Below are 72,089 nucleotides of genomic sequence, written 5' to 3' on the forward strand. Positions count from 1 at the left end.
ACACTGCCACCTCCTGAAGAAGTTTAAAGTTTATTAATCAGTGTCACAATTAGGTTTCCATTAACACTGCAATGAAGTTACCACACTCTGGTACCTGTTCGGGTATGCTGAGGGGGAATTTAGCATGGCCAATGCATCTAACTGGCACGTCTTTCAGACTGTGAGAGGAAACTGGAGTACCTGGAGAAAACCCAGACAGACAGGGGGAGAATGTGCAGATTCCACAGAGACAGTGACTCCAGGCAGCGAATGGAGCCCTGGTCTCTGGCACTGCGAGGCAGCGTTGCTAACCACTGTGGCACCGTGTCACCCCAAGAAGACTGACTCCACGTTATCAGGCTGGGTCCGAAAACAGAACATGGCAAGGGATGAGTAACAAGCAGAAGGTGACTGTGCTGGAGAAGTTGGTTCCACAAAGGGTGGCACAGTGGTTAGCACTGCCGCCTCAGTGCGCCAGAGTCCTGGGTTCAATTCCGGCCTTGGGTGTCTGTCTGGGTGGAGTTTGCACATTCTCCATGTGTGTGTGTGGATTTATTCCGGGTGCTCCAGTTTCCTCCCACACTCCAAAGATGTGCGGGTCAGGTGGATTGGCCATGCTAAATTGCTCCTTAGTGTCAACAGGATTAGCAGGGTGTATAAGTAGGGATATGGGGATAGGGCCTAGTTGGGAATGTTGTCGGTGCAGACTCAATGGGTCAAATTGCCTGCTGTAGGCACTGTAGGGTTCTATGATTCTCTGGACAGTAAATGGAAATGCTGCTTAAACCAAACAATCGGGACCCTGAACATACTGCATATCAAGTAGGAGTGATTCACCAATACAAATGGGCCATTAAAGCATAAGAACAGGAGTTCACTTCATGCTTCACTAACAGATTCTGTTAGACACTAAAGCATCGGTCTCTGAAATTAAACACAATTAAGTAGAGTCTCGTCAAAACAACTTGGAGGAAATCAGATCTTAGGAAGACAGATAACCTGTGTGGAGACACAATTAACAAAATGTCACTTAATTTGTTGCTGCCACCTAAAATTCTGGCCATTATCTTTAATTCTGTAATGTGAGGATGAATTGAGTGCTCCCAGTGGGAGGTCATATTTAAAGGTTAAGGATTGTTTATTCCAGATATGAGATGGAATTGTCCGCACCCGCTCGTGGTGGGGTTCTTGGCGGATGGTGACAGAGAGTGCATCGCGGGTACAAGATCTTGGTTCTCTGATGGTGCGGTCTCCACCATCAGGGCAAGTCACCGTTCTCAACAAAGGCCATCAGGAAGCCATTTACCATCTCATTATCAAGATTTAAACTGTGCCCACCCCCCCACCCTATTTCCCCCCAGTCGGATCACCACCCGGCCAGCCAGAGTTCACGCCAATCCAACATGGAGACTGGAGCGAGTGGGAGGTGCGACGTGACCGGGCTGAGTTTTGGAGTGGGTGGGTGGAGGGGGTTGATGGATCCCAGGCTGGGGGGGGAGGAGGAGAAGGTAGACATAAGGATGCGAGGGTGGGAGGGGGCAGAGGGTGCAACCATGGGATCTTGCAAGCGTAGGGTGGGTGGGTTGATTGTAGGATCCAGGACCAGGGATTGGTATGAAGGCCATGGGAGGGCAGGTGGCAGTGAGCGGTGGGGACCGTGAGGGGGATGGTTCAGAGAGGGATCAGCGGTGTCAACCATGGAAACAACAGGGACAAGTACTGATCGTAGAAGGGGAAATGTGACCATTAAAGGGATCAGTGGTGAAAAGGAAGTAAAAAGGCACCAAGATGATTTAAACAAGTTAAGTAAGTGGACAAATACAAAGTAGATACAGTATAATGTGGATAAGTGTGAAGTTATCCACTTTGGAAGAAAAGAAATGCAGAGTATCTTTTAATTGGTGATCGATTGGGAAATGCTGATGTATAAAAGGGACCTGGGTGTTCATGCACACCAGTCTCCGAAATGAAGATATAGCAAGCAGTTAGGGAGGCAAATGGTATGTTGGCCTTCATTGCAAGAAGACTTGGGTACAGGAGCAAGGATGTCTTACTGCAGCTGTACAAGGCGTTGGTGAGACACATCTGGAACACTGTGTGCAGTTTTGGTCTCCTTACCTTACTTGCCATAGAGGGACTGCAATGAATATTCACCAGATTGATTCCTGGGAAGGAAGGGTTGTCGTTCCAGGCAAGATTGGATCAACCGGGCCAGTACTCACCGGGATTTAGAAGAATGAGAGGGGGTCTGATTGAAATGGATACAATTCTGACAGGGCTGGACAGTCTGGGTGCAGGGATGTTGTTTCCCTTGGCTGGGGGGGGGGATCTAGAACAAATTGTCGCAGTCTGAGAATATGGAGTGGATCATTCAGGACTGAGATGAGGAGAAACTTTTGCACTATAGGGAGCTGAGGCTGTGTAATTCTTTACCATAGAAAGCCATGGAGTCCAAGCCACTGAATAAATTTAAGAAGGAAGTAGATAGATTTCTCGATACTAAAGTCATTAAGGGGAATGGCATTCAGATAGAGGATCGGTCATGATCATGTTGAATGGCGGAGCAGGCTTGAAGGGCTGAATGGCCTATTCCTGCTCCTATTTTCCATGCTGCAATGAATTGTCACTCACTACACCCTGGCAACCTCCTCCCATGTAGATGTGGCGAGATGGGTGGGTCTCATCCTCCCATCCTCGGGTAAAAGAACATGCTTCCTGTCCCCCGCTGCTTGAAAAGGTATGTCCGACGAGGCGTTGCTGAACCCTCGGCGCTGCTGCTTGTTGACTCCTGCCTGCCAAGTCCAGCTCTGAGCTCAGCGACTAATGCTTCAGATGTCTTTTAAACATGGCACCTGATGGTGACTGGACATGATGGTGATTTCCCCAGGAAAATCTCAGCAGTAAAATTCATCAGCCCAGCATCAGGAGGTTGGGTGGGTTTTACCACTCGGCTTTGCGGTGGGGTCCCCCTGGCTTCACACTGTGGAACTTAGACCCATAAACGGTAGTGTCAGTGTCCACACTGTCAGTGTCCAGATGGTGACACCCTGCCCTGGCTCACTCTCACCTCACCCGGCCTCTCCACCATCACTAACTTGTCAGACATTCCTCCAACTAAATACTGGGAAGATAAAAGCAATATACTACGCATGCTGGAATCTGAATCGATAACAGAAAATGCCGGAGAAACTCAGCAGCTCCGAGAGCATCTGTGAAGAGAGAATAAAACTAATGTTTCGAGTCTGGATGACTCTTCACCAGACCCTCCAGCAGAGAAAAACCTCAGAAAAGGTAAAAATGTTCTGCAAAGTACAAAGTTATTGATCCACCTCATTCGCTAATCTGTGGAAGGACGCTATAATCACCAGGTCTTCAGGGATGAGGCCTTGCATCCATGGAAGTCCGACAGTCCCCTCCTGCTGCTTGTGGTTCTGTACCTGGACAATAATAAAGCCATTCAGCCTGGCTTCCTGATCCTGGGCAATAGTGAGAGGTAACTGGTTCACTAATGTTATTTAGTGGTCTGGCTTACATGTGATTCCAGGGCCACAGCAATGTGGTTGACTCTCAACTGCCCTCCAAGGGCAACTAGGAATGGGCAATAGGTGCTGGTCCAGCCAGTGACACCCATGTCCCATGAATCAGTAACAGTTGGCTGATGCATCAAACTTCTCTAGAGTAGCTGGAAAGCAACCAGTGAAGGGCGGCACAGTGGTTAGCACTGCCGTCTCACAGCACCAGGGACCCGGGTTCAATTCCGGCCTTGGATGACTGTCTGTGTGGAGTTTGCACATTCTCCCCGTGTCTGTCTGGGTTTCCTCCGGGTGCTCTGGTTTCCTCCCGCGCTCCAAAGACGTGCAGGTTATGTGATTGACTTTGCTAAATTGCCCCTTAGTGACCGTAGATGTGCAGGCTAGGTGGTTTGGCCGTGCTGAATTGCCCCTTAGCATCCAAGGATGTGTACTTTAGGTGGATTGGTCATGCTAAATTGTTGCTTAGTGTCCTAAGATGTGTAAGTTGGATGGATAGGTCATGGTAAATGTGTGAGGTTATGGAGATAGAGCGGTGGGTGGGCCTGGTTAAGATACTCTGTCAGACAGTCAGTGCAGACCTTAATGGGCTGAATGGCCTCCTTCTGCACTGTAGGAATTCTATTCTATTCTGTGATCAAAGCTCAGGCAGTTGTCACCATTAGTCCCTCATCGCGGCCCCCAGTCCTAGTTTCTTTGTCTACATCAGTGGGGAGGAACCAGGTCTCCCTGCATTTTGCAGGATAGTAAATACCACTCAGTTAGATCCTGGATGTGTACTGGGATGGGTGACCTAGCTGGCAGGAGGCACAACTTCAGATGGAAAAACCTCGTTGCCCCGCATACCGAGGAGTTCAAATTCTAAATTGTGCATCCAACAGGAGTGAATAAGTTTAATTCTTGATCCTTGGGGCGGGATGGGAGAGACTGGATCATCATCCCAGGGATCAGCATCTCCAGGGGTGGGGAGGGGGTCATTCCCTGACTCCGGTGTGACAGAGATATGTGACTTTCTGGGGAGTGTGGGGCGGTGAGATCTGATCAGCAAACAGAGAGAAAATGAGCCCAAGAAAAATGGCAAACTCGTCAAAGAGTCTAGAATATTTCAGCACAAAAAGAGGCCCTTCATCCCATTGTTTCTGTGCCAGCGAATGAGCTCCTCTCTGTTCTGATCCCATTTTCGGCACTTGGTCTGGGCTTTTTATGAATATAAAAATGAAGATTTCACCTTATTTACACAATCAGTTATGCACGTCAGGCACGTGCAGGAACCTGCAACTGTGGAAGCTTTTCCATTTTTGCTTTGGCTGGTAATTACACCATAGGAATGTGTTCAACAAGACCAAAAATACAGAGCAAGATTCCATGAGGATAAAGGGAATCTGCTTGTATCTGAGAGCATCTCCGGAACAAAATGCAATTCCTGGGAATTCAAGCCTGGTGGACTGAATCCAGGGGCGGGATGCGCTTAAAATGTAAAAAAAAGTTATATGTTTGAATGTTTTGTATTATGCCCTCTGCTCACTTGCGCCCAAATTTCTATCATCCTTTACTCAGCATAGAATCCCTACAGTGCAGAAAGAGGCCATTCGGCCCATCCAGTCTGTGCCATTAACACAACCCATCCCCGGTACTCTGCTAATCCCCCTGACACTAAGGGGTAATTAAGCATGGCTAATCATCCTAACTCGCACATCTTTGGACTGTGGGAGGAACCTGGGGCACCCGGAGGAAACCCACGCCGACAGGGGGAGGACCTGAATTCCACACTGACAATGACCCAAGCCGGCAATCGAACCCGGGTCCCCGGCACTGTGAGGCAGCAGTGCTAACCACTGTGCCACTATATCACATTATAGCGTGTGCACAGGCTACATGTATCGCTCGACTACAAAGGATATTTACAAAGGCCTAAATCTCATGTTGGCAGTTTGCGGTACGGTGGCACAGTGGCTTAGCACTGCTGCCTCATAGCGTGAGAGACCCGGGTTCGATTCCCAGCTTGGGTCACTATCTGTGTGGAGTTTGCATGCTCTCCCTGTGCCTGCGTGGGTTTCCTCCAGGTGCTCTGGCTTCCTCCCACAGTCTGAAAGACGTGCTGGTTAGGTGCATTGGCCGTGCTAAATTCTCCCTCAGTGTTCCCGAACAAGCGGGCGGAATGTGGTGACCAGCGGATTTTCACAGTGCAGTGTTAATATAGGACGACTTGTGACACTGGTAAATAAAAATAAATAAAAAGCTGCAGTCTATCCGCGCTCTGACACTACCAAATACGGAGCTGTAAAATTCCCTCTAATCATGTTTTGCTATCATCTCCCCGGAGTCCACTTGAACTCAGAGTAGAACGTTGATTTGAAAGCAGATCCTTAGCTCTTCTCCTGAATCAATTTCCTCAGCACTATAATCCAGCACCACTTCAAAACCTGATCCTTTTACAGAGGTATAATCCTATCCTGGAGTCTTCGAGCATCTGGCCTTGAAGCTGTGAATGACGACAAGATTGTTTTATATTTAGCATTGGGTGCGATTGTGCTCTAATCAGTGTGAAAATACCATTAATTGAAGTGTCAGCGAGGTGTAATTAAGGTCCTTCTCGCGAATGGAAGGATGGTGCCTGTACTCGACGCATTCTTTGGGCATCAGTGATGGTTCCTGCCTTCAGGAACGATGTAATTATGTGCAGCGAAAATACAAACGATCGTTGGAGCTTGATTATCAGAATTCTTCTGCTTATAGACGTCGGATCTCACTGCCGCATTTGAGAGGCACTTATGTGAATTGTGTGAGCCATAGCACAGGAACAGGCAATTTGACACAACTGGTGTATGTTGGTCTCTATAAGGCACACACACACACACACCTCCTCCCACTCTATTCATTTCTTCTCTCGCAGTAGCTGCTTCCCTCTCTTTGCTTATTTCTCAACTGTGCATCAATGCATCAGTTTCTAGCTCTCCATTCTACATCCAGGAACAATAACTCGTGCTTAAAATGCTTCATTAACTTAGCACTGAGCCAACTAAAGATACATCAGGACAGGCAACCAATATTCATAGGATCACAGAGTCCCTACAGTGCAGAAGGAGGCCATTCAGCCCATTGTTGTCGGTGCAGACTCAATCTCACACAAGCCCCATCCCCACCACACAGTATATTTACCCTGCCAATGAGGGCAGGGTTTTACAGCCTCGCTCGGAAGAGACTGGAAATTTCCGCCCAAGCTCAACAGAAGTTTCTGTTGTCGGACCCTCAGCCACACCAACTCCGTGGCAGACAAGGTTGCAAAGTCCCAGTCTATATTGGTCAACTTAGCATGATCAATCCACCTAACCTGCACATCTTTGGACTGTGGGAAGAAACCGGAACACCCGGAGGAAACCCATGCAGGCCCATCCCTCTGCCCTCTCCCCCCATAACCCCAAACATTTACCGTGGCTAATCCACTAACCTGTACATCATTGGACACTAAGGGGCAAACTTACTATGGCCAATCCACCTAACCTGCATATCTTTGGACAGTGGGAGGGAAGCGGAGCACCTAGAGACAACCCATGCAGGCCCACCCCTCTGCCCTATCCCCGTAATCCCACACATCTACCGTGGCTAATCCATTAACCTGTACTTCTTTGGACATCAAAAGTCAATTTTAGCACAGCCAATCAACCTAACCTGCATATTTTTGGGCTGTGGGGAGAAACCGGAGCACCTGGAGGAAACCCCCACACAGACATGGGGAGAACGTAGAAACTCCATGCAGACAGTGACCCAAGGCCGGAATCGAACCTAGGTCCCTGGCGCTGTGAGGCAGCAATGCTAGCGTGGATAGAGGATTGGTTGTCTAATAGGAGGCAGAGTGTTGGTATCAATGGGTGCCATTCTGATTGGCGGTTGGTGACTAGTGGAGTGCTGCAGGGATCGGTGCTGGGGCCTCAACTATTTACCATTTATATAGATGATCTGGAGGAGGGGGCTGAGTGTAGGGTGTTGAAATTTGCTGATGACACAAAGACTAGTGGAAAAGCAAATTGTGCGGAGGGTGTGGAAAGTCTGCAGAGGGATCTAGATAGGCTGAGCGAGTGGGTGAGGACCTGGCAGATGGAGTACAATGTTAGCAAGTGTGAGGTTATCCACTTTGGCAGGAATAATAGTAGGAGGGATTACTATTTAAAGGGCGAAAAGCTGCAGCATGCTATGGTGCAGAGGGACCTGGGGGTCCTTGTGCATGAGTCGCAAAAACCCAGTCTGCAGGTGCAACAGGTGATCAAGAAGGCGAATGGGATGTGGGCATTTATAGTGAGGGGGATAGAATATAAAAGTAGGGAGGTCTTGCTGCAACTGTACAAGGCACTGGTGAGGCCATAGCTGGAATACTGTGCGCAGTTTTGGTCGCCGCACTTGCGCAAGGATATTTTGGCCTTGGAGGGAGTGCAGAGGAGGTTCACTAGGCTGATACCGGAGATGAGGGGGTTGGACTAAGAAGAGAGGCTAAATAGACTGGGTCTGTACTCGTTGGAGTTTAGAAGGATGAGGGGGAATCTTATACAGATGTATAAGATAATGAAGGGGATGGATAGGGTAGAGGCAGAGAGATTCTTCCCGCTCAGAAAGGACAGCAGGACTAGAGGGCACAGCCTCAAGATAAGGGGGGAGCAGTTTAGATCGGAGTTGAGGAGGAACTTCTTCACTCAAAGGGTGGTGAATCTCCGGAATTCTCTGCCCGTTGAAGTGGTGGAGGCTACCTCACTGAATATATTTAAGACGCGGATAGATAGGTTTCTGATAGACAAGGGGATTAAGGGTTATGGGGAAAAAGCAGGAAAGTGGAACTGATCCATTTCAGATCAGCCATGATCTTATTGAATGGCGGGGCAGGCTCGAAGGGCTAGATGGCCTACTCCTGCTCCTATTTCTTATGTTCTTATGTTCTTAACCATCCTGCTGCCCTTTTGAGTTGCCTGAGCAGACAGAAAGCCAAAGATCAATGTGTGGGGGTTATGCACAAGTTGACATCAGTCCCAATCCTCCTCAGGTGTAACCCATCTAGTAGGTCCCACCTCCCCCAGAAATCAGTCCAAATGTTCAAGGAATCTGAGATGTTCCCCTTTGCACCATCTTTTCAGTAATGTCTTCATCCCATGTATCCTGCTGTTTCTACTCTGATTAGCACATGGTACAAGTAGTAATCCTGAGATCACTACCTTTAAGGTCCTTTTTTTAACCTGTACCATTTGCACCAATGTGTGCTACGACCACTGGCTGTTCCTCCTCCCCCTTCAGAATGTTCTGCAGCCACTTCAAGACATCCTTGACCCTTGCACCAGGAAGACAACATATCATCCTGGTGTCTTGTTTGTGGCTACAGAAACATCTGTCTATTCCCCCCCTTATAATTGAGTCCCCTATAACTATGCTGTTCAACAAGGAGTAACTGGAATATGTTATAAATTAGAATCCAGGTGTCAGAGTTACATGTCAGCTCAAGCTGGGATTCTACCAAGGAGAGAGTGCTGGAAGAACAATACCCAGAGGCAACAAAAGCAAAAATGGAGACTGTGATGAAGTGGCCCCTTTAAGGGGCAATGGTTTGTGGGTCACATGAATCTCCCAGGACCTATAGGAACAGAGCGAGTGAACCTCAGCCTATCAACTGCTAGGGTGTGGGTCTGGGTAGGTGGAACCTGCAGTGTGAGCCTGGGAGTTGGTGGGACTGGACCAGTATCTGTACTGTGCTTGTCTGTTTTTAGTTATATCTTCCTTAATAAATCACCGTGTTACGACACAGAGGTTAATCCTCTTTAGCTCGTGTTGTAATCTGCTACAATTATTTGGGAAGATGTTAACTGTTCTTATTAACATTAGAGGTTCATTAACATAAAGGCCTGACACTCACTTTAAGCAAATAATTGACATGGTATTTTCTTTAGATAACCAGGAACTAACAAAGTAACATTTGAATTAGAGGAAGGTTGACTGAAGTGTTGTTTGGATAAAGCAAGGACCATTCAGTACTAAAAAGTAATAACCAAATCTTAGTCACTCAAAAACTATATACAACCAGGCCTGATAGCGTTTGGAAATTTGGAGTTCTTCATTAGTTGTCCGCTGTCCGATTTTGTACTTTCTGCTGGTTAGAGGGTGATTTATATTAAGGCCTGTCTGAAATTGGCTGAAATAAGAACTAACTGCTCCAGTTGATCTAACTTCCCTTAACTGCCTTTAACTTCAACAGGAGATCAGGCCTACTTCTGGTTGAACTCCTGGCTCAACCCCTGCTGGAAGTGAACTGAAGTCCAGCAGTTGGAGTTCCTTTTAAATCCTTGATGGCTTTAAAATGGCCAATTCAGCAAAATTCAAATTTGATAGGGTCCTGATCGCTGGGTGTTTTTTTTAAACTGATAGGCTAACACAAATGCAGAGCCGGTTACCAAGGAAACCCTGATGCTTTTGATCTGGAACAAATGTTGCCATTTGTGTACTCTGTATGTCTGCATTTTGAACATTTCAGCATTGAACACAAAAACAGCTTTTGAAAGGGACCTTGCACTGTTTTTTTTCCCTCAAACAGTTTTTATAATTCTTTTACACATTTATAGACATTCTTTACATCTTTACAAACTCAACTTCACAATAGTTGTATTACTGTGCGCTACAACAGAGACATAGGCCAGGATTCTCCCAAAAAAGTTCTACATGTCGAACTTGCGGGAAATTGGAGTAATTCACACTGTTTCTTTAAGTGGAAGTTCACACTAGAATCTCCCATATTCTGTGCAATGCAGAGGCCACCAGTGTGAGAAATATTACATTTCAGGGGGCGGGGCCCGTTCCCCATGGAAAGGCTGAGATTAGCTGAACTCTGCACATGCGTAATGGCCCAGAACTGTCAGCCTGCAGTTTGCTGGCCAGTTCAATCAACCAACACGGGATCCTCGCAGTGCTGCCCCCCAACAACCCACAACAGGATCGCGGCCCCCCCCATCCATCGGCATGCCAATCCTCAACAGACCCCCGTCCCAGACCGCCCAACCTCCAGCTTCTCCCCGGCAGATCCGCGCCCCCCCCCCGCAAGCAGACTGCCCCAGCTGACCACCCTCCCCAAGCCCATCCCGATCACTGTTCTCCCTCCTGCACCAACTGGACCCCAATGCAGAATGGCAGCAGGACCTCCCATCCCCACTGAGCGCCTTCTGTCTTGTGCCCCAGCAGGCCCTGCCCCCAGGACGCACGCCAAGAAGCCTTGCCACCTTGGCATTGCCCCATGCCTGATGAGCAGTGCCAAGGTGCCCCCTGAGCATGGGTACTTTGCACCTTGGGCAGGGCCAAGGAGCACAGGCTGACTTTGCCAAGGTGCCCATGCCTCGGGGCACAACCCCTCAGTTGCCTGACCCCCTGGGGGGTCCCCAGTTGCCTCTCTTTCACTCCAGCGGGGGTCAGACCACCACTTCTCCGAAAGTGGGAAGCTAGTCTGAACCCTGCTGGCGCAAAATAATCTGGCAGGGTGGGAGATGCCAGCAGATCTGGAGAGATCAGTCCCGGACCCTCTAATAGTATTTAAATAGTTTGTAAACTACTATTGAAATGCTAGCCATGCCTCCCGGCCTACTTCTGGCACTGCTCAAACGCTGCTGGAAATCCAGGCCTGGGAGTCACAAGTGCAGTGCGAACGCTCATGGGAATCCTGCACATTGGCCAATGCTCAATTCTCCCAGCACTAAAAAATTATAATTGTACCAGAAGGAAAACAGTCAAGCCTTTTATCATACTTTAGCAGAAAAGAAAAGGGAGAATTATATAGTTAGCAAGAGGGTGGAGGAGATGGGATAGAATAGAAGGCCAGGGATCATAGATCATAGAACCCTACAGTGCAGAAAGAGGCCCTTCGGCCCATCGAGTCTGCACCAACCACAATCCTACCCAGGCCCTACCTCCATATCCCTACATATTACACCCACTAATCCCTCTAACCTACGCATCCCTGGACACTAAGGGGCATTTCTTACCATGGACAATCAACCTAACATGCACATCGTTGGATTGTGGGAGGAAACCGGAGCACCCGGAGGAAACCCTTGCAGACATGAGGAGAATGTGCAAACTCCACACAGACCCGAGCCGAGATGCAAACCCAGGACCCTGGAGCTGTGAAGGCGCAGTGCTAACCAGTGTGCTACCGTACCACCGGATAGGTAAGGGCAACAGAGATATTGTCTTGGACCAAGAAGAGTGCTAATGGTACCATTAGGGATTTAGAATAGTGGCGAAAGGTGGGATAGCAGAATGTGTTAATGGGAGTAAGGGAGAGTGGCCAAGTGGGGGATAGGGATCCAGGTTTGATTTCCGCCTCGGCTGAGTGTCTGTGTGGAGTTTGCACATCCTTCCCGGGTCTGTGTGGGATTTCCTCCGGGTGCTCTGGTTTTCTCTCACAGCCCAAGGATATGTCGATTGGCCATGCTAAATTGCCCCTAAATGTCAGGGGGACTAGCTAGGGTAAATACATGGGATCACAGGGATAGGGTGGGGTTGTTGTTGGTGCAGGTCTGAATGGTCTCTGCCTGCAGCGTAGGAACTCGACGATTGTATGATTTACTTTGCGGCCAGTGGAAATTGCAGGGAAGATTGAAGTCTCACGTCACAAGCAGCATTGCAAGTAACAGATCAGGTGTGTAGTTTATAAGACTTTACACAATAACTCAGTACATTCAAGGAAGGGGAGGTGAGAACCTTGAATGCCGGGGGCCCCAAACAAAGGAAGGGGAAATGAATTGGCTCTGATGGAGAGAGAGGTTCCTTTCAGCACCCCAAGCTCCAGATTGGTGTGTGATTATCAGTTTGAATTGAGTTGTTGATCTCCAAGGTCGCTCTGTATAGTGGAGGTGTTGATGTGCCAGTCTGACAGGTCCTGAATCCTCCTGTGACCCTTGTTCCCACCACCGTGACAATTGTTCTGAGTGCTCAGTGATGATGAATGTGCCGGTTTCTGGCTCTATTCTCCTTTTTGGATATTAATGATCATTCTGTTTTTATGGATCGTGAGCTGCAAGCGACAAAAGGCTCCAAAATCAAACCCCAAAGCCACCTCCGTGCATGACTTTCTGAGCAGACCTGCAGGGGACCCAGTCTGACCTCCAGCTGGGCTGGTACACTGCCTATATAAGAACTAGGAGTAGGCCATCTGTCCCCTCGAGCCTGCTCCGCCATCCAATAAGATCATGGCTGATCTTTTTATGGACTCAGCTCCACTTACCCGCCCGCTCCCCATAACCCTTCATTCCTTTACTGTTCAAAAACTTACCTATCCTTGCCTTAAAAGCTTTCAATGAGGTAGCCTCAACTGCTTCACTGGGCAGGGAATTCCACAGATTCACAACCCTTTGGGTGAAGAAGTTCCTCCTCAACTCATTCCTAAATCTGCTCCCCCTTATTTTGAGGCTATGCCCCCAGTTCTGGTTTCACCTGCCAGTGGAAACAACTTTCCTGCTTCTATCTTATCTATTCCCTTCATAATCTATTATGTTTCTATAAGATCTGTCCTTATTCTCCTGAATTCTAATGAGTGTAGCTTCAGCCTACTTAGCTTCTCCTCATAAGCCAACCCTCCCAACTCCGGAATCAACCTAGTGAATCTCCTCTGCACCCCCTCCAGTGCCAGTATATCCCTTCTCAAGTAAGGAGACCAAAACTGTACACAGTACTCCAGGTGTGGCCTCACCAGTACCTTCTACAGCTGTAACATAATCTCGCTGTTTTTAAACTGCATTCCTCCAGCAATGAAGGACAAAATTCCATTTGCCTTAATTACCTGCTGTACCTGCAAATTAACTCCTTGAGATTCTTGCACAAGGACACCCAGGTCCCTCTACAAAGCAGCATGCTGCAATTTTTTATCATTTAAACAATAGTCCATTTTGCTATTAGTCCTACCAAAATGGATGACCTCACATTTACCAACATTGTACTCCATCGTCCAGACCCTCGCCCATTCATTTAGACTGTCTATATCCCTTTGCAGATTTTCAGTGTCCTCTGCACACTTTGCTCTGCCACTCATTTTAATGTCATCTGCCAATTTTGAGACACTACATTTGGTCCCCAACTCCAAATCATCTATGTAAATCGTAAACAATTGCGGTCCCAACACTGATCCCTGAGACACACCACTAGTCATTGATCGCCAACCAGAAAAACACCTATTTACCCCCACTCTTTGCTTTCTGTTAGTTAACCAATCTTCTATCCATGCTAATACATTACCCGTAACACTGTTCAGCTTTTTCTTATGTAACAGTCTTTGGTGTGGCACCTTGTCAAATGCCTTCTAGAAATCCAGGTACACCACATCCACAGGTTCCCCATTGTCCACTGAGCATGTAAAATTCTCAAAGAATTCCACCAAATTAGTCAAACATGACCTGCTCTTTATGAACCCAAGCTGCGTCTTACCAATGGGGCAATTTATATCCAGATGTCTCACTATTTTTTCCTTGATGATAGATTCAAGCATTTTTCTTACTACAGAAGTTAAGCTAACCAGCCTATACTTACCCGCCCTATGTCTACTTTGTTTGTTCAATCCAGGACCTCCATCATGTCAACAGATAACACCCGGGCCAACATCAAGGTCAGTAAATAAAGGACATTTGTTGCTGAACTTTTACAGTCATAGGGTTATAGAGTAATGCAGGCACTTCAGCCCAACTGGTCCATGCTGACCATGGTGCCGTCCCAGCTCGTCCCAATTGCCCGCGTTTGGCCCATATCCCTCTAATCCTTTGACATCGATATACTTATCCAAATGCTTTTTAAATGTTGCTATTGTACCTACCTCAACCACTTTCCGTGGCAGCTCATTCCATATACGCACCACTCGTGTTTCTTTATGCATTTGTGGGACATGGGCATCGCTGGGTGGGCCAGTATTTATTGCCCATCCCAGTTGCCTTTGAACTGAATGGTTTGCTAGGCCATTTCAGAGGGCAGTTGAGAGCCAACCACATTGCTGTGGCTCTGGAGTCAAATGTAGGCCAGGCCAGGTAAGGCTGGCAGATTTCCTTCCCTAAGGGACATTAGTGAACCAGATGGGTTTTTCCCAACAACGTTTTCATGTTCATCAGTTGAATTAAAATTCCACCAGCTGCTGTGGTGGGAATTGAACCCGGGTCCCAGGACATTAGCTGAGTTTCTGGATTAATAGTCTACCACTAGGCTATCGCCTCCTCCTCTGCATGAAGAAGTTGCCCCTCGGGTCCCTTTTAAATCTTTCCCCTCTTACCTTAAGCCTACACCCTCTTCCTCTTCCCTGGGAAAAAAGACCATTTGTGTTCATCCTATGCCCTTTAGGATTTTATACACCTCAGTAAGGTTACCCCTCATTCTCCTCCACCCCAAGGGAAAAAGCCCTAGCCTGGCCAACTGCTCCCTATAACTCAAGCCCACCAGTCCTGGCAACATCCGTGTAAATTGTCTTCGCATTCTTTCCAGTTTATCGATGTCTTTCCCATAACAGGTGATCAAAAAGTGTACACAATAATGCAAGTGCAGCTTATACAAATATAACATAATGTCCCAATTCCTTTCCTCAATGCCCTGACTGATGATAACACAATCTCAGAACATTAGTGGGAACATATGTTGGCTTGGCCTCTTTAAGAGGGCGTTCCCTAAGGGCCATTCAATTGGGCTGGACCCCATGAAATGTGGAGGTATGAAGCCAAGCCAATCAGGTGTGAGGGGGTGTATCCTGGGGCTGGGAAGGATCTGCCCTTGGAGTCAGGGAGGAGTAGTGTACAGTTGCATAGTTACACTGTCAGACCTTAGTTGTATATATTTAATCCTTGTGTTTTCAATAAAGCCTTTCAAATCATCTTCGATTTATTACAGAATATGTCCCCTGTGCTCACACCACCATCTAGTGAGTAATTTACTCTTTTGAAGGAATAATGAAGAAATTCTTTACCTCTATCATAGAATGCCGGCAGTGCAGAAGGAGGCCATTTGGCTCATTGAGCCTGCACAGACAACAATCCCACCCAGATCCTAACTCCGTAACCCACATATTTATCCTGCTAATCCCTTGACGCTAGGATCAATTTAGCATGGCCAATCGACCTAACCCGCATACCTTTGGACTGTTGGGCGAAACTGGAGCACTCAGAGGAAACCCACACAGACATGGGGAAAATGTGCAAGCTCCACACAGACAGTGGCCCGAAGTCGGAATTGAACCCGGGTCCCTGGAGCTGTGAGGCAGCAGTGCTAAATGTGACACTGTGCCAATGCTCTTAGTTCTTCCTATAGCCATTTCATTAAAAAAAAGATACAAGTGTGCATCACCTAAACAGCAAGTTAAAAGAAAATCTGGGATTCTTCCGTGGGGGAGAAAGACTGAAGATTGGGAAGGGGTCTAAAACAGTCAAAGGGAGAGAAAATGTAGGCAGGCTTCCAGAGGCCTAGTAAATCAGTACTTCTTAATTTAACTTAGCTTCCCTTCCATCCTTTCAATCACACTTCATCCTCCACTGCGGCCTTTGGCCTTTCAAGTGGCTTCTCAATTAAATTAATAGCTCTCTCCATCCCTTGTTTTGGGAAGTTTCTCCTATGCACTGCACAAACATTATTGTATGCTTTATCCCTGCTCAAGTTAATTAGAGCTATTAAGTTGCTTACAATAAATAACAGCCATTAGGACAATCACTTCATGGCTTCTTTGAAGATGCGCAAAATTAACATGCTGTCTTACTTAAATAAACCATGATTCTTCACTAATGATCAGACAGAGCAGTTAGACCAAGTTGTTTATCTGCAATGTACCCTCAAAACATCGCTTCACGACAATGAGGCCTGAAGTAGACAATACTGGACTATTAATTCAGAAACTCAACTAATGTTCTGGGGACCTGGATTCGAATCTGGCCATGGTGGGATTTAAATTCATTAAAAAATATCTGGAATTTAAAATCTGCTGATGGCCATTGTCAGAATCCGAGGAGGAAATCTGCCGTCCTTACCTGGCCTGGCCTACCTGTGACTCCACAGCAACATGGTTGATTCTCAGCTGCCCACCAGGGGCAACAAAGGATGGGCAATAAATGCTGGCCAGCCAGTGACGCCCATGTCCCTCGACTGAAAATAACACCCTTCAGAGTTGCCTAGACACTTCCCAGCACCCATTGACTAAACTCACACGTGACTATTTGGAGAAAGAACTGGAGATTTACCTAACATCCAGCAAACAAATCATTGGCTTCAGGGAAGGAAGGAAACTGGGAAATATATTTTACATTTTCCATTAATATTCATTGGCTCAAATGTAGATAAACGCTATTTCTTTCATAACTGATTCATTAGGTTTAGCCCCATCACAAGATGAATTACCTGGAGAACTATTGTGGCAAGCTCTAAAAAATGTAAATTAATGACTTCCTAGTGAAATATTTTTTAAGAGTATTGGTTCAGCATAATTACAATAAGCATTGCTCAGTCAAGCCTGACCTTCATTGAAGCACCTTTATCCCTTTCTATCCGTTTATTTCTTATCAGATTAATAGACTGTCTCCCGCTGCTGAGATTCTTTAATGGGCTGCTCATCTAAGATAAAAAAGGAGGGTAAAGAGATCTGAGAAACAGTGTCAGTCAGCATATTGATATTCCAGATACTTTGCTCCAGAGCCGTACACAAGATTTCATAAGATATTCAGCCCAACCAATCTATGCCTCCTCCCATCTTTCCTCAATGTTGTAAACTCTTATTCCTTTCTCCCTCATATTCTGCTCCCCTTTTCCCTTGAGTGATGGTGGCACAGTGGCTAGCACTGCTGCCTCACAGTGCCAGGGACACAGCTTGGATCATTGTCTGGATCGACTCCGCACATTCTCCCCATGTCTGTGTGGGTTTCTTTCAGGTGCTTTGGTTTCCTTCCAAAGTCTGAAAGACCTGCTGGTTAGGGTGCATTGGCCATGCTAAATTCTCCCTCAGTATACCCGAGCAGGCGCCAGAGTGTGGCGACTAGGGGATTTTCACAGTAACTTCATTGTGGTGTTAATGTGAGCCCACTTGTCACTAATAAATAAAAAATGGAACTGACGACGCTGGAAACCCAGCAGCCAGAGACCCAAGGAGGCAGTGGCACCTAGCGGGAAGCCCACTACACAGCGGGTGAGTCTCCCGGCCCACTGCACTGCTCTATGTTTGCGACTGAGGCTCACTTCCACAATTTCAGTTTCAGGAACGGAGCACGAAACTTGAAGCTCTCTGCAGGCTGAGCACAGAGCGTTGATAAGAGTCCACGTTTACCAGGCTGATTCCGGGGATGGTGGGACTGATGTATGAGGACAGATTGATTAGGTTAGGATTGTTTTGGCTGGGGTTCAGACGAATGAGGGGGAAACCTCATAAAGACTTCTAAAATTCTAACTGGACCAGACAGGAGAGATGCAGGGAGGATGTTCCCAGTGGTGGGGGGAGCACAGTCTGAGGATTCTGGGTGGACCATTCAGGACGGAGATGACGAAACATTTCTTCACTCGGAGAGTGGTGAGCCTGTGGAATTCATTGCCCAAGGAAATAGTTGATGCCAAAACATTGAATGTATTCAAGAGGCAGCTGGATATAGCACTTGGAGTGAATGGGATCAAAGGTTACGGGGAGAAAGCAGGATTAGGTTATTGAATTGGATGATCAGCCACGATCGTGATGAATGGTGGAGCAGGCTCGAAGGGCCAAATGGCCTCCTCCTCCTCCTATCTTCTATGTTGCTTCTAACAGAAATAAGGCTTTGTGATAAAAAGGGCTCCACAGCCAAGATCTCGTAGAATTGAGATGGAAGTATCAGAAGGAACAAAGGAAGCTCAATATCATTGGGAAGGAGACCAATGGAGTCTTGGGCAAAGATCCAGCTGGAGACAAGGAGCCAAAAACAAGTAGAAACTCTATAATTACCCGTGTGGAAGACAATCCTATCCAACGAGTCTGGTTCATCCTCAAGCTTGAAATGAAAACAGGACCAAGTGATTGAACAAGGCACCACAGAGACTAACCCGGAGCCTTTGGGGGGAGATGGGGGTGGGGAAAGGGGTTAACACCAGGACAACCTGATATAACGTCTGATGTGACTATGATGCAATGTCTAATGACCAAGAGACTGAGACCTGGGTTGAAGCAGAACTTTTGTACAGATCTGTAAATAAAAATTGTTCTCACAGTTAACAGTCTGTGTAACAAACACCAGAAAAGTGAAAAAGACAAAGCAGTGGTGGGAGGGGGTAGATTTTATTCCCTCCCCCTGCAGTATAAATATCTCCCAACTTCTCTGCCTTTTGGCTTTGACAAAGGGTCACCTGGACTCAAAACGTCAGCTCTTTTCTCTCCTTACATTAAGATTAGTCTTAAGAAAGATTTAAAAAAAACAACAAAGAGTGACTAAGAAGGCGATAAAGAAAGGAAAGATAGAGTATGAAGCTAAACTTGCTCTAAATATATAAAATGATAGTAAAAGTTTTTACAAATATATAAAGAAGAAGAGACTGGCTAGAGTGAACGTTGGACCTTTGGAGCATGAGAGCGGGTATTTAGTGATGGGTGACGAGGAAATGGCTAAGGCTTTAAATAAGTTTTTTGTGTCGGTCTTCAAGGAGCAGGACACAAATAGCTTGCCGAATATTAAAGATAGAAGGATGGTAGGAGATGAGGTCCTTAATGCAATTACTGTCACTAGAGAGGTAGTGCTCGATAGACTAACAGGACTGAAGGTAGACAAGTCCCCAGGACCGGATGGAATACATCCCAGGGTTCTGAAAGAAACGGCAGAGGTGATAGCAGATGCCTTAGTAATTATTTAGCAAAATTCACTGGACTCTGGGGAAGTGCCAGAAGTTTGGAAAACAGCTAATGTTACGCTGCTGTTTAAAAACGGTATCAGACAAAAGGCAGGGAATTATAGGCTGGTTAGTTTAATGTCTGTAGTTGGAAAAATGCTAGAATCCATCATCAAAGAAGAAAAAGTGAGGCACCCAGAAAAGAATGGTTTGATCAAGCAGACGCAGCGTGGATTCGTGAAGGGGAAGTCGTGTTTAATGGATTTATTGGATTTCTATGAGGATGTGACTAGTGCAGTAGACAGAGGGGAACTGGTGGATGTGGTGTTTTTAGATTTCCAGAAGGCGTTTGATAAGGTGCCTCACAAAAGGTTGCTGCAAAAGGTTAGGGTTCACGGAGTTGGGGGTAAGGTGTTAGCGTGGATAGAGGGTTGGCTGTCTTATAGGAAGCAGAACGTTGGTATCAATGGGTGCTATTCGGATTGGCGGTTGGTGACTAGTAGAGTGCCACAGGGATCGGTGCTGGGGCCTCAACTGTTTACCATTTACATAGGCGATCTGGAGGAGGGGGCTGAGTGCAGGGTAACAAAATTTGCTGATGACACAAAGATGAGTGGAAAAGCAAATTGCGTGGAGGGCGCAGAAAGCCTGCAGAGGGATCTGGATTGGCTGAGTGAGTGGGCGAGGACCTGGCAGATGGAGTATAATGTTAGCAAGTGTGAGGTTATCCACTTTGGTAGAAATAATAGTAGGAGGGGTTATTATTTAAAAGGCGAAAAGCTGCAGCATGCTACGGTGCAGAGGGACCTGGGGATCCTTGTGCACAAATCGCAAAAACCCAGTCTGCAGGTGCAGCAGGTAATCAAGAAGGCGAATGAAATGTTGGCCTTTATAGCGAGGGGGATAGAATATAAAAGCAGGGAGGTCTTGCTGCAACTGTACAGGGCACTGGTGAGGCTGCAACTGGAATACTGTGTGCAGTTTTGGTCGCCGCACTTGCAGAAGGATATATTGGCCTTGGAGGGAGTGCAGAGAAGGTTCACTAGGCTGATACCAGAGATGAGGGGGTTAGCCTATGAAGAGAGACTGAATAGACTGGGTCTGTACTCATTGAAGTTTGGAAGGCTGAGGGGGCATCTTATAGAGATATATAAGATAATGAAGGGGCTAGATAGGGTAGAGGTAGAGAGATTCTTCCTGCTTAGAAAGGATAGCAGAACTAAAGAGCACAGCCTCAAAATAAGGGGAGGGGGAGGCAGTTTAGATAGGAGTTGAGGAGGAACTTCTTCACTCAAAGGGTGTTGAATCTCTGGAATTCTCTGCCCATTGAAGTGGTGGAGGCTGCCTCGCTGAATATATTTAAATCATGGGCAGATAGATTTCTGATAGACAGGGGAATTAAGGGTTATGGGGAGAAAGCAGGAAAGTGGAACTGATCCACTTCAGATCAGCCATGATCTTATTGAATGGCGGGGCAGGCTCAAAGGGCTAGATGGCCTACTCCTGCTCCTAGTTCTTATGTTCTTATGTAAACCCCCCCACCAATTTAATTTTGTCCGTAAGTCTGGTCTGAGAACTCGGCAGTGCGTCTGGAGGGATACACACCCATTTTCAGTCGCACCACGACACTCTGACAAGTCACGGGAAATTTCTAAGCATTGTGTCAACCGTGGCAGAATTGAAGTTCATGTTATCCATGACAGGACATTCTGCTGCAGTGTAATACCAGCTTCATTCAAACCCACCACTGTCTTGATAGACTCCTTGTAGGGTCCATTCATTCCTCAGAACAGACGAAGACAGCGCTGCTATGTTGAATTTTTTTTTCATTGAGTAAAATTTAAAATTAACACAATACAGAGAGTGGAATAACTGAGAGAGAGGGAGATAGATATGAGCAAAAGCCAGTCTTGACACAGACTTGACCTAAACCTCACTGTACACACATGGCTGTATACAGAATTAAATCTTTTCTGTTATCTTGTATTGAAACTGCTTGGCACAAACTGTGTCTCTAACTTTCATAAACAATTTGCAGCTGTGGCCATGAAAAGCTTTGTTTTGGCTTATGAGAAAGCCATTTCTGCTAGCATTGTAATTTCAAAGAATGCAGTTAATTTTCGTGCTAATCCCAGCATGCCTGCTGAGTTTAAAATGTGGTCAAGTTAGCTTTAAAAGCTTAACATTTAAATATAATTACAGAGGCAGAAATATCTTAAAGTGAAGTCTTTGCAATAATGAAGCAAGCCGCACACACAGGATCCACAACACTCCTCCTCAAAAGTACTTCAAGCACATGGAGGCGATTTTCCCACAATGTCCCACTTTTTAAAAATCACAGAAACATGGCATGGTATAGCATTCAGCTCATCAAGCCTGTACAGCTCTATCGAAGAGAGAACAGATCAAAATGAACACCAACACAAGTGCGTTGGAGGAGAAATGACCTGGCATTTTATGTCTGCTTACTCGGACGTAATAATATTCAGCTGTCGAAATGTCACAAACTAGGGATGTAGCTGACAACTCATTGTTCCCGAGTTCTGAAGCACACTTAGAAAATTAACCCGAAAATATCGGCTCCCAGGCTTCTTCTGACAACCAGTAATATTCTGATGAAGGACAGGTAGAGAGACGGTCTAAATGAGGACAGTCAGAGGTGAGCTGACCCTTTTGGGAGTCCCGTGCTCTGCCTCCATGCCACCGCCAGCCCCCCTCCCATCATGTCACAGCCCACCTCCCTGTGACATGGCGTTCCACCTCCGATGACATCAAGATCCACGCACCTATGATGTCAAGTCCCGCCCCAAATGATACCATTGCCCTCCTGGCCACACCCATCCTCAGCTCACCCAATGCAAGCCACAACAATACAGAAATGTACACAGATCACTGTTTCAGTGCTTTGTAACTGGCGAAAATGAGTTTGTACTTGATGGAGGCGATACGGTGGCACAATAGTTAGCACTGCTGCCTCACAGTGCCAGGGACCTGGGTTCGATTCCCAGCTTGGGTCACTCTCTGTGTGGAGTTTGCACATTCTCCCTGTGTCTGCATGGGTTTCCTCCAGGTGCTCTGGTTTCCTCCCACAGTCCAAAGATGGTTAGGCAGATTGGCCATGATAAGTTGTCAGGAAGACTAGCTAGGGTAAATATATGGGGTTATGGGGATAGGGCGTGGGTTGGATTGTGGTCGGTGCAGACTTGATGGGCCAAATGGCCTCCTTCCGCACTGTAGGAGTCTATGAATTCAAATCCATTAGGCAAGCCACAAAATTGCAAAAGAGAAAACACAGCTGGCAAATCATTGCCTAACTGCTTTTGTGCTTTTTAAACTGATGAAAACAAGCCTGTAATTGCTTATCTGAAATCCAAGCTGCCTGTCGATATGTTCCTTAAGATAAACAGGCATGGAACTGGCTAATGAGCAACGAGATGGAGGTCTCAGCCGCTGATACGACTGCAGCACAGCATAGGCCAGTGTAGGACAGGACGAGCCAGAAAAAGTCCGGTGTAGGAGCAAATACTCCAGTCAGGTTGAGCCCAGTGAGTCTGAGCCCAATGTCAGTGGCTTTGCTAACAACTCTCTGTCTAAAAGAGACTTTCTGAAGGCCAGTGTTGAGAGCGGTGGGGGATGGCAGTAACTCACTGGTTAAAACTGCATTGTAAGAAGTCTCACAACACCAGATTTAAGTCCAACCAGTTTATTTGAAAGTAATCTCACAAGCTTTCAGAAGTGGGGTTCATTCGTCAGGTGTGTGAACCTTCCACATACCTGATGAAGGAACACCGTTTCTGAAAGCTTGTGGGATTACTTTCAAATAAACTGGTTGGACATAAACCTGGTGTCGAGAGACTTCTTACTGTGTTTACCCCAGTCCAATGCCGGCATCTCCACATTATAACTGCATTTCCATAATATCAGAGTAGCAAATAGTGGTCCCATTTGAAAAACAGAATTTAAACCACCGACTATGGAAGAGGAAGAGATTTTTAAGATTTTCTTCCTTCATCAGTTGTTTCTAAACCATAGCCATTTAGACATCTTTTCTTCTTTTCAGATTATATTGACTGACCTCTCTTGATTTGAATGGATGAATGATCTGGAAGAGCGGCTTTGTCTCCTCTCCTCAGCCCTGGCTGGTGTTCAGATTGCCCCTTTGTGACCTTGTTGCTGTGCTGACTCTCTGGCTGCCTGCCTGACTATCTGTCCTCCTCACCCCAACCCTGGCTCATTTACCAGCCCTTCTCAGCCCTGCTGGCCTGGTCGAGTCACCCTACTGCTCCACTTGATGACCTCCAGAGTCTCCTTGTCCCTACATCTCACCTCTGCTTGAGGACCCTCTTGGGAAATGCACTGGGTCACTCGCTAGCTGCCTCATCTGCTGCCTGGGCTATCCATGGTTCATTGCCCACTGGCGGTCCTCAGCCTTGCTAACCTGGTCAAGTTGCCCACTGCTGCCCTTGACAAACTCCAGGCATCCTCAGCCCTCATATCTCACCTCTGCTCGATGGCAAATCTGGTGAACTGGTGCGGTAACAATAATCTCTCCCTCAATGTCAACAAAACGAAGGAGCTTGTCATTGACTTCAGGAACTGTAAAGGAGAACATGCCCCTGTCTACATCAATGGAAACAAAGCAGAAAGGATCGTGACCTTTAAGTTTTTAGGTGTCCAGGTCACCAAAAACTTGTCCTGGTCCCCTCATGTCGACACTGTAGTTAAGAAAACCTACCAGTACTTTTTCAGAAGTCTAAGGACATTTGGTATGTCAACTACGACTGTCACCAACTTTTACAGATGCCCCATAGAATGCATTCTTTCTGGTTGTATCACAGCTTGGTACGGCTCCTGCTCTGCCTAAGACTGCAAGGAACTACAAAAGGCTGTGAGTGTAGTCCAGTCCATCATGCAAACCAGCCTGCCATTCATTGACCTTGTCTACACTTCCTGCTGCCTCAGCAAAACAGCCAGCATAATTAAGGACCCCACACACCCCGGAACATTCTCTCTTCTTCCTTCGAGAAAAAGGTACAAAAGTCTGAGGTCTTCCCTGCTGCTGTCACAATTTTGAATGAACTTAACTCGCACTAAATTGATCTTTCTCTACACCCTAGCTATGACTGCAACACTACATTCTGTACTTTCTCATTTCCTACTCTATGAACGGTGTGCTTTGTCTGTATAGCGTGCAAGAAACAACACTTTTCATCGTATACTAATACATATAGCAATAATAAATCAAATCAAATCAAAAATGAATACAACCTTGGGAAATGTGCTGGCTCACTCACTCACTCATTCACTCACTTGTTGCCTCGCTTGCTGCCTGGCCTCACCTCGCCTTCACCCTTCGTCTCCTTGGTCCTCTCACATGAGGCAAACTCACAGTTGGCTCAGGCTGCTCTGCCTCCTTAGATCCCTAGGGCTCATCTCCAGTTGGAGTCTGACGCTGCTCTGCATTAGTTACTGATTAGCTCACATGTATTTTTTGAGCTCATTAGCAAATTAAGAGCTTGAGGCTCTGATTGGTGCCCCAACACCACAGCTAGCATGCCCCTCCTCCTCCCGTCATGAGTAATGCAAATAACCCTTCGCCTGACCCATTCACAAAACATCCAGGCAACATTTATACATCAAGCTAGATGTGGGAAAAGTCATTAGTCACAATCATCTTGGACAACAGACTTGGTTGACTAAGTATCTTCTGTAATATAATTACGTTTAGGCCATGGATCTAGTACCAACTAGCTATGACCACATTTGGGTAACTGACCAGGTGGTGAGAAGGGATCATGTGATGATTCCTAAGGCAGATGCTAAGGGTGGTAGGCTCTTCTGATCAACTGGAAGTCTGTGGTTATTGTGCAGGGTACAAGGTTTTGCCACAGGTTCCATGACTAATAAGGAGGTTAATTTTAAGGCTCCATCCTCCCTGCACCTGAGGAGGAGCAGGAGGAGGAGCAGAGGCAGGAGCAGGGGCAGCAAGAGGAGGAGCAAGAGCAAGAAATGGTTGTGTGAATTAAAATTCCAGAAATTATGATCCTGCCACAGCCACAACCAACTCCTCCCCCCCTTCCAAAGTCCTGGTTAATATTAAAGGTTATGTGGCCTCCATGATGAAGCCTGGTGCAGCAGACGCCTAATTCCCAGTAAAGTTTAAAGCTCATTTATTAATGTCATATGTAGGCTTGCAATGAAGTAACTGTGAAAATCTCTTAGTCACCACACTCCGGCGCCTGTTCAGGTGCACTGAGGGAGAATTTAGCATGGCCAATGCACCTAACCAGCACATCTTTCAGACTGTGGGAGGAAACCGGAGCACCCGGAGGAAACCCAAGCAGAGATGGGGGTGAGCGTGCAGACTTTGCAGACAGTGGCCCAAGCTGGGAATCGAACCAGGCTCCCTGAGGCAGCAGTGCTAACCGCTGTGCCACTGTGCCGTGGCCACACTAGACAATGAACGGAAGCAGGAAATGTAACTAGGGACATTGAAACTCACTGTAGCTATGCCACCCACTCCCCTCTCCCCCCAACACCTCCCCCCCAACCCTGCCCCCACTCCATTGCCGTGGCTGACATCAGCCAACGTAGCAAGAGACCGAGCATCAAATGTGGCACCTTTTTAGGTCTCTGAAGTCCGGGGGCATCATATCAGTCACAAGACAGGGCAATCGAGAGAGAGTCCACTCTTAGCTATAGTCGCAAAGAGAGAACCATTGTCTCGCTAAGCAAAGCCCTCAAGACCATTTTACAGGTAAAGGTTAACAGCTATGTGTGAAGATCAAAATCAATTATTTATATATCATAAGAGTGAATCATTGCAGCAGACACGCACACTGCCACTTGCAACCCGGGACTGTCATTTCTCTATTGAACACACCTATTAAATAACGCAGGAAGGCAGAAGGGAGTGTGGAGCTGCTGTCTGCTGCAGTTAATAACTCAACGTCGTCGCCCTCATGAGTTACGGGCTATAGGTCTTCTAATTGCAAAGGCAGCCCGAGCTAGCTTCCATTTATATTCAAAGGAACTTTCTCTGAGAAGACATAATAAAACTAAAAGTTTAAGAATACTGAAATATGCATGGGCCAGAGATGAAATATTCAGATTCTATATTGTTTGCGAATTTTTGACAGCGTTATTTAGAAGTACGGTTAGCTGTGTAGTCATCAGAAGACATCACAAGCGAAGGCATGAGTCTTGAAGCGAACTGACGTCTTCATTCTTCATCCCGAATGAATGTCATCAAGCCGCAATCACATTGGAGATTCCTTAATGGGTTCCATTACCCTGAAGAAATATACCAGTGCTTTGAAAATCTCATTTGACTGGGATGAAAGTTCCCTCTGTCCTGTTGTCTGTATGGGCTTCACATGAAATGAGTGTGGGCAGATTCAGTCAGGCTCCTCATGGGCACAGACCCACAACGCAAAGTCATTAATGTGGCGCTAATTGGTAATCCCGCTCCAAGTGTGCATCGGATGTTGTGTATAATGAAACTTTGATTCAGTGAGGAAAGAACTTGTGTTTATATAGTGCCTTCCACCACCTCAGGACATCCCAAAGCTCTTCACAGCCAATAAATACCCCCGGAAATGTGGCCACTCTGCATCTGTGTGGCCAACTCTCCATCAGCCAATGGCCGGTTGATTGGCTCTTCGCACCTGTTTTGGCCACTGGGGCAGCATGATGGTGCTGTGGTTAGCACTGCTGCCTCAGCGCGCCAGGGACCCGGGTTCGATTCCCGGCTTGGGTCATTGCATGGATTCTGCGCGTTCTCCTTGTGTCTGCATCGGTTTCCTTTGGGTGCTCCAGTTTCCTCCCATAGTCTGAAAGATGTGCTGGTTAGGTGCATTGGCCACACTAAATTCTCCCTTAGTGTACCCGAATAAGTACTGGAGCGTGGCGGCTTGGGGATTTTCACTGTGACTTCATTACAGTGTTAATGTAAGCCTACTTGTGACACTAATTAAATAATAAATAGATGGAAACAAATCCCAGTGGTTAATATCATCTATATATAGCGAGTAAAGAGTTAAGATATTTACCACTCAGCTCAGCAACATTAAGCTTTGAGAAGCTGAGAAGATGTGGTTGTGTTTTGCACCATATGATGGTATCACTGTAATTACAGGTCAAGTTGACCTGCTATCATTATCTTTGTATGTTGTTTTCCAAGCCTGTGTGTTTATACCAAGTCTCACACAGACGTTGTTTGTGCTACACTGGAAAAGAGAGCTTTGATCTGAGTAAGTTGGGCTTGATCTCGGACCGGGATTGCAAATAGTGCCAGGACCACTCAACTCCCAGGCCAGCTGTCGTTACGGGGTCCCTGATGGGCGAAAGGTAATGAGACTCGTTCCTTGTGTGTTTCTTGTATTATTTACTTTTCAAGAAACCATTATAATAGTTCAGAGGTTAGGTGCATTGTCCTGAAAAGGCACCAGAGTGTGGCGACGAGGGGAATTTCACAGTAACTTCATTGCAGTGTTAATATAAGCCTTACTTGTGACTAATAAACAAAACTTTAACTTGAGATTATAATTTTCACCTGTCTCTTATTTGACATTCTCCTGGCTCATTAAAAGAACAAAATAGAATAATCCCATGGAAACTGTCCCATCTCCAGCTGGCAATTGTTGTGTCCTTATCTCGGAATTCAAGTATCTGGCCAAGTGTTTGAAATAGAGAGTCTTTCGTCTTGAAAAACACAGTCACTGCTTCAGCTCAACTCTGAGCGGATAGCACCTCTGACAATACAGCACTCTCCAAACTGGAATCCCAGGGTTATCTTTGAGCCAAACAGTTAGTATCTGTTCATCAGTCCTCTTAACCCTGTACTTTCATTTGCCATCAGCTCCAAATAAATCATCTTGCACAATGTTCCCCTTTCTTGAACAATCAAAATCTCATTCTGCCATTTTAAACATGTTTTCTCCAGGATGGCAAAATATTTAGGCTCACACACCCTTATAATCTACAGGTATGAAAACCCAGCCCTGATATCACCTTCTCTGTGATGTACTTTATTATGTCTCTCCTGCTCGTTGGTAACCAGTGATGTGAATTGAGTAACTGAGAAATTGAATATAGAGAACGTGGGCTGCATGGTGACACAGTGGTTAGCATGGCTGCATTATAGCACCAAGGGCCCAGGTTCAATTCCGGCTTTGGGTGAATGGGTGGAGTTTGCACATTCTCCCCATGTCTGCATGGGTTTCCTCCAGGTGCTCTAGTTTCCTCCCACAGTCCAAAGACGTGCAGGTTAGTTGGATTGGCCATGGTAAATTGTCTCTTAGTGTGTCAAGGTGTGTGGGTTGGGTGGATTGGCCATGCAAAATCCTCCTTAGGGTCCCAAGATGCATGGGTTGGGTGGTTGGTCATGCTAAATTGTCCCTTAGTGACTCAAGATGTGTGGGCTGGGTGGATTGGCCATACTAAATCCCCCTTAGTGTCCCAAGGTGTGTGGGTCGGGTGGATTGGCCATGCTAAATTGTCCCTTAATGTCCCAAGATGTGTGGATTGGATGGATTGGCCATGCAAAATCCCCCTTAGTGTCCCAAGATGTATGAGTTGGGTGAGTTGGCCATGCTAAATTGTCCCTTAGTGACTCAAGATGCGTGGGTTGGGTGGATTGGCCATACTAAATCCCCCTTAGTGTCCCGAGGTGTGTAGGTTGGGTGGATTGACCATACTAAATTGCCCCTTACTGTCTCAAGATGTGTATGTTAGATGGGTTAACCATGGTAAATGTGTGGGGTTATGGGGATAGGGCCAGGGTAAGATAATCTGTCAAAGATTTAGTGCAGAGTCAATGGACTGAATGGCCTTTTCTGCACTGTAAGGATTCGATGACGCAGAGCCAATTCTCACTTATTTGTTATAAATGGGATCTACTACCAAAGGATTTCATTTAAACAAGTTCCAAGCTGAGACCAATCTGACTTATGAGTTATGGTAAATGATGTGTCCACAGATGAAATGCCGTGTTTGTCATGTAACTACCCTGTTCAAAAAGCAAAACTTGGAAACAAGTTGCGGACCTTCAAGAATCATTCTGGGACCTTCAGATCTGAGGTGTTCTGTCTTCGTAGCAGCATAATATAGATAATCTGGCTGAGTATAAAGTATTACAGTGTTACTGACCTCTCAGAAAGCGGCTGTTCAATCCAATATAATCCATGCCAGTCTTCATGCACAGCACAGTTCCCTCCATTTCTTTCCCTTTCATGCGATTAACAGCTTCCCCTCCGATCTATCTGTGCTTCTGGGCCCAACCGCTCTTTGTGGTGAGGAGATCCATATTCTCACCGTCTCTGGGTAAATGCATTACCCCTGAATTCCCTATTGGTTTTGTTAGTAACTATCACATATTTATGCCCCTTAGTTCTGCCCCCACTCACTTATCAAACACTTACATAATCTTAAAGACCTCGCTCAGGAAACTTCTGGCTCCATGAATCAACTCATTTGGAACTCCCTCCCTAACAGCACTGTGGGTTCACCTACACCTCAGGGGCTGCAGTGATTCAAATTGGCAGCTCACCACCACCTTCTCAAGAGGAAATTGGGAATGGACAATAAATTCTGGCCAGTGATGCCCAAATCTTGTGAATGATTAAGAGCGTTGACCCAAGCAGGCACCAGACTGTGGTGACTCGGGGAATTTCACAGTGACTTCATTGCAGTGTTAATGTAAGCCTTGTGACGAATAACTAAACTTTAACTTTAAATATATCTTGGAATGAACCCCTAGCCCCAACCTTGACCCTTCAACTTGAGGCCAAGACCCAACACTCACCCTTCACACAGCATGGGTGGCACAGTGGTTAGCACTACAGTGCCAGGAACCCGGGTTCAATTCCTGGCTTGGGTCACTGTCCGTGTGGAGTCTGCGCGTTCTTCCCATGTCTGTGTGGCTTTCCTTCGGGTGCTCCAGTTTCATCCCACAGTCCGAAAGACGTGCGTTGGCCACACTAAATTCTCCCCCAGTGTACCCGAACAGGCACCGGAGTGTGGCAACTAGGGGATTTTCACAGTAATTTCATTGCAGTGTAAGCCTATTTCTGACAATAATAAATGAACTTAAATGTTATGGACTCAGAAGAACTTTGATATGTTTAATTATGACCCCACCCCAAAATATGAATTCTCTCCTTCAATCTGGAACGGAGTGTAATAAACTATCATACTGCAGCGTGGTCTGTGCGTACAGTGCACGTTGTGTTAAGTTGCAAAGCACTGTTACCTCAATCACCAGCAATAATTAGGGAGACATTGAAAGGTTCCTGGTGAATTGGTTGACTCTGTGTCAGAACAATTTATCTTCAAAGTACCTTTTCTTGTCTTGGTGATGCTCCTCTTGTCTATAATTTTGAAAATGCTATGTTCAAACCTTGCTCCAGGCTTTAATTATATCATCCAGGCTGACACCGCTGTGTTGGAAGTGTCTCAATCCAAGTGAGCTTAAACTTCAGCCCCAACAGCTTGGGTTGACCGATACAAAAAACCCCCCCAGATGTTATTGTTCAAGAGAAGCACGGGGAGTTTCCTGATGTCCTGTCCAATTTTCTCTCAACCAACTCAACCAAAATCAGGTTTGCTGGTGATTTATTTGAGATTTTTTAAATACCTTGGCTGCCATGTTTCCCCCCCAAAGTGTATCAAATTGGTTGTGGTGGTGAAGAAGGGAACGGGTTAATGGACTTTGTAAGACTTAAAGATCTGTGCAGAGCATTGCAAGGCTTGTTTTCGCTCCTCTGTAACCTTGCATGCCAGTTAACTTGTTTGTATGAGTTTGTAACCTTGTATGCTGGCTAAACAAACCATAGGTATCGAAATGCAATGACGGCTAATCACACCAGAGGAACAGAACGGAGATAGTTGCGGTCCTGGAGACAGCTACGATTACAACAGACTATACAAAGGGTGAAACTGCTGAGGCAGCAATAACCACATGATGGATGGCGAACCATGATAGACATCCTGAAGAACTGTGGATGTGACTAGAGGCGGAAACCGGGATGTATAAAAATTTACTCTTACCTGTGTTCGGGGAGAAGTCTGGTGAACCGCTTTAGGAACCAGGCTTCTCCCAAAAGCTTTTGTAATAAACCTGCTGTACTATGACTCACGACTAGTCTCAGAGGTATTATTTACCGACAACAGGCAGCATGTTGGCACAGTGATTAGCACTGTTGCCTCACAGCGCCAGGGATCTGAGTTCAATTCCGGGTTGCTGTCTGTATGGAGTCTCCCCGTGTCTGCATGGGTTTCCTCCAGGTGCTCCAGTTTCCTCCCACAGTCCAACGATGTGCTGTTATATTGATTGGCAAGAGTAAATTGCCCTTTAGTATTAGGGGGGCTAGCAGGGTAAATATGTGGGGTTATGGGATAGGGCTTAGGTGGAGTTGTAGTCCATGTAGGTTTGATGGGCCAAATGGCCACCTTCTGCACTGTAGAGATCCTATGATTTTATAACTGAGACACAATTTGGGATGTTTGAGGCAAGATTTTACGGCTGCGCTCTCCCCAAGATCAGAAAATCTGAGGTCAATGTTTGCATGGACCGTGTCCTGCTTGCTATGATTCCCGTGGCAGGCGGGACAGGAAAATTCCATCCCAGATGATACATTAGATGTTACCTGCAAAGGTTAAGGAGATACAGTAGGGAACGGGGGCTGGGTAGATTCATGTTTAAGAACCCCTTAAATCTGGATAACTACAATTACAATTCTCACCTCCCAAGAAAACATCCTGCTTTTCCGTTTTCCCACCCAAGTTGAATCTTCCACCCTACCCCGTATTGTACTCCATCTCTTGAGTTCTTACCCATTCACCTAATATAGTTTTCAATTCAAATTTATTATCCGATCAAAAATTCATTGTGGGTACATCACTCTTGTGTTAAAAATCACACACAACCAAACAAAGATCAGTGGAGGAGAAAACTACAGCATAAACTACTAGCAATGTAAAATCCCACCTCACAACAGTGCAGCACAACCTTATCTCTAAGAAAACAATATTCAGACAAATCCTCTTCTTGGTGAGAGGGCTAGGAGGGTAATAAAGTGAAAGCTGTCTAAGGATGTTGTCTAATTACTCTACATCAGTTGGGAGCCCCTTTAATACCTCCTCACAGATTATTTTGCCATCTAACTCTGTATCACCTCCTTACACTCAGTCCTCTCCCATAAGTCACTGAAATTAAGCACTCTTTTTGGTTGTATCACAGCTTGGCATGGCTCCTGCTCAACCCAAGACCTCAAGAAAGTACAAAGGGCTGCGAATGAATCCCAGCCCATCACTCAAACCAGCCTCCCAGCTATTGACTCCGTCTACATTTCCCGCTGCATTGGCAAAGCAACCAGCATAATTAAGGACCCCACACACCCCGGAAATTCTCTCTTCCACCTCCTTCCGTCAGGAAAAAGATACAGAAGTCTGAGGTCACGTGCCAGCCGACTCAAGAACAACTTCTTCCCTGCTGCTGTCAGGCTTTTGAATGGATCTACCTCCCACTAAGTTGACCTTTCTCTACGCCCTATCTATAACTGTAACACTACATTCTGCACTTTCTCCTTTCCTTCTCTATGAATGGTATGCTTTGTCTGTAGCGCGTGCAAGAAACAATACTTTTCACTGTATACTAGCACATGTGACAATAATAAATCAAAACAAAATAAGAATCAATAAATGGTAAATAGCTGAGGCCCAAGCAGGAATCTGAATAACACCCCAGTAGTTACACCCTAGCAGCCTGAAGATCTCTTCACTGCTGCTCTTTATTTTCTGACAGTTACCTGATCCTCAATCTATACTAATATATTAGCCCATCCCAGAAGCTCTCATCTTGTGTAACAATCCCTTGTTAATTTTGAACATCTCTGAAATTCCAAATACACTCCATCCATAATAATCCAAACTTATTCCAATATTGTCTTGGAAAATGGCACCAAAGCGAGGCATCTTCTTTCGCGCTGTCCCCAGCAGTGAGTTAGCAAATGCAGACCAATGTTCTCTGCACCTCGATCGTTGATGGATAGGGAACAACTGTCCACAGTAATTGAAAAAAGCAATAGCAGCTCCTTAGACCAGTGAAAGGTTTGCCGACTTTGTCTTAGATCTGTAGTTGAGACAGACAGAGTGCAGACGACTGGCTTTCTTATTAATATAACTGAAGAACTAGCAAAGGTACTGCCAAGAATCCGGAGATTTCAAGTTGAGACTCATGAGATTTGATCGCACCAGCGATTATGTCCTTGGCAAGCACCAAACACATTAACACACATTGTTGTTGAAAAGGCTGGACAAGAGGGCATATGAAGTCCTGGACTTCATTCAACACAGCATTTCACCCAGCAGCAGGGTGAGGAGGCAAAATCCAAAAGCACAAGTTGAAGATGAAGAATGTGTGAAATTTAAAGGAACACGTCATCAATGGATGGTCAGAATATGTTCCAGATAATCTCAACTCAAAGCAATATTTTGTGCAGCAAGGACATCTTAGTGTCCTCTATGACTCTATGATAAGAGATTGGTCACATCTAGAGTCTTCAAACTCACACTGCTACCTCATGGCACCAGGGATCCAAGTTCAATTCTGGCCTTTGGGTGACTGTGTGGAGTTTGCATGTTCCCCACTGTATCTGTTTGAGTTTTCTCTGAATGCTCCAGTTTCCTACCACACTCCAAAGCTGTGTAGGTTGAGTGGATTGGCCATGCTAAATTGCCCCTTAGGTTTGAATTTTACCATCTCGCCTGCCACTGGAATTGGAGTGGGTGAGGCACAGACTATGCAATGTCTGTTGGGTGGGATTTTACAGTTTTGGACAAGCGAGGTCATAAAATCCCGCCCATAGTGTCAGGGGGATTAGTAGGGTAAATACATGGGGTTACGGGGATAGGGCCTGGGTGGGACTGTAATTGGTGCAGGCGTGATAGGCTGAATGGCCTCCTTCTAATCCTATGGCTGTCCCAGTTAATGTTGGGGAAGTTAAAATCCCATTCTATAACCACCCTATTATTCTTGGAGATCTGTAATCTCCTTACAAATTTGCTCCTCAATTTCCCGCTGATTATTTGGCAGCCTATAATACAACCCTATCAAAGTGATTTTCTCCTTCTTGTCTCTCAGTTCAATCCATATAGACACAGTGGCCGAGCCCTGGGATATAACCCTTCTCTGTGATGTTTTCCCTAATCAAAAGTGCAATTCCCTCTCCTCTCTTACCTCCTGTTCTATCTTTCCTATGGCATCCATATCCTGAAACATTGAGCTGCCAGTCCTGTCCTTCCCTTAGCTATGTTTCAGTAATTGCTGTAATATTCCAGTCCCACGTACCCATCCACGCCCTAGGTTCATCTGCCTTGCCCGTCAGGCCTCTCGCATTGAGTGGGGCGGGGTTGGGGGGTAAGTGTCGGGCCTGCCAAGGGATTCAGCAGACCAGAACTACCGGGAGTGGGCACAGGGAGATCGAGGTGGGCTGGGGGAGGGGGCGGCGGTCTGGGCTGGTCCGGAAATGTCCGCGTGGCCAGTAATCGAGTGGTGGGAGGTTTGGAGTGGCAATGATGCAGGGTCGCAGGTCTGGCTAGTGATGGAGCTGGCCTGCCATCAGGAGGCTGACAATGCTGTGACAGATCAGCGCATGCGCAGTGGCCCACTCAGCTCTATGCTGCCGGCCACTCGAGCAGGAATAGGCCCCGTCCTCGGATTTTCATCGTGATTCACTCTGAGGCACCCGGCAATGCTCAGAGTGTGAGAGATCCATTCGGAAAATCCCACTGAAAAAAACCAATGGGAGTTACTCCCGTTTTTACATGAATTGGACATTTAGAATATTTTTGGGAGAATCCTGGCCATTGTTCATGCCCGCTATACAGACAAAACATACTGTTCATAGAGTACAGAGGGGAGTAGGAAACAAGAGAGCGCAGAATGTAGTATTACAGTCATAGTGTGGAAGAAGATCAGCTTAATATATACCAGGTCCACTCAAAAGTCTGACAGCAGCAGGGAAGAAGCTGTTCTTGAGTCGGTTGGTACATGAGCTCAGGCTTCTGCATCTTTTTCCTGACAGAAGGTAGAAGAGAGAATGTGTGGGGTGCTGAATTATGCTGGCTGCTTTGTGGAGGCAGCGGGAAGTGTAGACAGACTCAATGGATGGCTTGTGTGATGGACTGGGCTACGTTCATGACCTATTATGAGTTTATTGCGGTCTTGGTCAGAACAGGAGACATGCCAAACCATGGTAAATCCAGAAACGATGTTTTCTATGGTGCGTCTGTAAAAATTGGTGAGAGTTGTAGCATGCTGAATTTCCTTAGCCTCCTGAGAGGCGTCAGTGGGCTTTCTTAAAGATAGCGTCAGCATGGAGGGTCCAGGGCAGGTCGTTGGTGATCTGGACAACTTTACCATTTTACTCCATCATTGTTGATATATCTGCCACTGATCGCCATTGCTCTACTCATCTGACTGCCAAGTTTCCGACATTACACCAATGATAGGCGGCACGGTAGCACAGTGGTTAGCACTGCTGCTTCACAGCTCCAGGGTCCTGGATTCGATTCCCGGCTCGGGTCACTGTCTGTGTGGGTTTCCTCCGGGTACTCAGATTTCCTCCCACAGTCCAAAGATGTGTGGGTTAGGTTGATTGGCCATGCTAAGATATTGCCCCTTAGTGTCCAGGGATGTGTAGGTTAGAGGGATTAGTGGGTATAACATGTAGGAATATGGAGGTAGGGCCTGGGTGGGATTTGTGTTTGGCGCAGAATCGATGGGACGAAGGGCCTCTTTCTGCACTGTAGGGTTCTATGATCTATGACTACATCTCAAGTCTATGTCATTAGCTGTAAGATTCTTTGCACTATCCTGCAATCATAAAATCATAGAACCCTACTGTGCAGAGGAGGCCATTCAGCCCATCAGGTTTTCACCAACCACAATCCCACCCTATCCCTAAAACCCTATGCAGTTGTCCTAGCTAGTTCCTCTGACACTAAGGGGCAATTTAGTATAGCCAATCCACTTAACCCGCACATCTTTGGGGTGCGGGAGGAAACTGAAGCACCCGGAGGAAACCCACGCAGACACAGGGAGAATGTACAGACTCCACACAGACAGTGACCCAATCTGGGAATTGAACACAGGTCCCTGGCACTGTGAGATAGCAGCGCTAACCACTGTGCCACTGTTCCACCCCAAAGGTAGAGTCCTGAAAGGCACTATATAAATGCAAGTCTTTCTTTTATCATGTTTTCAGGGGCTGGAAGCTCTGAATTAGTTGAAAAAGCAATGTGACAGCGTGAAGAGTCTGGAGGGTGATGCAGAATGGCTCATTCACCTACACTGTGACAGTAACTACTCTTTGACAATATCTCAACGGCTGCAAATCCCTTTCTGTTGTCCCAACAATGTGAAAGGCTCCATAACAATAACACTGCTTTCTCTATAGTTCTTTCAAGTGGTAATGTGCCTATCTGTTAATTTTATTACACAGCAGATCAAAAGAAATCGGCAAATGTATTCAAGGGATTGTCTGATTTCCGCATGTTTTTCAGTTCACCTACTCAAAGCATCTCAGGGAGCCAGCAGGGTTTGAGTGTTGAATATTGCTGTGTTGTTATAATGATAAAAAAAAGCATTAATCACTCATGAAGGATTTGGGAAAACACATTGTGGGCTCAATTATTTAGACTAGGCACATGAAAAGAGTTGTACAAAGGTAGACAGCTTAAAGACATCAGTGCTGTGTTTGTGCGCTCTGCTCACAAGCTGGAGTGAAACTGAGACTGAGCTATATGACACATTCCCTTCTGGTGATGGTTTTCTGCTTATTCCTTGTATGACAACAACTTGGGAAGGAATTTTGACTGGAGTGGTGTCTAGATGAACTCTCCAGAATAGGTACAGAACTGAATCTCTCAATATTGTCATTTATTATAAGGCAAATGGAATCTGAAAGTAAGGATGTTTTGCTACAGTTGTACAAAATGTTGGTGAGACCACACCTTGTGTACTGTGCACAGTTTTAGTCTGCGTGTTTAGGAAAGGATACCAGTGCGTTTGAAGTACTTCAGAGAACGTTCACCCATCTGTTGCCTCGGATGGAGGTTGAGGTTGGGAGGGAGGTTTAGGACGGCACAACGGTTAACACAGCTGCTTCACAGCACCACAGACTTGGGTTCAATTCCCAGCTTGTCTGCGTGGAGTTTGCACATTTTTTGCGTGAGTTTCCTTCGGGTGCTCCGGTTTCCTCCTACAATCCAAAGTTGCGCTGGTTGGATGGATTGGCCATGCTAAGTTTCCCCTTCATGTCAGGGGGACTAGCTAGGGTAAATGCATGGGGTATTGGGGGTAGGGCCTGGGTGGGATTGTGGTCAGTGCAGACTCGATGGGCTGAATGGCCTCCTTCTGCACAGTAGATTCTATGTGCTTATCCTAGGGGGAAAGGTTGGACAGATTGAGCCTGTATCCACAGGAGAATCAAAAATTATGAGATGGTTTTATTGAAACGTGTAAGATCCTGAGAGGGGTTGTCAAGGCGGATGCTGAAACGATGTTCGCCTGTCTGGGAGAGACTATAGAACTAGTCATCACCGTTTAAAAATTAGGTTTCTCCCATTTAAGACAGAGATGAGAATAATTTGTTTCTCTCAGAGTGTCCTGAATCCTGACTTGGAAAGAATCATAGATTCCCTACAGTGCAGAAGGAGACCATTCGGCCCATCGAGTCTGCACTGACCTCAATCCAATCCAGACCCCATTCCCATAACCCCACATATTTATCCCGCTAATCCCCTGACACTAGGGTCAGTTTAGCCTGGCCAATCAACCTAACCCGCACATCTTTGGAGTGTGGGTGGAAAACAGAGCACCCGGAGGAAACCCATGCAGACACGGGGAGAACGTGCAAGCTCCACACGGACAGTGGCACAAGGCCAGAATTGAACCTGGGTCCCTGGCACTATGAGGCAGCAATGCTAACCACTGTGCCACCATGCTGCCCTATTGCTGATATCGCTGCTCCTTCATAGTCGCAGCGTCAAAGTCCTAATGACGTTGTGAGTCAACCCACAGCACGCGGAGTGCAGCATTTCAAGAAGGCAGCTCACCACCACCTTCTCAAGGGCAACCAGGGATGGGCAATAAATGCTGGCCAGCCAGCAACGCCCATGCCACACAAATTAATAATAATAAACAAAGAATCTTTGAGTTCTCTTTTCCAGGCAGTAGTAGAGGCAGGGCCATTGGATAATTTTAAGGCAGAGGCAGATAGATTCTTGACTAACAAGGGAGGCAAAGGCTATTGGGGGTAGGTGAGAGGTGGAGGTGAGAGGTGGAGCTGAGACTGCATTCAGATCAGCCATGGTCTTATTGAATGGGAGAGCAGGCTCGAGGGGCTGAATGGCCTACCCTGGCTGCTAATTCGCATGTTGGTATGTATACACGTGCCAGGGAGTTTGGAGGTGGAGGATAGGAACAAGAGGAGACCAAGTCCCAGGTCAATCAAGATCATAGGTGGTGAACTTTCAAAGTTGCTGGTGCATAATGCATATCCCAGATCTATCTACCATGTGAAGATGCCAGGCGTTGGACTGGGTCGGCACAATGTGAAGTCTCACAACACCACGTTAAAGTTCAACAGGTTTGTTTGGAATCATGAGCTTTTGGAGCAATGCTCCTTCATCAGGTGAGTGAAGGAATAAAGGAGCAGTATTCTGAAAGCTCGTGATTCCAAATAATGTTGTTGGACTTTGACCTGGTGTTGTGAGACTTCAGATCCATCTCAGCAGAGCACGATCCATAAAGGGAATAATACTCAAGGACATGAGCTGAGATTCGAGTCAATTCCTGGAAATGGTTTCATATCCAGTTAGCAACCTCTGGATGGAACTCACTGGAGGTGAAAATGTTGATTGCTCTGGTCATCCGTGTGTGGAGCCTTCCGGAAGGAATTATCAGCTGGTCTGAGGCTAGTACAAGTTGGTTTATATTTTCTTTAATGAGATGTGGCTGTCATTGGCCTAGACAGTAATGATCACCCATTCCGAATTGTCCTTGAGAAGGAGGTGGTGAGCAACCTTCTTGAACTGCCTCAATCTAAGGATGTAGGTGCACCCCCAGTGCTGTTAGCGAGGGAGTGCCAGGATTCTGACCCAGCCACAGTGAAGGAAACACAATGTAATTTCAAGTCAGGATGGTGAGTGACTTGGAGGGGAACTTTGAGGTGAAGATATTCTCGCACACCTGCTACCCTCGACCTTCTAGATGGCAGAGGCCACAGGTCTGGAAGGTGCTGTTGAAGCATCTTATTAATTAAATACAGCATCCTTCGGAGAGGAAAGGCTGAATTTTCCAAGTTCAAGGCTGATCTGAGCACAGTGGGCTTTTGATTTCATTCGCACTGCCATTTAAACCATCCCTGGGAAAGTTCTCACTTTTGTCAATGCACAAAGCATCAGGTTTACTGAGGTGATAGCCAAGGGCAGCAACACAAAGTGTGAGGCAGCCAAGAGTCCCCTGATAGAATGTTAGGAATGGGTTAACAGACCTTCCACTTAACTCCTAATTTCATATCAATTATTCAATAGCAGTCACTGATATACGAAGAGGCTGCAGATGGAGGTTTTGGCGTGAGTGGAATTGTGCAAAACAATAAAGTGAATTTATGAAGAAGCAGGACTTGCATCATCTTTGATCATCAAACTGCAACTGTGAGGCCTAAGGTAGGAGAGAGACACGGGGTCAGACACTGAAAGACACAGGTTAACCAAACAAAGATGTTGACTTCTCTTCAAAAACAATCGGCTCCTGAAGTCAATGGAACAAAAGTTTGGCTCCTTTGAACAATTTCAGATGAAGTCATGATCCAGAGCAGGTTGGAAGAATAATTATGGGATGGGTGGATGATCCACACGCAGTACAGCCACAGAGAGGTGGGGGAGGTGGCAAAGTAGGCCTCAGGGGATGGATAGGAATGTTAGGGTTCAAGAGCGAAAACTTGAAAGACTTTTGACAAATCACCGTGCCTCTGAAACAGTGACAGGTATCGCACGTTGATGAATAGGTCTTTCCTTTTGAATCCTGCACACAAAACTAGCCCTTACAAAGCCAGTCGAGATGCCTTAAGCACTAAAACTGCTCGTGCACTTGAGTAAATGCCTTTAATCTTTTAAAGGATTGAATCTTCCTTATTTGAAATTCGGTATGTAATGACAATGTTGAACACTTGCTCTCATTCATGTACTGTAGTCGTGCTTGTTATGTTTAATCTGATATACCTCAGTGCTTTGTGTACCAATTAGTTAAGCTCCTCTTATGTATTCCATCCGAGGGAATGCTTTTTAAAATGAGTGGGTGTAGGTAATTCTTTAGAAATCTCCTGGAGGTACACGCCTGTGAATCCATTGCTTCCGCCCATGTACTGAAGTGTTAACATCCTCCTGCACTGTCCAAATGCTCACCTCTTCCGTTCTGGCTGTGGTGCCTCTGTTTGTTTAATGCTCCTTCTCCAGGACCATCAGTGACCTGCATTTATATAGTAACTTTAAAATAGTAAAATGTCCCGAGGCACTCCACAGGAGGTTCAAACAAAAGAACATGCAAACTGGGAGCAGAAGTAGGCCACTCGGCCCCTCAAATTTGCTCTGCCGTTCAAACAGATCACAAATGATCTGATTGTGGCCTCAAATCCGTATTGCTGCCCACCCCTGATGACCTTAGACTCCTTTGTTAGACAAGTTTCCACTGAGTCGGCCTCCACTGCTCTTGAAGGAAGAGCGTTCTATAGATTTACTACCTTCTGAGAGGAAAAGTTTTCTCTGATATCTGTCATAAATGGGAAATCCCGGGTGGATTCTATGGCCTCACTGATCCCAAAACTATAAAATCCCGCCCAAGGTCAACGAACCTTCCCATTGTCCGCCCCTTGCCTGCTCCGATTCCCGTGGCAGGTGGGACGGTAAAATTCCAGCCCCATATTTTTAAACTCTGTCCCCTAATTCTAAACATCCTTTCAACGTGTGCCCTGTCAAGCCCTCTGCCCTATCCCCATAACCCCACACGCTCACCGTAGTTAATCCACCTGATCTGCACAGTTTCAGACTGTGGGAGGAAACCGGAGCACCCAGAGGAAACACAGGGAGAATGTAATACCTCTACACAGTCACCAACTTTTACAGATGCACCATTGAAAGCATTCTTCCTGGTTGTACCACAGCTTGGTATGGGCTCCTGCTCTGCCCAAGACTGCATGAAATTACAAAGGGTCATGAATGTAGCCTAGTCCATCAGGCAAACCGGCCTCCCGTCCATTATCACTGTCCACACTTCCCACTGCCTCAAAAAAGCAGCCAGCATAATTAAGGAACCCACACACCCTGGACATTCTCTCTTCCATATTCTTCCATTGAGAAAGAGATACAAAAGTCTGAGGTCACGTACCAATCAACTCAGGAACAGCTTCTTCCCTGCTCCGGTATGTTCTGTCTGTATAGCACGCAAGAAACAATACTTCCCTGTATGCTATTACATGCCAGGACCCAGGTTCAATCCTGTGGACTCCAGTGTGTCTTCAAGAATTATAGGGGAGAAGATGAATCATCATACAGAAGGCTGCTGCACAAAGAGCAACTCAATATTAGTTAAAGTTTTATTTATCTGTGTCACAAGTGGGCTTACATTAACACTGCAATGAGGTTACTGTGAAAACCGCCTAGTTGGCACACTCCGGCGTCTGTTGGGTACACTGAGGGAGAATTTAGCATGACCTGTGCATCTAACCAGATTATCTTTTGGACAGTGGGAGGTAACTGGAATACCCGGAGGAAACCCATGCAGACATGAGGAGAATGTACAGATTCTGCATAGACAGTGAGCCAAGCCGGGAATTGAACCTGATCTGGCACTGTGAGGCAGCAGTGCTAACCCACTATGACACCATACTGCCCATTATTGTAGGGGATTAGGTTTTTTAACTCTTAGAACTGAGTCGAAGAAAGACAGAGCTCTTTCCCCAAGTTTTACCTAATTTTTTTTTTATTTATTGTTTTTCTGGGGCATGGGTGTCACTGGATGGGTCAGCATTTATTGTCCATCCCTAAGTGCCCTCCAGAGGGCATTTGAGAGTCAACCACATTGCTGTGGATCTGGAGTCACATGTAGTCCAGACCAGGTAAGGACGGCAGATTTCCTTCCCTAAAGGACATTAGTGAACCAGACGGGTTTTTCCAATAATTGATCAATGGTTTCATGGTCACCATTAGACTAGATGTTTATTGAATTCAAATCTCACCATCTGCTGTGGTTGGATTCCAATCCATGTCCCCAGAATATTACCCTGGGTGTTTGGATTGCCAGTCCCGTGATAATTTCATTGTGCCACTGCCTCCCCAGTGTCATCCTAAGTTCTTTTCCTCTCCCTCCAGATGCTGCCAGACCTTCTGAGTTTTTCCAACAATCTTTGTTTTTGTTTCAGATTCCAGCAATTGCAGTATTTTGCTTTTATTTCCGGGCTGGTGTTTTATTTTGTGGATTTTTTTTGCAGTTCTGGATGATCCTGACATTGATCAATCCGTTTTATAAATGTCTTTTATTGGACAGTTAACCAATCGGTGTAAGGCTAGACGTTAGGTTTGTGAAATTCCATCAGCGATAGGCTATTAATTTGTCATTATTTTAACAGAGACATTGCTGGAATATTTACACCTGAATATATCTGTTATAATAGCTAATTAAGTAATGTCATGGGGAGTGATTAAAACATTTGTCCACCAATGCCACACTGGGTCTCTAGGCTGTAGTGTCAGAAGGGATGGATTACACAAAGGATTAATAATTATTTGTTCAATTTGTTTTTGGTTCAGGATATGCTGCAATAATGATGATAAGGCTAATTGTGCCCAGAATGTCTTCAGGCGTAGGTAAAAGCTTGGTTAAAGCAGAATTCGAGGAGCTGTTGTTTAAGGTGCACCACATAAGCTTTATAGAAATGGTGTCTCACGGTCTGGCTCCTTATCAAATGTATTGGAGCAGTAGGAAGTTCCTCTACCTATACTGTATATTTGGGTTGAATTGTTCACAAAACATTACTTCAGGTCATTTCAAGTCTAAGTTCCCTTTCCGTGACCCTTTGTGTTTGTCATTTCCGACCTGGGAAAAAGCTTCCAACTATCCATGCCCTTCATAATTTTATAAACTCCTACTAGGTTGCCCCTCAACCTCCGTCTTTCCAGGAAGAACAACCCTAGTTTACTCAATCTCACCAGCCTCTCCAGTGGGACTGATTTTCAGGGCAATTTCTACCAGGGCACTCTGCAGTGCTCAGAATGTGGGAGATCCAATCTGAAAATCCCACTAAAGAAACAAACGGAGTTACTCCATTTTCACACAATCTGAGCACTTAGAATTTTCCTGGGAGAATCCCAGCCATGGGGCCTTTTCTGCTGGGTATAAAATGCTGCTGGGGACTTTTTTAAAAAGTTGTTTTACACTTCTTTTTAATCTTTAGTATCTTTTTCCTGATGGAAGAGCTGTATGTCCGGGTGTGTGAGGTCCTTGACTATGCTGGCTGATTTTCTGAGGCAGCGGGAAGTATAGGCAGAGTCATTGGATGGGAGGCAGGTTTGAGTGATGGACTGGGCTTCATTCATGACCATTGCGATGTCCACAATCTTGGTAAAATTTGTAGGGAACAGCGTTCCAGGCAGGTTATTCAAGGTAGATCCATTGTTGGTATTGAACATTGAACTGGATGTGAAAATGAAGAAAAAGGATGTGAGAGGAGGTAATTCTGTGCACGTATTTATATTTGAGTTGATATTTCATAGAAATGAGTTTCATAGAATCCCTGCACTGCAGAAGGAGGCAATTTGGCCCATCGAGCTTGCGCCAATCACAATCCCTTCTAGGCCTTATCCCCGTAACCTCATAGATTTACCCTGTCAATCGATGACACCAAGGGTCAATTTAGCATGGCCAATCCACCTGACCCACTCATCTTTGGGCTGTGCGAAGAAACTGGGTGCATCTGGAGGAAACCCATGCAGACATGGTGAGAATGTGCAAAGTCCGCACAGACAGTGACCCAAGGCTGGAATTGAACCTGGTTCCCTGGCGATGTGAGGCAGCAGTGCTAACCCATACTGATTGATTCAGCAACACCACTGATCTCACTGGTCAGCAGACGGAGGGTTAAAATACATCAGTCACAAAGCTCCTTGGGCAAAACTCAGCCATACATTTGTTGGGAGATTCAAATTGTTTTTTTTTTAACTTCCAGCCACTCCGATCTGCTGCTGTTAGCAACTAAAAGTATTTTCTCCTTTCACAGGAAATACTGCTGCTCCCAGGTGACTGTGTCACACCACTTCACAATTCCCACATAGCGGCTGTAACACAGCAAGGCCAGATGAACAAGTGTCAAGCCTCATGTCACGACTTCCCAGAACACGACTGCCAGAGGTGCTTTCGGCTTCACCTGGGATAGCGAGTGACTGACATCCCAAATACCGCGCCACAATCCATTTAGAAAACTGTAAAGTTCGCTCAACCCAAATTTACTTGGAGCTGCTGAGGGCGACAAGCTGTTTCTTCTTCTTATTTCTTCCACTTTTGCCCCTCTCTCTCTTTAAGGTCCTAATCACTTCTGGGGCTAGATCTAGGCCCAGGGGCAGAAACCCTGGGGTCACAGGCCCCAGTGCTTCACCTGTTTCTGTTAATCCCCCTGCACTTCAACACTCCCCCTCAATCATTAATGATATTTTACCCCTTTCAGGATTTATCAATCAATCGCAGAAGGGTTTGTTGTGAAGAGATTCTTTGAATGAAGAGATTGATGAATGTTTGGAAGAATCTTCCAAGCACATTAATGAAAGCAGTCTCATTCAAAACATCTACATGAGATTTTACACCTTTCTTAGAGGTTTAAAGTTTTAAAATTTATTAATTAGTGTCACAAGCAGGCTTACGTTAACACTGCAAAGAAGTTACTGTGAAAATCCCCTAGTTGCCACACTCTGGTACCTGTCTGGTTACACTGAGGGAGAATTTAGCAAGGCCAGTGCACCTAACCAGGTGGGGGGAAGTCGGAGAACCTGGAGCAAATCCATGCAGGCACGGGGAGAATGTGGAAACTCCTCTCAGGCTTTGACCCAAGCCGGGAATCAAACCCGGGTCCCTGGCGCTGTGAGGCAGCAGTGCTAAACCACTGTGCCACCCATAACACCATGGCTGATCCTTGTCAATCCCTCACCCATGGGTGCTGAGGCTGATTGCATTGGCACAAGTGTTACCCCAGGCAAGGTCACAGTATTCTGGGGCAAAGTAGCTGCCTGTTCAGATAGTTTGTTGAATTGTTTGAATGGGTTAACACTGAGGGGCACAAAGTTTCTTGCAAGGCGATGTTATGGGAATCGTGTGTTGCGGTTTCACAGTGGCTTAGAAAGATGTCAGGTTGGATTTGTCCTCAGTGCTGTATTTCCTAATCTCAGTCAAGCAGGCACATGAGATTTAGCTCAATAACTTTGTATTATTGAAGCATATTCCATGACCACAGAGCATCCCAACACATTTCACAGCTAGTTTTTTTTTGCTCTTTTGCAGGACAAGGGCGTCTCTGGCTGGGCCAGCTTTCGATGCCCATTCCTAGTTGCCCGAGGGCAGTTGCGAGCCAACCACATTGCTGTGGCTCTGGACTCCCATGTAGGCCAGACCGGGTAAGGACGGCAGATTTCCTTCCCTAAAGGACATTAGTGAACTAAGTGGGCTTTTCCGACAATCACCAATGGTTTCATGGTCTCAGGCCCCATTGGTTCCAGGTCATCTCTGTACCAACAGCCAACCCGATTGCTGGCTGCTGCAGGGGTCCTGTGGAACCCAACTTGGGAGCCCCTGCTGTAAAGCATTCATTGGTCAATAAGCAAAGCCCTTTTACTGTGAATGGATGTGGCCTGCTCTCCATTAATGGTGAACCAGTCTAGGACAGTGGCAGCAGGACTCCCACCCCCAACAATTGCCCTTAGGCGTCACCCACAATTGGCCCCACCTCTTGGCGCTACCCAACGCCCATTGGGTTAGTACTAAGGTGCCCCTTGGGCATGGGCACTTTGCCCCTTGGGCAGTGCCAGGGGGCACAGGCTGGTGCTGCCAGGGTACCTGGATGGTAGATGGTGCCTCTACCACCTGATCAACTGGGGGGCTCCAGTTGCCCCCCCTTCATTCCAACGGGGTCTCCGGCTAGTTCTCCGAATATGGGGAGCTAGTCTGAACCCCACAGGAATGACGGTATTCCTGACGGCGTGGGGGATTCAATTGGAATCTGAAAGTTCCCGATAATGACCTGCCAACCATATTTAAAATACACTTTAAAAAGATTTAAATGAGGTAACTGCCTTCCCGCCGGTTTCCAGTGTGGTCTGATGGACAACTGTTCTCCGGCTCCGGGAGAAGTGCATGCATTCCCGACGCATGCGCTAATCCCTGTTCAAGGCCACAAATGTACGTTTCCCAGGTGGACCCGCCAGACAAGTGGCGGATCACGATGAGAGAATTGTGGCCACCTTTACAATTTTGTCTTACATTTGTACCCGTTGCACAACAGGACATAGAACATAGAAAAACTACAGCACAAACAGGCCCTTCAGCCCACAAGTTGCGCCAAACATATCCTTACCTACCAGGCTTACCTATAACCCTCGATCTTACTAAGTTCCATGTACTTATCCAAAAGTCTCTTAAAAGACCCCATAGAATCTGCCTCCACCACCACCACCGGCAGTCGATTCTGCGCACCCACCACCTTCTGAGTGAAAAACTTAGCCCTGACATCTCCTCTGTACCTACTCCCCAGTACCCTAAACCTCTGTCCTCTTGTGACAGCCATTTCAGCCCTGGTTAAAAGCCTCTGAGAATCCACTCGATCAATACCTCTCAATATCTTATACACCTCTATCAGGTCACCTCTCATCCTTCGTCTCTCTAAGGAGTAAAGACCAAGCTCTTAAACCACAAGTAGCCATTATTTGTGGCTTAATTCACCAGTATAATAAGAATGTTCCTCAGGTGTTCCTATACGCTCGGGAGGTACAATGTGATCAGCGGCTGGAATATTTTGGGAATACTGCTTTGTGGGAACATGTACATCAGGCAAGGATGGGGCTGGTTTTAGTTGTGCTATCGCTGTGATTAACCGGCTAATTGCTCCTTCTAGTCTTCACTCACATGTGAAGATTGGGGGTGTTGAGGTGAGATATTAGAGAGCTGGAAGCTGCCACTGTGATCAGTCAGAACGAGTTTAGTCTTCTTGAAGCGAAAGAGAGAACCGTCGAGAGTGTTTGGGTAAAATCTGAAGCTTTTCACCTGAGGGATTTGCATTGGGAATCCGTTCAGACGGAAATGAGGAAAGATTCAATCCGGATTTGAATGGATTTAAAACAAAAAGCTGTCCACAGTTAGCAGCGATTGATATCAGTTTGGGCTTGTCAGCCACAGGAACAGTAAGAAAATGCTGCCTGAGTGACAACTCACTCTTAACCCTGAGAATAGTTTCTGTCTGACCCAGAACGCATTCCCCCTGGAACTGATGAATTCTAAACAGAGAGGGCGTGGAATGTTAAAATTTTAAAGAGGAATTGTTGGAGAGAGAGTAAATAAGCACGGAGTGCTGAAGAATCTATTCCATGTGGGCATTGCAGCAATCTAGCCCATGGTAAAGACAGGCTCCATCCAGCAAAATCAGCCCTCGATTGGACTGCACACTGTCATCATTCAGATAATCCAAATCGAGGAAATAATTACCCATTGCTGGATTATACTCGCCGATCCGACTGTATTTACCTTTGTATCACCTTCATGCTCTCAGTGCAGAGAGTGACAGTCAGAGTGGGGAGTGACGGTCAATGTGGGGAGTTACAGTCGATGTGGGGAGTGATGGTCAGTGTGGTGAATGATGGTTAACACAGTGATGGTCAGTGTGGTGAATGATGGTTAACACAGACAGTGACAGTCAGTGTGGGGAGTGACAGTCAGTATGGGGAGTGATGGTCAATGTGGGGCATAACAGTCAGTATGGGGAGTGATGGTCAGTGTGGGGCATGACGGTCAGTGTGGGGAGTGATTGTCAGCGTGGTGAATGATGGTTAACACAGTGATGGTCAGTGTGGGGCGTGACGGTCAGTATGGGGCATGACGGTCAGTGTGGGGAGTGATTGTCAGCGTGGTGAATGATGGTTAACACAGTGATGGTCAGTGTGGGGCGTGACGGTCAGTGTGGGGAGTGATGGTCAGCGTGGTGAATGATGGTTAACACAGACAGTGATGGTCAGTGTGGGGAGTGATGGTTAATTTGGACAATGGGTCTTCATGAGGATTGTTACACCTTTTCCCATTGGTTTGAGCAGCCCAGCCTCTCTATCCAATGTCCGTGCATTTTGACATCTCTGACAGATCGGTCTTCATTCTGCACACTGCTCCGGATCGAACATCCTGCTCTTACACTCATTGCACCTAAGCCTCCTCACCCCTGTTGTGTTGGTCACTCAGAATTACCTCCTTAAACTCACCATCAACACCTCCTTCAGCGTGTATATCTCTGGGAGCTTACAAATGTTGCTGAGACTGACAGGGGTTTGTGGCAGTGTTGACATGGTGAGGGTCCTCTGGCAGTGCTGCAAACCTGCAATCATAGAACATTGTTTATAACAACTCACTCTAACCCTTCCTTTAAACACAGCTTGTGTTAGAGGATTGTGGTAATGCTGGCAGGCATGGGCACGTTTCTGGGTGGGAGTGAACGAGAGAGGTATAGTAACATCAGAATGTCATCCCACAACTTCACGATAAATCCTCCTCCTCTCTCTACCTGTTAGATAGTTTGAAGAAGTGGCCTCAAAATCTGCCCTGGTCCTGGAATATCTGGGACCTCCTTTGGTTTGGCCTTGTTCCTCTTATAAAAAGCCATCTTGCTTTACCCAGTCACCTGATGAAGGAGCAGTGCTCCGAAAGCTCGTGATACCAAATAAACCAGTTGGATTTTAACCTGGTGTTGTGAGATTTCTTACTGATCAAAGAAGAACAGGGAAACTCTCGTCACAGAGGCACAGTGGTTAGTACTGTTGCCTCACAGCATCAGGGACCCGGGTTCGATTCTCGGCTTGGGTCACTGTCTGTGCAGAGTCTGCATGTTCTCCCCATGTCTGCGTGGGTTTCCTCCGGGTGCTCCGGTTTCCTCCCACAGTCTGGATTTGCCATGCTAAATTATTCCTTGGTGTCCAAAGATGTGAAGGCTAGGGGGATTAGTCGGGTAAATGCATGGGGTTACAGGAATAGGACGGGAGCGTGGAGCTGGACAAGATGCACTTGCGGAGAATCGGTGCAGACCTGAAGGGCTGAATGGCCTCCTTCTGCATCATAGGGATTGTATGATTCTGTATCCTGGCCAAATTTGGCCCTCAAACAATAATGTGATTTATTTCTTTACTCTTTGTGGGATCTTGCTGTGTACATGTGGGTGGTCACATTTCCTATACCGGAAATGCATTTTAAAAAATACTTAGTTGGCTCTCAAAGCATAGCGGTGTTCTGAAGTCAGGAAAGGTGTTGGAGAAATTATTTTTTTCTTTAGTCGATCTACATTTGCACAAGCTCCTCTCTCTCTGCTCCTCTCATTGCCCTGTCACCCAGCAAGGGTCTGGGATCGCTATCAATGATAAGCAGTTAAAATTCAGCACATGCCTCTTGTCCAGTGGTATGAACTGATGATGCTCCCTCTGCCTGGACCATTCTGTCCATTTCCATTGATGCCTGATCACCCTCCAGGACATGGTCTATGGTAATAGTGAGGCTGTGCAGGCACAGGCTTTCTGAATTCATGCCAGGCACATCTCCTTGTGAAGCTTGGATTCCGTTCTGAATCCTGTTTATGGAGAAAACATCCTCTGCACCTGTGGGGAAAAAAGAGCCTCCTCCTAAAGCCGGCATCAGCCAGTGCCAAACACTTTGATGCTTATACACTCCATGAGATCGTAGAGTCCCTACCACACAGAAAAGGGCCATCTAGCCCAACAGAGTAGCAGCGACTCTCCAAAAGAGCATCACACCCAAGCCCTCTCCTCCATCCTTTCCCTGTAATCCTGCCAATTTAGCATGGCTAATCCACCTAACCTGCACATTTTTGTGCTATTGAAGGAAACTGGAGCACCTGGAGGAAACCCACGCAGACACAGGGAGAATGTGCAGACTCCACACAGACAGTGACCCGAGGCTGGAATTGAACCAAGGTACCTGGCACTGAAAGGCAGCAGTGCTAACCACTGTGCCACTGTGCTGGCAAAGAATTGTCGCAATTTTTTTTAACCAAAAATATACTTTATTCATAAAAAAAACTCAATTAATCTATTTCATATATACAGGGCTTTGAACAGCAAACACAACGTGGAATTAAAACACTTTTACAGATCCGTACAAACTACAATGACTACATTTCAAAACTTAAAAAACTATATACATGCCTCAATATTTACAGATTTGCTCTGATTACATTTCAATACCTAAACCTTTCTACAAGAATTGTCGCATTCTTCCACCCAATGCTAACACATTCTGATCGATAAGGGAATTAAGGGTTATGGGGAGCAGGCGGGTAAGTGGAACTGAACCACTTTCAGATCAGCCATGATCTTATTGAATGACGGGGCAGGCTCGAAGGGCTAGATGGCCTACTCCTGCTCCTATTTCTTATGTTCTTATACGACACAGTCTAAACCCTCAGTCCAGATCGTTCTGGAAATGCTCACAACAATCCTGTATCAAGTTAAAAAGTTCAAGGTCTTCTTAGTGTCTTAGGTAACAGGAGGAGATGTTTTGCTTCCCTCTGTGTTGATGCCATGAGCCTGAAATGTAGTTTCTAATTGTTCTGTGTTTGATTAAGTGTGGCTGCTTGCAGTTGATGCTCACGGTAATTGATTAGCTAAGTCTGGGTGTGGACTCAGAGAAAAGAAAATGAGTTGTAGAAAGAACTGGAAGCTGGATGCATGGAGCAGGCATCTTAAAGCATTATGAATGAAACCTGTTACACAACAAGAAACTTGGGGCATCTATAGCCAAGGTCTGAAATATACAACGCTAAGGTGCTGTTTGTTCTCAATTCCATCGAACACATGCTGTAGCGTGCACTGTAACATTCCAGTTCTATGCCATGTGCAGGTACAGGCATCCCAGTGTTGGGACGAGAATGGCCACACCAGTAAGGTAAATGTGTCACAGCACGTCACCCCCACTGCCATGTCCCCTAAAGCTAGACTTGTATCTCGCAATCAGTGGCTGATTATGACCGGAGAAAGCTGCAAAATGTACTGGGGAATTGGCTAGTGAAACAGGTTGATATTAGTCCCTGGTGCCTAGGTACAAATCCAGGACAGGATGTGGGTGCTGGCTGTAGGGGAAATACATCCAATGAATTTGAATGGATTAATCCCAGGGTTGCAAGATGATATCCAATTTGGCATTTAAGTTTAAAGTTTTTTTTTATTGGCCATGCTTCTCACTTCTTGTGTGCTGTACAAACAAAACATACCATTCATAGAGCACATAGAGGAAAAGGAAGGGAAAGGGTGTAGAATATAGTATTACAATCATAGCTAGAGTGAAGAGGTTAGAACAAATTAAAATCCTATTTTTAATTTAGCAAAATGTATAGACTATAAATTCTCCTTTAGGACGGGTGCCAGAGTGTGACAACTAGGGGATTTTCACAGTAACTTCATTGCAGTGTTGATGTAAGCCTACTTTTGACAATAATAAATAAAATAAATGTAAGAAGTTCAGTCGATGATGCCATCTAACCTCACCGAAGTTCTGATGCTGCATTCCCATCATCCCTCACAGATAGACAGAAGACAACCCACATTAATTGTAGCACTTTTGAAGTTGGTATTAGCACAGCCTCTGCGTTTTTGACCCTATAGTAACTGTCCAAAGGTGGAGAATTTCCATTTCCCACTGTATGCGCTATTCGCTGCGATGAAATCATGAACCCACTCCATCCGTCTGTGAATTTAATTTTCAAACTGGTTTAATTCACATTCTCCTGCTGTAATGTGGCCACATTAAGTTTTAATGATAATATTTTGCGCGTTCATCATTCATGACATTCACCAAAATAATCTGAAAATCAGATTGGACGTCAGCTGAACAGATTATTCTGTATGGGTTTGATGAATTAATATAATCAGCTTCGGGTTTTGAAATTGTACACTTTTGCAAGTGACCTCTTTGCTCTGTTATAATTAATAGCAGAATGTCAGGAAAAATCATTAAGAAAATGCTGCTTTGTGATTGGAACAGAAGCACATTTCTGGGACACAAACAGCATGGTGGCACAATGGTTAGCACTGCTGCCTCACAGTGCCAGGGACCCGGGTTCAATTCCAGCCTCAGGTGGCTGTCTGTGTGGCGTTTGCAAGTTCTCCCCATGTCTGTGTGGGTCTCCTCCAGGTGCTCTGGTCTCTTCCCACACTCAAAAGATGTGCAGGTTAGGTGGATTGGTCACGCTAAATTGTCCCTTAGTTTTCCAAGATGTGGTTAGGGGGACTAGCCACGCTAAATGCATTGGTCTATAGGGATGGGGTGGTGGAATGTTCTATTGGAAAATTGATGTAAACTTGATGGGCCTCCTTCTGCACTGTAGAGAATCCAATTGCCCCTTCATTTCCCAAGATATGTTAGGTTAGGGTGATTAACAATGGGAAGCAATGGGGTTTGGGGAGGTGAGGGGGAGTCAATGCAGACTGGCCTCCTCCTATGCTGTAGGTATTCTATAATTCTATGAATTTGATGGATAATAAGAATGTTTAAAATTTATCTATTACTGTCACAAGTAGGCTTACATTAACACTACAATGAAGCTACTGTGAAAATCCCCTGGTTGCCACACTCTGGCGCCTGTTCAGGTACACTGGGGGAAAAGTTAGCATGGCAAATGCGCATGACCAGCACATCTTTCAGACTGTGGGAAGAGACCAGACCACCCAGAGGAAACCCATGCAGACATAGGGAGAATGTGCAAACTCCACACAGACAGTGACCCAAGCCAGGAATCGAACCTGGGTCCCTAGCGCTGTGAAGCTGCAATGCTAACCACTGTGCCACCCTATGTTCCACTCATCATTTGACTACGCTGAACCCAGTGATGCTGACAGTGATACTTAGAGAGGGAAACATTCTATTGCCCTGTGCCAGCACTTGTCACATTGATCTGCCAAAACAGGATCATTGGAGAGACTAATTTACTTAAAAGCTGAGACAGAATCTAAAAAAAAACAAAAAAAAGTTCCAAGGTGGAAAATATAAATTGCAGCTCAGCTTTAAATAAAATATGGAGTGTTAGGATCCAGATCAGAAACTCCAGGGTATTTTATGACGTTAGCCCAGAGCCCAACTTTTACATTTGATTTTGGCATTAGGGTGAGGATAAGATGTTTCACTCCAAGTATGATTCGAATGATCCACTAGGGAGCTTTTATCAAAACAAACTGTATTTAAGAATACAGTTAGAGTAATCATTAACAGCTAGCTATCTGTATTGTTCCAATTTAAAGTAATACTCCATGGACAAAAATCCCTTCTGCGGAACTAGTTAGCACAGAAACTAAAGATGCTTACATGATGCTAAATTCCCAGCTTTTTACCACTTCTGGACAGAGATCCTGGATTACTACTCCAGTGGCAATAACATTACTCCATGCCTTCCCACATCCTATGACTCACATTCACCAAACAACCTGTCCTGGTCTCTCCATGCCAATGCTATTATTAAGAAAGCTCACCAACGTCTTTACTTTCTCAACAGACTAAGAAAATTTGGCATGTACGCTACGACTCTCAACAACTTTTACAGATGTACTACAGAAGGCATTTTTTTCTGGTTGTATCATAGTTTTGTATGGCTCCTGCTCTGTCCACAACTGCGAGAAACTACAAAGGTCGTGAATGAAACCCAGTCCATCACGCAAACCAGCCTCCCATCCATTGACTCTGCCTACACTTCCCTCTACCTCTGAAAAACAACCAGCATAATTAAGGACCCCACGCATCCCAGACATTCTCTCTTCCATCTTCTTCCACTGGGAAAAAGATACAAAATTCTGAGGACACATACCAACCGACTCAAGAACAGCTTCTTTCCTGCTGCAGTTAGACTTCTGAATGGATTTACCTCGCATTAAATTGATCTTTCTCCACACCCTAGCCTACAACACTACATTCTGCACCCTCTCCTTTCCTTCTCAATGAATGGCAAGCTTTGCCTGTATAGTGTGTAAGAAACAATACTTTTCATTGTGTACTAATACATGTGGTAATAATAAATCAAAACAAACCATTCTGACTGGATAGTTCAACAAAGTTCTGAGTGCTACAGTGGTCAGCACCGCTACCTCACAGCATGAGGGACCCGGGTTCGATTCCTGGCTTGCAACACCTTCTGCATGTTCTCCGTGTGTCTGTGTGGGTTTCCTCCAGGTGCTCCGGTTTCCTCCCACAGTCCGAAAGACACACCGGTTAAGTGCATTGGCCATGCTAAACTTACACTCAGTGTACCCAAACAGGCGCTAGAGTGTGGCGACTAGGGGATTTTCACAGTAACTTCATTGCAGTGTTAACGTAAGCCTACTTGTAACACTGATAAATAAAAACATGTCTTCATCAAATAGTTTGGCAGCATTATTAATTCTCTTGATACATCAGTTTACAATAGCCAATCGGGAAAGTTTTATGTGACCAAGGTGTTATATTTTCTCAAATGGTGACCCTTGGTGTAATTAAATGGTGGTGCTGGTGATATAACAAAGTGCACCCCCTATCTTGCATTTCAAGTATGTCAGGAAGAAATCCCAAGTGTCATCTCATGTTTAAGTACTCCATTCGTTTAATGCCTCTGTCTCCAGCTGATTTATCTCTCGCAGGCTCTGAGCTGGATATTCCTGCTCGGGGGAAGTCTATTACAGGAGTTCTGAATGATTTTTTCATGTTTGGAAGCAGTGAGCACTCCCTGATGGAATGATATTCCCACCGCTGTTTAAAAAAGCCAATAATAACTCACAGCTCAGAGGGTGCAAATTGTTTCAAATGCCGCTAACAAGAATCCATTCAATCTCCATCCACACGAGTTGCTTCTTGGACTGATAAGACTGCCTCGCTGAAGTTCTGGCACCATTGAATTCAGAGCGTGGAAGGCAGATAAAGGAACAGCTCAGCGGGGAGGGAGGAACACAAGACAGTTCCGTATCTATACGAAGCTTGAAAATTAATGACACTTCATTAGAGTCTAGAACTTGGGGTCATAATTTGAAAAACAAGGGGTCACATTCAAAACAGAGATGAGGAGAATTGGTTTCTCTGAGGGTGGTGAGTCTCGTCCTCAAAAGGTGCTGGAAGCAGAGCCTTTCGAATATTTTTAAGACAGAGGAGGGTAGATTCTTGGCAGGCAAGTGGGTGATAGTCGGGATGTAGGTCCAAGGTAACTATCAGATCAGCCATGATCTTATTAAATGGAGGGACAGCCTCAAGGGGCTGAATGGTCTACTCTTACCTCTACACGGCAGCTCAGTGACTATCACTGTTTGCTGTGCAGATACATGGATTTGGGTCGGTGTCTGCGGGAGTTTGCGCATTCTCCCCGTGCTTGCGTGGGTTTTCTCCGGGTGCTCCGGTTTCCTCCCACACCCCAAAGGTGTGCTCTTAGGCTGATTGGTGTTAACAAATTGTCCCTAAATTAGTCTCCCCTCCATCTGGTTTCCAATGTGGAGTGCCATTCGCGTAGGCGAGGGTCATGGGTGGAAGAGGGATTCACAATGTTGAAATGGTGGCCTGGGCTCGTTGGGCCAAAGGGCCTGTTTCCTGTGCTGTGTCGTTCTTTGTTCTTAGTTCATATGTACATCGATTGTATGATGATATAAATAGAATGGTTTGCACGAGTTTGATGGAAAAGCCAGATTGGGACACAAGGAGAGAATATGTTTTACACAGCGATCTGTCTGTAACGCTGAGTGAAACAGACTCAATAGTAAATCTCAAAGGGATGGACTCTTGGAAATGGGAATTATTCCCTAGCTACGGGGAAAGAGCAGGTCAGTGAGAATAATTGGAAAGCTCTTTCAAAGAGCCAGCATCGGCATGATGGGCCAAATGGTCCCCTTTTCTGTTAGTATGACTCTCGTTAAAGCAAGCTAAGCTCATTATAGTTCCTGAGGACCATAGGCTCCTTTCCCCTTTGAGGAGCAGAGCTGACTCGTGGTGATTTACCCTTGGGGCCACCACAGCTTGGATAAGGAGCAAGGTTGAGAAGGCAGGACCTTCATAAATAATCTCGACCCCTATAGGAATTGAACCCGTGCTGCGTCACTCTGCATCACAAACCAGCCACTCAGCCAACTGGACTAAACCAACTGCAGTATGATTCTGTATGACTGATAGTCAACTATGAGGCCAGAATTTTACGGACATTGAGTGGGCACACTTGATCTTAGGCGAGAAGATGCTAGGCATCCAACATCATGGTACCCTGGCACAATATTTCGATTAACAGGCACACGTGAGAGGCAGAAGTCCAGCTGCTGACAATTGAAAGGGTAATTAAGATATTAAACACGCGATTAGCCCAAATTTTACATAGGCCGTGTGTTTTCACTTGGCACGTGGGCTAGTCGGTCAGGCAACTTCCACTTTTTTTCACTCTTCCCGATCCAGGGTGAGACAAATGTCCAGAATGAAAGGAATTGTTTGAGGGTTGAGGTGTAAAGTGTTGTTCTACTTGATTCGGCATTGTAGAGAGAGTTTGCAGCGCGTTTTTGGCGTGATTGCCAATGGAAGAATGAAGCAGCTTCCCCCGAGCAGCTCTCACACTCTTCAGAGAGCTCATAGGAATCGCCCATCAGCAACTGTCACCTCCCTCAGGTCCCAACCTCTTCCTGACCACCCCGGCAGCACTCAGTCTTTCAGAGACTGCCCTTCCCACTGACTGGGCGGTACGGTGGCACAGTGGTTAGCACTGCTGCCTTATAGTACCAGGGACTCAGGTTCGATTCCTGGCTTGGGTCACTGTCTGTGCAGAGACCGCACCTCCTCCTCCGGGTGCTCCGGTTTTGTCCCACAGTCCAAGGATGTGTGGGTTAATTGGATTGGCCATGTTAAATTGACCCTTAGTGTCAGGAGGACTAGCTAGGGCAAAATGCATGGGGTTGTGGGGATAGGGCCTAGCTGAGATTGTAGTTGGTCCAGATCCGATGGGCCAAATGGCCTCCTTGTGCACTTTAGGATTCTATAACTGGCTGTTAACTGGCCCACCACCATGAAACTGTATTCCGTGACCAATCCTGGCCGGAAGACATGTTTCGCGCCCATTGCTGGTCCCACCCCAGGTGCCTGATGGGAGAAACATTCAGGCCCAAATCTGCTTTAACATTTGAACGAAAGTTCAAACGTACGATGAGAAATCAGTTTTAGAATTATCGTGCCAGTATTACAATATCCTCAAATATCATTCATCTTAAATACCAGGGACGGATTCTGGCCATGCTCAACCCAAGTCCGGAAATTCCCACCTGAGGTCAATGAACCTTTACATGGTCCGCCAGGAAAATTCCACCCAAAAGTTCAGGGAAAGTAATCAAAGTTTGCAAAATTACTAAATTACCCAAATTGTTCACCGCTGTGTTAAATTAGAGAAAATACTGAACTGGCTTATCATAGTATAGAAATCCTACAGTGCAAAAGGAGGCCATTCGACCCACAGGTGATTCAGTCCACCTTGTTGTCCGACAAGGGGCATACACGCGGTGGGTCGTGCCAGGGCTGCTCTTGGATGTTGCTTCGAGAGTTGCCTAGTGCTTCACGTCGTTAGTGTACGCTTAAACTGGGCCATCTGACAGGCAACACGACACCTCAGTGACTATCACTGTTTGCTGTGCAGACACATGGATTTGGGCCGGTGTCTGTGGGAGTTTGCACATTCTCCCCGTGCTTGCGTGGGTTTCCTCCGGGTGCTCCAGTTTCCTCCCACACCCCAAAAATGTGCCCTTAGGCTGATTGGTGTTAACAAATTGTCCCTAAATTAGGCGTCCTTCAATCTCATCATAATTCCTTTATTGTGGAGTCCAATAGGCGTAGACAAAGGTCATAGGTAGAAGAGGGCACTCACAATGTTAAAATGGCAGCATGGACTTGTTGGGCCGAAGGGCCTGTTTCCTGTGCTGTGTTGTTCTTTGTTCTTTGACCTATTACTAACAACAATCTCACCCCAGGTCCTATTCCCATAACCGCACATATTTACCCAGCTAATCCCTCTAACCTACATATCCAGGGACGCTAAGGGATAATTTAGCATGACCGTTGCACCTAACCCACACATCTTTGGACTGTGGGAGGAAACCAGAGCACCCAGAAGAAACCGTGGAGGCATGGGGAGAATGTGTAAATTTGACACAGACAGGGACCCAAGCCAGGAATCGAACCCGGGTCGCTGGTGCTGTGAGGTAGCAGTGCTAACCACCACGCCACTCACAAGAAATGAAATTTCTTTGACACTAAGGGGCAATCAAGCATGGCCAATCAACACACATCTTTGGACAGTGGGAGGAAACCGGAACATTCGGAGGAAACCCACGCAGACATGGGGAGAACAGACAGTGACCCAAGCTGGGAATCGAACGCAGGTCTCTGAAGCTGTGAGACAGCTAATGACTGTGTCATCGTGCTTGTAAGGCAGTTTCTTTAAAAATGCCTCGCAGAGTCAGTGCTGTGCCTGCATAGCTGAAGAGAGCTAAGTATATCTCAAAGTCTGCTGAATCTCACTCAAGTGTTTCCCAGTGGAGATCTTACACAATAAGGGAAATGTCCAGGTGTGAGCTGGAAGTGGCTCACGAAGCCTTGTATAGTTACTGCCTTTCTGCTGCTTAACTGCGTGATTAGCACGTTTCAGCAGAAATGCAGGCAGCAGGAGGAACAGGGTTCTGACTCAACGGGGGAGGGGTGACGTGTAAGCAACTATTAAATCAGCAACTATGAAAGAAAGTTTCCTCTCACACCAATCCCAGGTGAGCGTCCTATTTATACTGCGAAGCCATGAATGAGTGTCAGCAATTTTATGGTATCTAGCAATTGAACAAAAAAAGTACATAGTTTGCTCAATAGCACAATGCATCACAGGTCACGAGGACCAGTTTACAACAAGGTGTTCTCCGGTTTGATTGACAGCTGCACAGAGTTGGCCAATAGCTATCATTGACCTCAGTGCCAGAGCAAGGACAATAGATTAATCCTGATTGCCCTTGTTCTACTCTACCATGCTCTTGCTAGGAGCTGGACTGTGGATTCCAAAGTCAGGACAGGGCCAGACAAGGCTTAAAGATGTCCAAAGATGAGTCCAAAGATGTGCAGGTTAGGTAGATTGGCCATGTTAAATTGTCCCTTAGTGTCCAAAGATGTGCAGGTTAGGTGGATTGGTCATGCTAAATTGTCCCTTAGTTGTCCAAAGATGTGTAGGTTAGGTGGATTGTCCATGTTAAATTGTCCCTTAGTTGTCCAAAGATGTGTAGGTTAGGTGGATTGTCCATGTTAAATTGTCCCTTAGTGTCCAAAGATGTGCAGGTTAGGTGGATCGGCCATGCTAAATTGCCCCTTAGTTGTCCAAAGATGTGCAGGTTAGGTGGATTGGCCATGCTAAATTGCCCCTTAGTTGTCCAAAGATGTGCAGGTTAGGTGGATTGGCCATGATAAATTGCCCCTTAGTTGTCCAAAGATGTGTAGGTTAGGTGGATCAGCCATGTTAAATTGTCCCTTAGCGTCCAAAGATGTGCAGGTTAGGTGGATTGGCCATGCTAAATTGTCCCTTAGTTGTCCAAAGATGTGTAGGTTAGGTGGATTGTCCATGTTAAATTGTCCCTTAGTTGTCCAAAGAGGTGCAGGTTAGGTGGATTGGCCATGTTAAATTGCCCCTTAGTGTCCAAAGATGTGCAGGTTAGATGGATTGTCCATGCTAAATTGTCTGTTAGTGTCCAAAGATGTGCAGGTTAGGTAGATCGGCCATGCTAAATAGTCCCTTAATGTCCAAGGATGTGCAGGTTAGATGGATTGTCCATGCTAAATTGTCTGTTAGTGTCCAAAGATGTGCAGGTTAGGTAGATCAGCCATGCTAAATTGTCCCTTACTGTCCCAAGATGTATAGACTAGATGGATTATGTGTCGAAAAAATGTGGATTTACAGAGGTAGGGTGGGGGAAAAGGCCTGGGTGAGGTGCTCTGTCAGAGAGCTAGTACAAACATGATGGACCAAATGGCCTACTTTTGCACTGTAGAGATTCTATGATCTATGACCACAATCTCTGCTGGTGAATGTCACTGTCAATTCTAATCACCTACGTTCAATGTGTTGGAATGGCCTCCTGGATGAGGTATGGGAGGTGGGCCCGGTGTCCATGGACCCTCATAGCTGCAGCAGGCTTAGCCCTCAGGCAAGGGAAAAAATTGAGCGAGGGCATCACAACCTGATATACTTCATTGTGGGGTATGGTCTAAACAAATGATAGTTGGATCATTGTGAGGTTATTATTTAAATCTGTGTTCATGAGGAATGAAAGTACAGAAAGGGGAAGATTTTTCTTTCTTTCCGTGAATACGCTGCACTTTTGTTCAAGGATTTTTTGGGATCTTGCTGTGCCATACTAACTTCCATGTTTCATACATTACAACAGTTCAAAAATACTTCATTGGCGGTAAAGGGCTTCGGGACACGCGGTGGTGGGTGTGAAAGATCCGTGCAAAATGTGCATTTATTGAACCACAGAGGAGTATCATTCCTTATCTGACCAACGGACTAGCTTCAAATTGCATCTTTGGAATGATAAAGGTCAGGTAAAGAATTCACAGAATCTCTACAGTGCAGAAGAAGGCCATTTAGCCCATCAAGCCTGCACTGACTTGTCGACAAAGGATCCCATGCAGGCCTTTTCCTGGAACCCCACTAATTCACCCCATTAATCCCCCTAACCTACATGAATGTCCTTTAGGGAAGGAAATCTGCCATCCTTACTTGGTCTGGCCTACATGTAACTCCATAGCCACAGCAATGTGGTTGACTCTCAACTGCCCTCAGGCAAAATTAGGGATGGGCAATAAATGGGGGCCAACCAGCGATGCCCATGTCCCACAAATGAAAAATACAAAACTCACACCTTGGGACAATTTAGCGTGGTCAATGCACCTAACCTGCACATCTTTGGACTGTGGGAGGAAACTGGAGCACTCGGAGGAAACCCACACAGACACAGGGAGAATGTGCATATTCCACATAGACAGTGACTCGAGGCCAGAATTGGACCTGGGTCCCTGGAGCTGCAAGGCAGCAGTGCTCATCATTGTGCTAATGTGTAAAGGAAAAAGGAAGGTGGAGAGAGGATTTTGTGTAGCGTTTGGCTGCATAAGATGGGAATTGAGATATTAGTTGTACTTCACGAGCAAGCTACCAATCAACCTTTGCAATGTGGACCCAAGCCCAGCCTTACAGCTGCAAGCAGTTTTCACAACTAGCCGTCTTTAAGTTGTGCAGTAATGGAGATTGATATTCTGTGCCATGATGCTCAGAAAAGCAAGTCACAGAAGACAGCCTGAATGTGGCATCATTGCTAATCTCAAAGCCTATACCTTAATGAACACCTTTGGGAGCCCCAGAAATCATACACTACACATGAGGAACCAGAAACTCCAAAGACCCAGAACAGGAAGAAAACCTGTCTGTTGTTTTGCAATGCAAGCAATCATAATTAGCTCTGTGTCTTGAAGAATCCTGGACTAAAATAGACGCTGTTAACACCATCATTTTAACGTGGACAATCGGTGAAGATGTAACCAAGGTTTTGTCCAACTAGATCAGAAGGCAGGTCCCGTGCGACATTGATCAAGAGGTTACTTATTGGTTGTTTCATTTCATTTCATTAATTAATTTCCATTATTGAAAGCCATAGATTTACTTTTGTATTTCTAAATCCATGCAGTGAGTGGAGTCTTAAGGACTGGATTAGTTATCTGATTTACTTCCTTTTTAGGCATATAGAACTTTTCCTCTTAAACAGCCTCCACTCTTCTTTCCGAAGGCACTGCATATGAGATCAAGTTAAGCACTTGAATGGTTAGACAGTTGACCAAGTTGGAAATTGCTCCTATCCCCCAAGTTACCCTGTGCCTTTGAAAGATCTCTTTTGGGACTTCAACAATGACAGGGCAGGACAGTGGGCATTTTATTTTATTCATTCGTGGGGCATGGGCATCATTGGCTAGGTCAACATCGTCCACCCCTATTTGCCCTTGAGAAGCTGGTGAGCCGCCTTCTTGAAACGTTGCAGTCCATGTGCTATGGGTTGACCACAATGTGGTCAGGGCACTTTGTAGATACAATTGAGTGGTTTGCTGGACCATTTCAGAGGGCAGTTGAGAGTCAACCACATTGCTGTGACTCTGGTGTTACATGTAGGCCAGACTGGATAAGAGCGGCGGATTTCCTTCCCTAAAAGACATTATTGAACCAGATGGGTTTTTCCAACAATCGACAATTGTTTCATGGTCATCAGTAGCTTCTTAATTCCAGATTTTTGTTGTTAATAGTTCAATGCTCAAAGCTCGAAATGTAGGACAGAAATAACCTGGTTAAGTGATAGGTTTCTATGCTACAGTAAAATGTATTCTCCCACTCCTCACCCAGATAAATAAGAGATTACAGGGTGACATCCAACTTTGCAGTGTGGGTGGTAACCTAGCAACCCGCCCATCCTTCATAGAAACCACTCAATGCTTATTCCATCGATTTACCTTAAGAAGAAAATCAAGCTTTTCTGCCAACCTTTCCAACACAGCACAGTCTTTCTCTTTAACTTAAGAAATATTGAGTTGTCCTTTTTTTTTAAACCACTTCCCTTTCCAGAGATTTTAACACTCACTGTCCCTCCACTCTGGAGGTTCTTCAAGTGTTTCTTCCCAGGCCATTCTCCATCCCCCAGTTACACTGAGTGACTCCTTTATATATTCCAGAATGGCTGCAGCACCAAATGAGACCATTTGGCCTGTTCTGTCATGCTGGCCCACTGCAAGAGCAGCTCAGACAGTCCCACTCTCCTAATCCCCTTTTCCCTGTAGCACTGCAACACATTTTCTCCCCAGGTGCTGTTCCAATTCCCTCTTGTAAGCCAGGAGAGAATCTGCCTCAGCCACCCTCTAAGCCTATTTCATTGCTGTAAACAGATATGATTCTATGATTCCAGATCCTAACAACTCAATTTCCTTCATGTCACCATTGGTTCTCTTGCCATTCGCCTTAAATCAGTGTCCCCTGCTTCTCAACTCTTCATAGAATCCCTATAGTGCAGAAGCAGGCCATTCAGCCCATCAACCCCAGCCTCACCCAGACCCTATCTCCTTTAACCCCACATACCCTACTATTCCTCCTATGAGGCAATTTTCCATGGCCAATCAACCTAACTATGGGAGGAAACCGGAACACCCAGAGGAAACCCATGCAGACACAAGGACAACATGCAGACTCCACACAGATGGTCACCCCAGGCCAGAATTGAACCCGGGTCCCTGGCGCATGCGAGGCAGCAGTGCTAACCATTGTGTCACCGTGCCACCCTTCTGCCAGTGGGAATAGTCTCTATCTGTCCAGATCCTTAATGATCTTGAGAACCTTGATCAAGTCTCGCCTCAACCTTCTCTACACCAAAGGGAACATCCATAACTTCTCCGATCTATCCACATAACTAAAGGTCCTCATTCCTGGAACAATTCTCTGCATGCTGACTAAAACTTTCATATCCCCCCCCCCCTCGGGTATGGTGCCCAGAATTGGGATTTTATGGCCTCTCTTGACCTGAGATGGGAAAATCCAGCCCAAGGTCAACGGTCATTTCCATTATCTGCCCCTTGCCCCCTCCGATTCCATGATGGGCGGGGTGGTAGGATTGATATCAATAATCCAGCATCTTCAGCCATCGGTACACCCCCAGCTCTGTTCCTGTGCACCCTTTAAAATCAAACCCTTTATTTTGCATTCCCTTTTCATATTCTTCTGACCAAAATGTGTCACTTTGCGTGCCTCTGCTTTAAAATTCATCTACATGTGCCCACCCACACCACTCGCCTCTCTCCCCTTGAAGTCTATCCTCTTCCTCACGGTGTTGGGTCGTCTGCAAGTGAGGAAGTTGTGCCCAGGTCCAGAGGTGAATGGAGACGATGATGGTTTGAGTACAGACCCCAGGTTGAACTCTGCCATGTACCTTTCTCCAGCCCAGAACAACAAGCATTCACCATTATTCTCCATTACCTAATATCGTAGCCACACTGTTCCTATCGAACACTTATTGAGCCTTGCCCAGTCCCGACTCCTTTAATCTCTGGAATACAGAACCAGAACTGTTGGTCACATACAAACCCACCTCATTATGAAGTCTGCATCTATTTATAAACTGCGTGTTGGACAACCCATCTTGCAGCAGTGTACAGGGGTACGCCCAGTACAAAGATCTGTCTAACTGGGCACACTTTCACTTTGGAATAAAGCAGAACGAGGGTCCCAGTTGATTGACAGCTGTTTTACCCAGCCAAGAATAACTTATGTTTAATTGTGATGAACAATCCAATAAAGATCCAGCCAGGAAATAAAAATATCGACAAAGTTACAGATTGGGAGGGAAAGTTTTTACTGAGAAAACTGTGCCAATGAGAAAGTTTCACCACATTTTGGATTAAGTGTCGATGTATTTTAAGAGCTTAAAACTGCCTTTAAAAAAATCAATAATTCTGAGCAGGAAGAGGCTGAGAGACATACTGTCATGAGGAAGTCAGCAATGTTTAATTTTAACTTTATTGACTTACTCTCTCTGTTCTGTTGAGGGTTTATGTAGAGTTCAAAGGAGTTTTATAATTGATTGCCAAATGGGCTTTTACCCAATTACTATTAGGCAGATTGGCTCACTTTAATGGTGTGGGAAATAAATCTAATGGGGGGACAGGGTGACGCAATGGTTAACACTGCTGCCTCACAGCGCCAGGGACCCAGCTTCAATTCTCGGCTTGGGTCACTGTCTGTGTGGAGTCTGCGCGTTCTCCCTGTGTCTGTGTGGGTTTCCTCCGGGTGCTCCAGTTTCCTCCCACAGTCCAAAGATGTGTGGGTTAGGTGGACTGGCCATGCTAAATTGCCCCTTAGTGTCAGGGGGAAATTAGCTAGGGTAAATGCATGGGGATGGGGCCTGGGTGGGATTGTGGTTGGTGCAGACTTGATGGGCCAAATGGCCTCTTTCTGTACTGTGGGATTCTATGATTCTAATCTAACCATCAAATCACCTACCTGCCAATTCAGATTACTGGTGTTGCCACCAATTCCTCTATACCTATCTTTAACTTCAAAAGCGTTTAATATATAGCCCAGTCCGCCAACGCACTTCCCACTGCCTCGGAAAAGTAGCCAGTGTAATTTAGGACCCCATTCACCTCGATCATTCTCTCTTCTACCTTCTTCCATTGGGAAAAGTCTGAGGTCATATACCAACCAACTCAAGAACAACTTCTTCCCTGCTACCATCAGACTTTCGAATGGACCTACCTTGCACTAAGTTGATCTTTCTCTACACCCTAGCTATGACTACATTCTGCACTGTCCCCTTTCCTTCTCTATGAACGGTCTGCCTTGTATGTACAGTGTGCAAGAAACAATACTTTTCACTTCATTCCAACCATTATCTTGCAATTGTGTCTTTGTCTATATATGCCGTGTTTGTGAAACCTACCTCTCCACTCTCCTGATGAAGGGGCAGCACTCTGAAAACTCATGATTCCAAATAAACCTGTTGGAATTTAACCTGGTGTTGTGAGACACTTCACTGTATACTAATACATGTGACAATAAGAAATCAACTCAAATCAAATCACCCTGTGTGGCAAATGCCACAAATGCTTGACAACCTGCTATAAATGTGAGAAAAAAACATTCTGGCCAGAACTCTTTGGTCTTGCACGTCCTGCTGCCACTGCCAGCGAGAAGGGAGAATTTGACACTCAGGCAAATCTTCATTCACTGCAGCGGGACTGGAAAACCCCAGCCACGAGCAAGGCCAGAGAATTCTCGTCTGTATCTCCTTTGTCCATAATGGTTGAGTTTCAGAATGTGCTTGGGAAATCAGCAAAGGTGCACATTGCTGTTTTTTTTTGTAACCTGAGGATGTAATGGTTCATGTTCCGTAACTGAAGGTTCTTCTCAATACTGGTGATCACTATTGCACGTCTGTTATTGTTAATAAACCCCTTCCACAGTTTATCATCCCAGCAACACTGAAATAATTTTTGTTTTCAGAGGTCGGGAAGATCTCAAGAGATTCATTCAGGACTAAGACTTTAATTCCTTGGAGCAAACTATCAACAACACCCCCCCCACCCCCACCCCACTCCCCCCCTCCCCCCAACCCCCTCAGATACATTGCGATCTGCCCAATTAGCATTGCTGCCTCACATCACCAGGGGCCCGGGTTCAATTCCAGCCTCAGGTGACTGTCTGTGTGGAGCCTGCACATTCTCCCCGTGTCTGCGTGGGTTTCCTCCGCATGCTCTGGCTTCCTCCCGCAGTCCAAAGATGTGCGAGTTAGGTTGATTGGACATGCTAAATTGCCCCTTACTGTCAGGGGGAACTAGAGGGTAAAGATGTGGCATTAGGTCTGCCTGGCATTGGTGTCGATGAAGCTTGATGGGCCAAATGGCCTCCTTCTGTGCGGTGGGGATTCTATGATTTGATGATTGGAAATAATGATCAAATATCCCATATGCACGGTAACAGTTTGGTCTGTCTGAGAACTACTTGATTAAAGTTTATTTATTAGTGTCTCAAGTAGGCTTACATTAACACTGCAATGAATTTACTGTGAAAACACCCCAGTCGCCACACTCCGGCGCCTGTTCGGGTACACCGAGGGTGAATTTAGCATGGCCAATGCACTTAACCAGCACGTCTTTTGGACTGAGGGAGGAAACTGGAGCATCTGGAGAAAACACACGCAGACACGGGGAGGACATGCAGACTCCGCGCAGACCGTGACCCAAGCCGGGAACTGAACCTGGGCCCCTGGTGCTGTGAGGCTGCAGTGCTAACCACTGTGCCGCCCCAAATAAGGTCACTACATTCCCAGTTGACCATCGGCTGCTCTCCCCTTTGAAGACGGCAGGGTGGGTGGACAGCTGGATGATTTAACCCGAGGATCGTCATGTCTAAAATCCCAAACCATGACGTAAGGACAAGTGAGACCCTGGAAACTGAGAGGGAAGGTGGAGAAAGTGGGGAAGGACATCACTATTTACAGGTGAAAAGCCTGGCCAACAGCAAATGACCAAAGTAGGTACATCAGTGCATGACCAACAGTGATGGAAAAACACAGAAAGGAATGGAGTCTTCAATCATTTGATGAATTAAGTTAATGTACAAATTGGTTGACTACTTTCAGATTTCCAGAACTTTTGGATTGATTAGGTAGTGTAATGTTTTAGGCCTCTCTTCCTCCCTCGATTTTTTTTTTGCCAGAATTGTACTAATCTGCGCGCATTATCCAAACCACTAGTTAAAACTACTTGTTCCAACTCTGGGCCTCAATTTAAAGCCTTTGTACTATAATTACCAACAGCTGCATTAATTCTAAACCCACTCAAAAGTGCACATGTTAATGATGCAATTAGCTAATTATATGTTACGGAGAATGGATTTCACAAAGGTACAGGAGTGGGGGAACAGGCGAGTGCCTGGCTGACAGCACCTATACAGGAGCCAGAAAGACAGGGGTGTCATTATCACTGTGTGGCACACAGAGTGACATCTTTTAATGTGGCTTCAGGTGACAAATCGGAAAACTGGAATTCCCCTTGTCCGGGTAATGGCATCCCTTGAAAGTGAGGTACCCCTGGCATTCTTAACAAGGTGCGTTTGGAAATGTAAGTTCTATCAACATGAAGAGTGATTATGATTTTGGTTTCCTCCCACAGTCTGAAAGGCGTGTGGGTTGGGTGCATTGACACTGCTAAATTCTCCTTCAGTATCCAAACAGACGCTGGAGTGTGGTGACTAGAGGATTCTCACAGTAATTTCATTGCAGTGTTAAGGCTAGCCTACTTGTGACACTAATGAATGAACTTTAAATTTAAACTATTCCATCCAGAGTTAATAAAATGGAATGAATTGAAAGCTATTTTTATGACTCCATTTGGCTAACCTTGATTTATTTCCTCAGAAGGGACTCTCAGGAGTGAGATTAATATTCTGACAATTAAATGCCTTCTTAAATAAGTTAAAAGTCAGTCATTAAGAAGAAAACATGTATGACAGAATATTACATGAATAATGAATGACAAAGAGACAGTATGAGTCCAATAAAAAAAACCCAACTTGCTCTTAATCCAAAGTCGGCATGGCAACAGGAAGTTGACAGAAGTTTTCCACATGCCTTTTAAACTTGGTTCAAAGTATTCCAAATAGCTACAAGCATGGAGAAGCTGGTGGTATTGTGGTGTTGTTTCTGAACCAGTAATCTAGTTGGTTCGGACAGTGGCACAGTGGTTAGCACTACTGCCTCACAGCGCCAGGGGCCCGGGTTCAATTCTGGCCTTGGGTCACTGTCTGTGTGGAGTTTGCACATTCTCCCCATGTCTGCGTGGGTTTCCCCCGAGTGGTCTGGTCTTTTTCCAACAGTCCAAAGATGTGAAAGTTAGGTGGATTGGCCATGCTAAATTAACCCTCAGTGTCCCAAAATGTGTTGGTTCGTAGGGTCTCGGAGATAGGGCCAAGGTGGGATCCCTGTCAGAGACTCGATGGACCAAATGGCCTCCTTCTGCACTGTAGTTATTCTATGTTCTATAGACCCAGGTGCTCTGGAAATCTGACTTGGAAACTAATCATGATGATGAAATTTGTATTCAATAAATATCCTGAATTAAAAGTTACAGTTGTTGTAAAAATCCATCACGTGGTTTAGTGAAGGAAATCCACTATCCTTGCCTGGTCTGGTCTACATGTGACTCCAGACCCTCAATGTGGTTGGCTGTCTAGCAAGCCACTCAGTTAATGGGCAGAAATACTGGCCCAGCCGCGACCCAAATCCCATTAATGAATAAAGGAAAATATCAGTCCAAGCCAACCAACAGGTATCCTGCACAAGAATTCCCTCTCCGATCGTTCATCCAATCCCATCAACAGATTCATAGAATCCCTGCAGTACAGAAGGAGGCCATTTGGCCCATCGAGCCTGTACCAACCACAATCCCACCCAGGCCCTATTCCCATAACCCCATACATTTACTCAGCAAATCTCCCTGACTCTAGGGTCAATTTAGCATGGCCAATCTAACCTGCACATCTATGGACCATGGGAGAAAACTGGAGCACCCATGCAGACACAGGGAGTAAGTGCAAACTTCACACAGAAAGTGACCCGAGGCCGGAATTGAACCCAGGTACCTGGCGCTGTGAGGCTGCTAACCACTGTGCTACCGTGCCACCCTCTGGGGTAAGTTCAAAAATGCAAAGAACCTTTGCAGCAATGGTTTTGCAATGTTTCCAGGGCAGTGCCTCACTTCACTGATGCCATCTTTCCATTCTTTTCTCCCGCACACAGCTTCCCCTTAAATATGCCCGGAGATATTGAATTGAGCAAGGAATCCAACCTTCCGATGGGAGATGGCATCATTCAGTGAGGATCAGCGCTGGGATGCGAGGAGGAACTTACATTCCAGAGCAATTTCTTCACTGAACTAAACGCTAACTGTCTCTTCAGAGGAAGGGTGAGTTCCCTGGGAAATAAGGACATGTTTTATTGATTAGGCAGTATCAGAAAATGCTGAATGTTCCAGGGGTTTGGGCATTGGGGACAACGTCAAGAGCACATGATGAAAATACTTACAAAATTGTTCCTATTAAGGGTTCAAAAGAATTGGGAATTGTACCAAAATTTGGGGAGACCATGTTGTAACGCTCGCTTTTGAGAAAGAGCCTAAACAATTCTAAATCTGATGCCGGCCTTGGACTGGGGTGGGCACAGTAAACAGTCTCACAACACTAAGTTAAAATTCAACAAGTTTATTTGGAACCACGAGCTTTCAGAACCCTGCCCCTTCATCAGGTAGTCTTAATCACCGGCGCTCCAAAAGCTCGTGATTCCAGGTAAACTTGTTGGACTTTAACCTGGTGTTGCGAGACTTCTTACAATTCTAAATCTGATCTCTATCATGGAAGAAACTCCAGAAACGATTCTGAAAGGTTTATGAAGTTATTAAAGCAAGCCAGCATTTTTTGATTTGGGCAGGATAAGGTGAGGAAGGGATCAAGCTTGAGAAACCAATTTGAAATGTTCTGCAGAGGCATGAGAGTCTGTTTCTTAAAACGAGGAACTCAGCAGATACTGGGTGGAATTTTGCCATCCTGCCCGCCACGGGAATCATAGCGGGCGGGGAGCGGAACATTCAAAGATCCGTTGACCTGGGGCAGGGTTTTTTGGTTTTGGGGGCAAGCGCAGCCAGAACATCCCAGTTGAGTTGTGCAGGTTGGAACCTGAAGGAGCAGTTGAACCAAACTGCACAGGATACACTGAAGGGAGAAGTTTGATGTACACAGGAGGGAGGGCTGATTGGAAGAGCATCTTGATGGCTGAGTTTGGTGATGTTGTAACTGCAGAGAGGATGCTTGTCACGCATGTTACAGTGCCTGTGATACCCTCGGAGGCTGCCTGCACCAGGGATGATGCAAAGCAAGGTAAGACAAAGTCCTTTCTTTCAGCAGTGTTTGCTAGTATCTTGTAACATCAATATACAGTGTTGGCATTTTAGATGCCAGAGGTCTTGTGGGTATGTTTTCTGTCCAGGCAATATTAGTGCATTGCTGAGGAATGTGGCTAAACTGCAGCAACTTTCTGCTTTTTAATTGGAAGAATAGGAAGGAAGGAGAGCATCTGTGGGAATGGAGAGTGAGGACTTGGTGGCTGTGAGACAGAGCCACAGATTATAGCCCACAACGGCCTCTGGAAAAGTTGTGGAGAGAGCTGGGAGAGGGTTGGAGAAGGCTGGGTGAGGGGTGGAGGGAGCTGGGAGAGGGGCGGAGAGAGCTGGGAGAGGGGCGGAGAGAGCTGGGAGAGGGGCGGAGAGAGCTGGGAGAGGGGCGGAGAGAGCTGGGAGAGGGGCGGAGAGAGCTGGGAGAGGGGCGGAGAGAGCTGGGAGAGGGGCGGAGAGAGCTGGGAGAGGGGTGGAGAGAGCTGGGAGAGGGGCGGAGAGAGCTGGGAGGGGGCGGAGAGAGCTGGGAGAGGGGTGGAGAGAGCTGGGAGAGGGGTGGAGAGAGCTGGGAAAGGGGTGGAGAGGGCTGGGAGAGGGGTGAAGAGAGCTGGGAGAGGGGTGGAGAGAGCTGGGAGAGGGGTGGAGAGAGCTGGGAGAGGGGTGAAGGGAGCTCAACAGAGTGGGCTCGAGAAAGGCGACAGCTCAAGAGAGGGGCAGCAAAGGCCAAGGGGTGGAATTGAAGACTCAGGAAAGGGGGCTGCAAGGGCTTGAGGGGAAGAGAGATGGCTTGGGAGAGGGGCAAGAGTTCAGAAGGGCAGTGAGAACTGGGGGGGGCGAGATCCAGTGAGATCTCAGAGGGGGGATAATGAGGACTGGGGGGGCTAATAAGGGCTAGAGAAGCTGTGAGGGCTCAGCGCTGCAGAGGGAACCAGCCA

This window comes from Carcharhinus amblyrhynchos, chromosome 30 (assembly GCF_965287045.1).
Source record: "Carcharhinus amblyrhynchos chromosome 30, sCarAmb.v2.hapA, whole genome shotgun sequence".
NCBI lineage: Eukaryota > Metazoa > Chordata > Chondrichthyes > Carcharhiniformes > Carcharhinidae > Carcharhinus > Carcharhinus amblyrhynchos.